This window comes from Leuciscus leuciscus (genome assembly GCF_965113295.1).
Source record: "Leuciscus leuciscus genome assembly, chromosome: 5".
NCBI classification, from domain to species: domain Eukaryota; kingdom Metazoa; phylum Chordata; class Actinopteri; order Cypriniformes; family Leuciscidae; genus Leuciscus; species Leuciscus leuciscus.
This window is the reverse complement of record NC_138729.1, coordinates 38499239-38569672: the sequence shown is the minus strand read 5'-3', so window position 1 is coordinate 38569672 and position 70434 is coordinate 38499239. Positions and strand designations below refer to the sequence as shown.

Sequence of the window (70434 nt, the reverse complement as noted above, 5' to 3'; positions counted from 1 at the left end):
TATAATACATTCAAAAGTTTGGGGTCGGAAAGAAGCCTTATGCCCCTCAGCTGTGTTATGCGTTAGCAGCTGCATATATATTTGCTATGTATTCTTTTTTTTTCAGGATTCTTTAATGAATAGAATGTTCAAAAGATTTTCACCATTTTTTTTAAACAATAATATTAAGCAGTGCAACCATTTTCAACATTGATTATGTGACACTGAAGACTGGAGTGATGGATGCAGATAATTATATTATAAGATATATTCAAATAGAAATGTAATTTTAAATTGCAATAATATTTCATAATATTACTGTTTTTATTGTATTTTTTTTATCCAATAAATGCAGCTGTGGTGAGACTTATTTAAAAAACATACAAATCTTACCAACCTCAAACTTTTGCATGGTAGTGTAGAATCGTATATTAAAATGCCATAAAATAATAAATGAGTTACTTTACCTTCAAGGAGCTCAATCTTTTGATGGACTAATATCTGGTCAATCTGTTAGAGCAGGACAGGGAGCATATGTTAGTGAATGTGCTGCTTGTATAGCAGTATATATTTACTGTCCTCTAAAAATAACTCAACATACGGCCATTATTGTCAAAATAGCTGGCAACAAATGTGAGGACACCCTAAGTGATAATAGCTGTACGTCTTTTAACCATGCAAAGCCACATGTCCTATTCATCGTTCATGTTTTTGTCTGCTTGACTGGACCATACAAATTGTTGTATCTTGTATTAGAGTAGTTAAAATTTGTGCTATGAGAACAATTCTCTCATACTGACCACTGGATGTTCAACATGGCACCTCATGGCAAATAACTCTCTAAGGATTTGAGAATTAGAATTGTTGCTCTCCACAAAGATGGCCTAGGCTATAAGAAGATTGGTAACACCCTGAAACTGAGTTACGGTACAGTGGCCATGGTCATACAGAGGTTTTCCAAGATGGGTTCCACTCGGAACAGCCCTCACAAGGGTCAATCAAAGAAGTTGAGTCCTCGTGCTGTGCGTCAGGTGCAGAAGCTGGCTTAAAAAAACAGACGCATGAGTGCTGCCAGCATTGCTTTAGAGGTCGCAGAAGTGTAAGGTCAGCTTGTCAGAGCTCAGACCATACGCTGCACACTGCAACAAGTCGGTTTGCATGGCCGTCGTCCCAGAAGGAAGCCTCTTCTGAAGCTGGCTCACAAGAAAGCCCGCAAACAGTTTGCTGAAAGCAACCTGTCCAAGAGCATGGATTACTGGAACCATGTCCTGTGGTCTGATGAGACTAAGATAAACTTGTTTGGCTCAGATGGTGTCCAGCATGTGTGGCGACACCTTGGTGAGGAGTACCAAGAAAATTGTGTCTTGCCTACAGTCAAGCATGGTGGCGGTAGCATCATGGTCTGGGGCTGCATGAGTGCTGCTGGTACTGGGGAGCTGCGCTTCATTAAGGAAAACATTCCAATATGTACTGTGACATTCTGAAGCAGAACATGATGCCCTCCCTTCAGAAACTGGGCCGAACGGCATGATAACGACCCCAAACACACCGCCAAGATGACAACTGCCTTGCTGAGGAAGCTGAAGGTGATGGAGTGGCCAAGTATGTCTCCAGACCTGAACCCTATTGAGCACCTGTGGGGCGTCCTCAAGCGGAAGGTGGAGAAGGACCATGCGTCTAACATCCAGCAGCTCCGTGATGTCATTATGGAGGAGTGGAAGAGGATCCCAGCAACAACCTGTGCAGCTCTGGTGAAGTCCATGCCCAGGAGGATTAATTAAGGCAGTGCTAGATAACAATGGTGCTCACACAAAATATTGACACTTTGGACAGTTTTGACTTATTCACTTAGTTTTGACATTTCACTTTTGTTGCCTGTTATTTTGACAATAGTGGCTGTATGTTGAGTTATTTTCAGAGGACAGTAAATATATACTGCTATACAAGCAGCGCATTGACTACTCTAAAATCTAAGTTTCATCTCTATAGTATTGTCCCTTGAAAAATTATACTAAAATGTTTGCTGAAATGTGAGGGGTGTACTCCCTTTTGTGAGATACTATATATATATATATATATATATATATATATATATATATACATATACATACACACAGACACACATATTCCATTGTACATTTCCCCATCACAAAATACCTATTATTGTGTATATCTTCACATATTATATTACTCCTGGAACTATGGAATACTACAACACGTTATGGTCTCACTGTCTTATTTCCAAATGTCATGCTCACCTGTGAAAGGTACTCCAAACCAGGTGGCACAGCCGCTGGGCTAGAATAAGGCTGGGCCATGTTAACCTCAGTAAATGGCAAGAAGGGTTCTAATAAAAGGTAAAAAAATATAAGAAATGATTCCATACACCTCACAAACAAAACAATCCATTGAACTAAACCGGTGTAAAGTAACAGAAAATTTGCTTTATTTGCTTCTAATCTTATAGTTGAACAATACAACACGCTCCTTGCCAAATAGCTTTTGGTAGGTTTTAAAGATACACCGAGCCCGATCATCCTCTAGGAAAGCATTCAAAGCCATTTCTATTGAATTACTTCGAAACACATAACATGTTGCTTCAAAGTAAAATCCTGCTGACAATAACACATTTTATTTAATTTTTTAGGATTTTCCTCTCAAATTTTTTTTTTTTACATTTTTGAACCTGAAGAAAATTAAACTTACACAAGTAAAATGACATAAAACCAAATCCAAATCTCATATTGTATGTGCTTACCTCTGGTTCAGTAGCTGAGCAGTGTAGAATCACACACCTGCACTGGAGCAAGTGACTGGGGAGAGTGTATATGTGAATATGTCTTGTCACACCCATTTGACTACAGTCCCTTTGGACATTGCTCAGAGAGAGAGCAGTGACAACAACAAACAAAACAGTGCAAATTAACATCAACTTGACTGTAAAAGAACATTTATTTTCAGAATTTACTGCTGTATATGGTCAGAAAAATATAGCATTTCCTCATCTTTCAAACATATACACCTGTACATACATATACTATATACACTGGGATGAGCAGGACACAAACAAAATAAGAAAAATTACAAATGCTTTCATTCTTAAAATAAAAAACGGAACAATTCTACCATGATTTTTTGATGAAAGTTGGAAATGGTGCCTAAATTCTGGTGCCTAAAATCTTGAACTGCAACTTAATACACAAAAATCAAGCAATATGTCTAAATATGTTGAAATTTGCTTTACAACGGTCAAAGGTTAATCTGAGAACTTCCTGCAACAGTTCAAGTGAGGATATTCGTCACAAGACTGAAAAACTTTTGCTAGAACATCACTTCGAAAAAATAATTACATTGATTTGAACAGTGTTTGAGTCGTACAGATCTGTGTTGGAGGTATCCCTTATCTTACGCTCATAATTGCACCCATTATATCTTTCTTAGAGTGCTCCTTGACCCAAATAAGGTTGTGTTTTTTATAACACTGGATTAATTTAGAACACCACTTCACTGGAAGTAGCATTGCGGTTAAATGTCATGAAAAAAAAAAAAATATCTTAATGGTCCTTTATGCAAAATTAAATTTCTTTCTTGACTTGTAGTGAGATATTTCCTGGACATGCTCTTGTGATGTAAACAATCATCACTGACATTTTTTTATTTCGGTTTTAATCTAACTAGTTTGCTTTGAAATACCAGAGGGCCAAAAGAGATGTTCATTCATTTATCCACATAATATATGGTCATAGTGCATATTTTCCACCCATATTCATTTTAGTTTATTTGTGTACAATCAAAATACAGTAGTGCAAATAAGTGCATGAGATTTAGGAAGCCCTCTTAAACCTGAAAGCCACTTAATATCACAAACCAAGACCAAATTGTCAACACAGAACAAAGGATAACAAATGGAGTTATATAAATCAAATCTTTTAATTTAACAGAACCTAATTAATAGTAATCAGAAAAGTAAAAAGGACTGGAATGAGAACATCTCGTCCATTTAAATACACACATCTGCACCCATACACTCCTTCTCATAGGTCTCTTTTGACCGTGGAACCCCGAGAGTCCCTGCATCTGTAGCAGTAGAAAATGTCAGGTACGTTGGACTTCTTAATCTTAGCGCAGGAGAGATGAACCCATATGGAGCACTCGTCACATTCAATCATGGGACGTCCGGCAAAAGGCTTCCCACAATAACAAGTAATCAGATCCCATGAATCATCACCTACAGTAGATAAAACAATATAAATGGTTGAAAGATTCATAATGACCAGATGCCACAATAAAAAAAATACTAAAGCAAACATGTTTTCTTCAAGGCTGAAGATACTCGTTTAGTTTAAAAGGCAACACATCTATAACATGAATGAAATAAATAAATTAATTATATATATATATATATATATATATATATATATAGAGAGAGAGAGAGAGAGAGAGGTGTGTGTGTATGTATATACAAACTGCACTTGTATGCATATGCAACCTTTTAATTGCACTGCATTAAATGCAATATTAACATACCAAGTCTGACACTTACCAGACTCCACCATAATATCCTCATCCGTCACCAGTGTGTCTGTTTCGCAAGAGCTCAGGTCTGTTTCTTGATTGGACTCCAGTTTAAGCCCCGCCGCCTCATGCAAGTGAATGGCCTGTTCCGTTAGTCCCTCCTCCTTTTGAAGCCCCTCATTCAGAGGGCTTGTGGGTGTAAAGTGACTCTCAGTCTTTACCGATCTCTTCATTTTCTTCAGTGCTGCTTTCGATTGTTTGTGTGCTCTTGCCTCCGAGATGCTTTTTCTCGGGCCTCCTAAAGATAAGCGTCCGAGTTTCTTCACCTTCTTCCTTTCAGCTTTACTATGAAGATGGATCTGGTTCAGAGAGTCTTTCAGTCTCATCTGGTCTAAGGAGCTGTCCGACTGAAGATGGCTGAACTCTGTGCTGCTGCTGTCAGTCTCAGCTTTGTAGACCAGGTTGTGAATGCTGTTGAGGTCGGAGTGAGCGTCGGTCCAGCTATCCTTTACGGACCCTTCACCGGAGAGCTCAGAAAGCTCGTGTGTACATGGAGATGAAGACGGAGACCACGAACTCTCCTGAAAACACACATCAGCAGAATTTAACAAAAATGTAGTGCCCTCATAATCTGCATAAGATTTTGCATTGCATGGTGGAATTAAGTAGTCATAACTTAATATTTTTCAAATGACCCTAAGTGAAAAAAAGTCTACTATATTTTCCTGTTTAACTCTTTCCTCGTCATTGATGAAAATTGCCGTAAATGACAATCACAATGCTTCCGTGCCACTGATGGAAATCAGCTTTCCGTGATTTCACTGTTATACGGTAGGTTACATTTAGCCATTTTTCACATATAAATATTCATCAACTCATACATCAGTTGTGGTAAACGGAAGCTCAAGCATGTTCGCATTATGTGCGAGAACCAATGAGGTTTGTTCTCGCGCTTCAAGCAGGTTCAGTTGAGCTTCTGTTTATGTTTGCTGATCAATGTTTATATGTGAATAAAAGCCTTAATTAAATCTGTTCATCATATAAAGCGATCAAATATCTTTAGAAAATTTGGATTAAACCGTTTAATTCATATGGATCCGTTTTATGATCTCTTAATTAACTTTTTGAAGCGTCAAAGTGGTAGTTGCGTAGCTGTCAACGAAGGGACAGAAAGCTCTAAGATTTTATCAAAAATATCTTAATTTGTGATCCCAAGATGAATTAAAGTCTTAAGGGTTTGAACCAATACGAGGGCAAGTAATTAATGACAGAATTTTCCTTTACGTATTTTAAGAAACAATTGTGTCAGCAGTAGGGCTGTAATCTCCCAGTCGATTAGTCGATTATTTGGTCGATACGTTCTGGCTCGACCAAAATTCTGATTGGTCGATTTTTTGCCGCGTTCATTTGATCAGTTTTGCCGCGTTCATTTCATCAGGTGGAAAGCACTAATTGCTAATGGGGGTGTTTTCAGAGCACCCCTGTTTCACAGGTAACAGTCTGTCTTCAGAACACCCCCCTTGTTTACAAATTCTTTTGGATTAGCCCAACCCACTGGAGAAGAGAGACAGATTGAAGAAAGTAGGCTACTAGAAGGTTTGCTGAATATTATTTATTTAATTGTGAGAGCGTTTAATTCAAAGTCAGTCAGTCAGTCCTCTTCTACCATGTCAACAAAGACATCGGCAGTGTGGCAGCATTTTTTTTTTAAGTTAATAGTCTATTCGTGTCTCAGCCGCGAAGCTGAGCTCCACAGAGCGGCTGCACAGAGCGGCTGAAATGATAGTGTCTGTCAGTTATTATAATACATACGACAAAAACAATTGTCTAAATTATGTTGCATATTCCTCAAAAGTTCTTGTGATGATATCACTAGTTGACAACATAGTACTATTTTCGGAAATCATAGGCTATGATATTGTGCAGGTGCACGTGATGCAACGCACGTGATGCAACTCTCATTTCAGTGCAAAATAATGAGGTCAAAAACAATTGAATATACTGCAAATAGCCTACTAGTTTTTAATGTTTATTTATAATTCATTTAGGCAGACAACAAGGCTACCAAGTACTGCGCACAGTGCGCAGCTAATTCATTTAAAGGTTTTTTTTCCTAACATAATTTTTAGTCGAAAATTTCAGGACTTCAGACGACCAAGATTTTCTTTGGTTGATTACAGCCCTAGTCAGCAGCAGGTGATTACCACAAAGACGGTCGGAGTTACCCCTTCATTTCTGTACAAAATGACAGTTTTGTTTTATGACATTCAACTCACTTCTGTTTGAGGTGGAATGTACCCAGCATAGGCCAGGACAAAGCTGCAAAACTTATTGAAATCCTCAACAGTCCTCTTCCTACGCTCTGGAGGCTGGAACAAAGACAAATGACATTAATAATGACCAATAATAATGATTAATAGTACATTTAGACTGATAATGAGATTATATATATATATATATATATATATATATATATATATATATATATATATATATATATAAATGTTATGACACCAGTCTGACACCAATCTCAAATAATAATTTAAAAAAACATATTTTTGCCAATTAGGTTCAGTGATTAAAACAGATACTGATCTTATCCACAACCCATCCCCCCATGTTCGGCCACATGTGGCCTAAGCTATAAATAAGTAACGAGCCTATGTCACCATTTAAAACCATCACAGAACATAACTGCGACAGCACTTACCAAAGCCTCAGTTTTACATTTCCGGACGGTGTCTGTAAAGGAAACAGAAGACATCTGCATTACTGGCAAACAATGTTAACGTTAAACGCTGAAACTAACGTTACAGCGTTAAACGAACTGTCAAGTTAGCTTTAGCTTATGCTATCTAGATACTGTTAAAGTAACTTAAGAGTCATTTTCGTACGTGATTATTGGAATGCTACAGGTGTAAGCAAAATATATCGATTTTAAACCGTTAAACATTGTTGCAAATGTATGAGTGCAAACTCATTTGCTCGAGTAAGCATCTTCGCATCCGAACAAGAGCTGCTTATGCTAAAAGCTAAAGACGAGCAGATGAAACATTGTCTAGTCAGCGAAACAAGGAAGCCAATTGGTGTAAGAACTTTTCAAATATGCTTAGAAAATTACATGTTACGTATCTGGAGATAGTATAGAGAAGCCGTTACGTGTAACGTACTTAACCTAAGAGGATATTTCACTGTTAGCATGAGTAACGTTAAGTTAGTTAACGTAATCCATCCAGGAGCTCTTTGTTAAATGGGTGTGTTACACGAGGCTCGTTTAAAACATCGAGTACTGGAGTGATAGACTACAATAAAACGAGAAAAGTAATATTCATATGACAATAATAAAAGCACGTATTTACCTTGGTGATGATCCATAATACCCAACATGGTGGGGTGGTACCACAAAGTTGTGTTCTTCTTAAGGTTGGCTCTTTGATTTCCAGCTAATGACCTTATGGAGTCACTTTGAATAGCGAAATGTCTTCCAAGTAATATATATATATATATATCTGTCCAGTCGGTTTTGGACTTAACAGACAACTAAGTTAATAAGCTAACTGTTAGCGCACAACCGAAGGATTTGCCATATGCTCACGGCGGTCTTGCGATCAAAACTGCAATACTTGGCAAATTACCAGTTTTTCCCCCGAAAATCTGATCACGGTTCAGATAAAACAAAGCTGAACTGTGTATTATTTCGCCCAGACCTCAATTATCGATGATAATGATGATGATATGTCGTCGATCAGTCCTCGTCCTCGTTGATAACCAGCGAATAGAAGCCGGAGGCTTTAGATTTACAAAACCGATAACGCCTTGATTGTATCCGCAAACATGAAAAAATACAAAGTCTGCGGTTAATTTCCGAAAAAATCAGAAACTAGCTTTTTGCACAACTGCATTCAACAAAGTCTTGAACGTCTGGGTTACGCGCGGTCTCAACAGGAATCACCCTGTGACGCAATCGCGCAAAGAGCGCCAGACTCTTTGCCTGATGCATATTGATGAGAACGTAATGAATATGCATGAAAGTTCGTCAAAGATAACCCAAAACCTGCCAAAATATCCAACTTATCATGTTTAATTCTATACATTGGTGGAATACCCGGTGCCCAAATTTTGAAAATGTCAACATATTATGCGTGGCTGGTGGCAGTTGCGTCCTTGTGTCCTTACGATGAACAACACAGGAAATGGAGAAGCTGTGGTTGTATAGGCGCCATGTTGGATCATTTGCGCAATACCTTTGCACGTAAAATCTCCACTAGGGGAGCCATAATGGCGCACTCTCTTTTACCCTGTGTATACGGACTTCCTTAATCCTGGTAGTCAGCTGACCTATGTCGTGACAATTTTTTTCCTCGCTACACTGGTAGGATATTCCACGGATTGTCGTTCATTGCATGCCAATACAGTAAGATGAATATTTTCTTTATATATACAATTATTTTGTATTGCTGTCAGACCAGTCTGTTTGGTCCTATCTCATTTCTACTCTGGTGAAATCTGCTCATTTGCTGATCAGAGGCTTTGCTATCAACCATCTGTCACCTGACATCCTTACGACAGTCTTCTAGATCTCGTAATTCAATAGTGCGTTTAGTACCGCAATCAAATTCATAACATTTTCCTTTGATACTCATCTGTTACAACAGGAGAGGATAGTATAGTGTTGATCTAAATGAATACCGCTCGGCCATAGTGGTTCTGTTAGTATTACTATTTTGCTATGTTGACATCAAGAAAGTCTTTAAATTTGACAGTGGTTATTGCAATATTTATCATACCAATAAGATTGAAACTCACATTTGATTTCAAGTATTGCTTTGAACTGGAACAACACAGTAGATAGACCTTGTGGTTCTATTGGGAAAAATGAAAATCAAAACACGTCTTGACAATGTTAATTTTAGATTTGGCGTTTGTCTGAAAGATATTGATGCGTTTTGAATTATTCTCACAGTCTCACACTTCCACTTTCAGGTTTTCTAACACACAAGATGGATTTTTCCAAACTGCCTAAAATCCGAGATGAGGAACGTGAGGATCTGTTTGGATTTGTGCATGGGGTTTCAGGCCCAGGTAAGAAATAAAAACATGTTCTCAATGTTCATATATACATTAAGTCCAAATTAATGAAGTCACTTTGTCATGAAATTGAACACAGAGCACAAAGTTAATATCCCAAGTAGTGTATTTTGACTTTGTGTCACAAATATAAGAATTGAAGATTACAGTCTGTGTGTCTGTTCACTGCAGTGGTGACGGCCACTAGGATGGCAGGGGCGGCCATGTATGAGCTAGTGCGTGTTGGCCACTGTGAGCTGGTGGGAGAGATTATCCGATTGGAGGGAGATATGGCAACCATCCAGGTGTACGAAGAGACCTGTATCCTTTACCATTCATCAGTGATTTACTTACTCTGTAACCCTTGAAAAAGTTTTCAATCAAGTTAAAGGGACTATGTGTAGCTTTTTAGGTATTTTATTATCTAAAATTAATATTTTTATTCATAAATATGCCCTCAATGGTGTACAAATACCTATGCCAATGAACAGACTAATCCTCGTAAACGAAGAATTTATTATCTTTATATACATAGGACGGGTAGGTCCACGGAGGCTTCCATGTAGTTCCGCCATCTTGAAAAACTATAATAGCAGAGAGGGACAAAAAGTACTAAGCCAAGGCGTTTCCACAACGCGTTTTCGTTCAGAACCAGCGTCACGTGACTGAAGCCAGCAGAAGCGGAGGCGCAGAGCAGTGAGAGGCGCTTGTCACTGCCGCGGCAAGTTTAAAAGGATGCACACTGCACGATTATTTATACACCGTTCATTCATACATATGCTGAGTCACAGGATAAGGAGTCCTTGTCGTCGAAAAAGTCCAAAATAGACCGTAAAAGGAAACGTGACCGGAGATTACAAAAACAAGGGTTAATGTCGGGATAGCTAATGCAAGAGAAAGCTTTCAAAAGAGACGCTGAAGTTGCCTGCTTTCTTCTCGACAGGTAAATCAATGTTACGGTCTTAATTACAAGCTTTTTTTCATTGCTTGGTTGTGTACTTTATTATATAGACAGTCAAACATTTATAGTTAAAAGTTAAACAGGCTCTTTGATGAATAGCAGCTATTGAGTAAAGGAACGTTAGAGAAGGCTCTGATGATGATGATATCTAACAATGCACGTACTTCAAAAAATATAACGAGTAAAGACGGCATTACTACTAATTACCATAGTTAATGTTTTTCACAGTCAGTAATTGATAACTGTAACATTATTTTTTTCGTTGTTTCAAGTTTCAGTTTGTTTTAAATAACAAACCTGTTCACCCGATGAAAAACTCGAAGTGCTATTATAAGACATCCTGTCATAGCTTTTTGGTACATAATGGCAACCGTAGATGCAACGCGCATTTGAAAAAGTGAGGCGCTGGAGAGCATTATTCGTTTGAATGCAAAATACAATTTCACCACTAGATGGGAGAAATTCCTACACACAGTCCCTTTAATCCAAATTTAGTTTTAGAATTGTTAGGAAAAATGGGTATTTAATAACTTTTTTAACAACTCAAGTATGGTTTTCTTCATGAAAATTGCTGAAGAAGCTGGCATGGTGTTAAAAAAACAAACTTATTCTACATTTGCACCAACACAGATACTCGCAATCATGGAGAGTATGTTTTGTGATCAAAATAAAGTACAAAAAAATACTATAGTATGCACAGAATTAATACCAAGATTCAATCATTTAAAGTACCCTTCAGTAAATATGGTAATCATTCAGCACTGTGGTATGTGGCAGATTACCATGGTATTAATCATGGTGCTGCCACGTTACGCTTTTGCATGTGTTTGTATTTGTCTATATGTTTTCCTGAGCTATCTACAGCTGGAGTTTCTGTCGGAGATCCTGTGCTCCGTACTGGAAAACCCCTCTCTGTGGAGCTGGGGCCTGGAATCATGGGCTCCATCTTTGACGGTATTCAGCGTCCCCTGAAAGACATCAATGACCTCACAAACAGCATCTACATCCCTAGAGGGGTTAACATTGGAGCTTTAAACCGGGACCTGAAGTGGGAATTCTCTCCTTTTCAAAACCTGAGGGTAAGGAACTCTGTGTGTCTTTCTCTGTATAAAGGGCCGTCATGCAAGTTGTTTTTTGAAGGGGCTCCAGTGACAGTTCTGCACTCACAAGACTGTGAGTCATGATAGTCTAGTGGTATATTTTTATAATATGGATGGGGGCTGGGTTAATTTTTAATATCATTTGCAAATGAACTTGACTGCCAGTGATCACCCCGCATTTTCATTTATGGAAAACAGTGGAATTCACTTTTTGATACCACTGTTTGTGTTTAATGGCGAAAATCTAACCGCATTATATATAACAAAATTTTACTTTTTGGTTTTCACTGTAATAATTACGGCAATGTTTTCAGAACCATTTCTATTATTTTTAATTATGAAATGAAGCAAGGAGATACATTATTAACACCTTTACTGTCCCTATTCCAGAATATTAAAGGGATAGTTCAACCAAAAATGAAAATTCTGTCATCATTTACTCACAATAAGACTTTGGTTGAGAAAATGATGATAGAATTTTCATTTTTGGTGATCTATCCCTTTAACAATATTATAAGTCTTCTGTAGCTTTTAGAAACAAATTAATTTAAACCATCAGCACCAGACACTGCAAGTCTAAACTGGACCTTATCTATGTGTTTGGAAGCACAGCACACATCATTTTTGCCCATATAATACATATCTCATTAAATGTTAAAACTAACTGGTTGTGTTGATGCATTAATATTTTGTAAAATTTTAACCACCCGCATGCAACAACTCCTTTGGCATACACAAGCTAAATGCCATATTTTGGCTTCAAAATGGGAAAATTCACCAAACGGCAACAATTGTAACAACAAATATATATATTATTTGTATATTACATTGAAATGATGTACTGCATGTTTATGTTAATTGGACTCTGATTTGTTTTTCAGGTTGGAAGTCACATTACAGGGGGTGATATCTATGGATTGGTGTATGAGAACTCTCTCATCAAGCACAAGATCATGCTTCCCCCCCGAAGCAGGGGAACAGTCACCTACCTCGCTCCGCCAGGAAATTATGACGTTTCTGTGAGTCACACTCACAATCATCCTCACATGTCCTTAAATACTTCCACACATTTATAGACGTGCACGTGAGAGTCATTCACGTCCATTCAAACTTATTTGTATAGCGTCCTACAAAGGCAACAGATAGAAAAACTCTGCAAGATGTTTAGTTAAGATAAGACCTAATCTCACTAAATACTGTAACTTCCATTTTCACTGTGTGTGTGTGTCAGGATGTGGTGCTGGAACTGGAGTTTGAAGGAGTGAAGGATAAGTTCACCATGGTGCAGGTGTGGCCTGTGCGACAGGTGAGGCCTGTTACTGAGAAGCTCCCTGCCAACCACCCCCTGCTGACTGGACAGAGAGTACTGGATGCCCTCTTTCCGTGAGTCTCAAAATCACACTCATTATCTTTCCACAACTGAGACCGTAAAGTTTATAGTGTAGCTGACACTTACTTTAATATTTCTGCTAGGGCTAGACAGTTAATCATATTTTAATCATGATCACAATTTCTGCTTTTCTCAATTAATTAAGCAGAATTTTCTGCGATATTGGCCCTCTGGTTATTTATCCTGAAAAGTTATTTATCCTTTATCTTTCATTGGTAACAAGACACCACAAGCCTTTATGTTTGTAGAGTTTAAATCCCACAATCAGAGCTTTACTTTTAACTTGATACATTTTCTGCCTAGTGTTTTACTTAATTTTCTCTGGTGATCTGAAAGCAGACAAACATGTATGTTGGAGTTTGGCGATCACCACTGCCATTCTGCTCAAATGGATGTGTAATAAAGCCAGTCTGTTGCCGCTTGAGCTATTTGCTGCTACTAAATCTGTGAGCAAACCTTCTCAGCGATGACCTGTATAAATACATGATACATATAATAAATCAGGAAAATACATGAGGTAAATTAAACTGCCCTGCCTTGCCTTGCCTTGCCTAAACTGTGCGTATGAGTTGACACACTCTCGATTTGTTGTTTTGGGTCAGTGAGATTTAAAAAAAAATGTATGTCTCTTATGCTCACCTCATTTATTTGATCAAAAATACAGTAAAAACGATAATATTGTTAAATATTATTACAAATTTAAAAGAACTTTTATATTTGAAGTGTGACATGATCCTTCAGAAATCATTATAATATTGCTGATTTGGTGTTCAAGAAACATTTCTTATCATTTTCAATGTAGAAAACCGTGCTGCTGCTTAATATTCTTGTGGAAACCATGATACATTTTTTCCTGGATTCTGTGATGAATAGAAAGTTCAAAAGAACAGCATTTGGATCAATATCAATTTAATGCATCTTTGCTGAATAAAAATACTAATTTCAAAAATTAATTTCTTACGGACCCCAAACTTTTGAATGGTAGTGTACAGTACGTGAAAGTGGAATAATTCTGATGAATTGTACAAAGTAATTTCTTAAATGACACAGTCGTGATTATCAGTTTAACCATTACAGTGCAGTCCTAATTTTTGCCGTTTTGTAGTTGTGTCCAAGGAGGAACCACAGCCATTCCAGGAGCCTTTGGCTGTGGTAAGACTGTCATCTCTCAGTCTCTCTCCAAGTACTCCAACAGTGATGTCATCGTTTACGTTGGTTGCGGCGAGCGTGGAAACGAGATGTCTGAAGTATTAAGAGACTTTCCAGAGGTTGGTATGGCACTGAGTTTAATGACAGCACACTTGGTCACTTTGCTTAATACTACGTTTATGAATGCAATATGAAATTCATACCTAGAATGGTTAATGTGACCCTGTTGTGTGGTTTAGATGAGTGACAGTAATTTTGTTTAATAGCTCACCATGGAGGTGGATGGGAAGGTGGAGAGCATTATGAAGAGAACAGCACTGGTGGCCAACACCTCAAACATGCCTGTGGCTGCCAGAGAAGCCTCCATCTACACTGGTAAACACAACAGCCATCTGTAGAAAGTAAAGTGTGCTGTAATGTTGAGTGCCATGAAACAGGTTTTTATAAAACACAATTATTAATAGTAAAATGAGATGTAAGAGAAGAGAAAGTATAGTTTGTGTGTGGAGGCATGTATCTTGATAGATAGTATGCTTGTGTGTTACCAGGTATCACATTGTCTGAGTACTTCAGAGACATGGGCTATAATGTCAGTATGATGGCTGACTCCACCTCTCGATGGGCTGAGGCTCTTAGGGAGATCTCCGGACGTTTGGCTGAGATGCCTGCTGGTATGTACAGCTCAACAATCCCATTTTTGTGTCCACTGCAAATGTGTTTAAGTAAATTATATAAGTAAAAATAATAATTGTGTTTACTGTTTATCAAGGATGCATTCAATTGATGAAAAGGGACAGTACATACATTTATAATGTAACAAATGATATTTCAAATAAATGCTGTTCTTTTGAACTTCCTATTACCGTAATCAGATTATCCATCTTGGTTTCCACAAAAATATTAAGATGCACAACTGGTTTCATTGTTAATGCAAATAATAAGAAATGTTTCTTGAGCAGCAAATCAGCATATTATAATGGTTTCTGAACGATCATATGACTGAAGACTGGAGTAATGATGCTGAAAATTCAACTTTGCCATCACAGGAATACCTTACATTTTAAAATATAATATTATTATTCTTGTAAAGTGTAATATTATTTCACAGTATTACTGTTTTTACTGTGTATTCAATCAAATATGCCAAATCAGCCTTGTTGTTTTCAAAAAAATTAAAGATCTTAACGAAAAAATCTTACCCTAAACTTTTGTGATTGCTAAATCGCATACCATTTAACTTAAAAAAATACTGTCTGCGTGTACTGCATACTTTAAAGTTATGCTTTGTATTGGCAGAGAAATGTGTGTAAAACATATCTCACACTGGAGGTATTCCTTCAAATGCTGGTTGTTTGTACCACATTCACAACAACTTTTTTGTCTAGACCAATATTACTTATACTGGATAATCAAATCTTCCTGTTTTCCTCCAACAGATAGTGGGTATCCCGCATACCTTGGAGCCCGCCTGGCATCGTTCTATGAGAGAGCAGGTCGAGTGAAGTGCCTGGGTAACCCAGAGAGAGAGGGTAGCGTCAGCATTGTGGGAGCGTAAGTTTATACAGACTTTGATGTTTATAAAAATATAACATGTATTTTTAGCTATTGTGTGGGGGTTATAACTGCAGGTGTTTCTGTTCTTTCCAAATGAATGTTTCCCTACAGTGTGTCTCCCCCCGGTGGTGACTTCTCAGATCCTGTGACTTCTGCCACTCTTGGTATTGTGCAGGTGGGTGGATATATTCATTTAACTCTTTTAAATAAAGCAGTGTAGTAGAATCTTTCATTATTTCTCTTCTCATTTGAACTGTTGCTTTTAGGTGTTCTGGGGTCTAGATAAGAAGCTCGCCCAGAGGAAACACTTTCCCTCTGTTAACTGGCTTATCAGTTACAGTAAATATACACGAGCGCTAGATGAGTACTATGACAAACACTTCCAAGAGTTTGTGCCGCTGCGTACCAAAGCCAAAGAGATTCTGCAGGAGGAGGAGGACCTGGCTGAGATTGTGCAACTTGTTGGAAAGGTGAGAATTGTTTGTCAAATAGTGTTAGTAATGTTAGTAATGCATAGTGAAGTTTAGGGGTGTGCATCAGAGCCAATATCTGTATCTGGAATAATTAAAAAATTTCATTTGTGTTTTAATGTTATACAATATTTTTGTATTGATTCTGAATGCATGCCTGGGTTTATTTTGTTTCCTTATCCATAGGCATCTCTGGCTGAGACAGATAAAATCACTCTGGAGGTAGCCAAACTCATTAAAGATGACTTCCTGCAGCAGAACGGTTACACTCCCTATGACAGGTATAGTCATCATCTGTACAATAAAGAATGTGACGTTTCCACAGCCCCTGTTTTTTGATTTCTTGTTGTTCTAGTAGCATGTTTGTCAGTCTGTACTAATTATTTTCTACATTATCTCCCTGTCTCTTTCTCGTCTAGGTTCTGTCCCTTCTATAAGACGGTGGGGATCCTGTCCAATATGATAGCTTTTTATGACCTGTCCCGGCATGCTGTTGAAACCACAGCACAGAGCGATAATAAGATCACCTGGGCGCAGATCCGTGAACACATGGGAGAAATTCTTTATCGGATCAGCTCCATGAAGTTTAAGGTACTGTTACTCAAGTATTGATGTTGGTAAAGATCATAGACCACAAGATTCTCTTTGAGGATGTAGGCAATGACCAGTTTCAATTTGCCCAGTTTAATTCAGTGTTTCAGAGTTATTGTTAGTTTTTTCAGTTCAAATTTCAGTTATGGAAAAATTGCGTGCCCCCTCAGATTTTTGAGCCAAATTAATTTGAATGTAGCTTCCAAAAGACAAAAAATAATAATTTTTCATTTGATAACTAAATCTTTGAAGCGTATGATCACACCGGTGTGATTAGAACGTTCAGCGCATCACGTGATCTACTGCTAAATTCAAATCTGCGTTCGTGCTTTGGCTGGTGCCAAATATCACAACATCATCATATATCGCAACGGTTCAGTGTTTTTCAATCATATAATGTTTATTTTATGTTTTTGACATTTAAAGCAAAAACAAATATTTATAGTTACAATATATATATATATATATATATATATATATATATATATATATTTGATAATATGTATAAAAATATACACTGATATCTAAGGAAGCAGCAATAATCCTTGCAAATATAATTTGACGACATGTTTTATTGATATCCGATGGCCTATTCTATACATAGCGTAGGTATATATAACGTTTACTCTAATCTTAGAATATTGTAGTTACAAAATGAATAGCTTCAAAACTGAGAAATTCGCCAATCGCCACTGTCACATGTCATATGATGACATTGCAGCAATTATTTTAGCAAAAGGAAAAATATATATGAATAAATACTATAATAGTATACAGACCATCATATTTTTAGCATTTTTTAATGAGAATTGAGGTCGAGTCTGTAGTTTCCCATCCTGATCCTGTTTTGGACAAAAAGGCCATAAATAATTTTTTACATGTTCACCCCAAAATGAAAATTACCCCATGATTTACTGACCCTTAAGCCATCCTAGGTGTATATGACATTCTTCTTTCAGACGAATACAATCAGAGTTATATATAAAAAAAAAAAAATCCTGTCTCCTCCAAGCTTCATAATGCCAGTGAATGGCTTTATATTAAAGTGCCTATCAAAGTGCCTCCATCCATGATAAAAGTGCTCCACACGGCTCTGGGGGGTTAATAAAGGCCTTCTGAAGTGAAGCGATGCGTTTGTGTAAGAAAAATATCCATATTTAAAACTTTTTCAACTAAAATAACTAGCTTCCGGGAGACGGCCAAGGATGACTTGAGGGTGAGTAAATCATGGGCTAATTTTCATTTTTGGGTGAAACTATCCCTTTAAAATGTCCTTTTAAACAACATGTCCTTTTATTATTAAACTCTTAGACCCAACAATATGCAACATAATAACCATTTATAGGTTCCCCCAGATAAAACAAATATTACATAGTACAGTGTTAACTCTCACTACATCTGAATCTGAATTTATCCTACAATACATGGACATGAAATTGATTTGAATAGTGACTGAAAATGTGTTTATTATAATTTATTTTATAAAAATTATTTAATTTATAATATATAATATTTAATATAAATTGTAATAAAAAATATATAAACTTGTTTTTTATTAGATTATTTACAGTCATTTCATTCAGTTAACATTGACCAATTTTACATACTGTAATGGCATGTGTGTGTTTTGCAGGATCCAGTCAAAGAGGGTGAAGCAAAGATCAAAGCTGACTACGCTCAACTGCTGGAAGACATGCAGAATTCTTTCCGCACTCTTGAGGACTAAAAGCAACCTTTGACCTCACTTGTCTCCCACCTCTCTCCTCCCCTGTGCTGTGCAGTGCATTTCCCAGTGCTCCCTTGTGCATGTGTCCCTCTCGTCTTAATATACACTAAAGCTGTTCAGCTGATCTCAACGAATGAAAGTCAGAGCCAGTAGCCATCGCTAATCTGAATATGTTCTTTATAAAGCTTAAACAGAGTGTGTTCTCACTCTATAGCTACAGCTGTTACTTGGTGTTTGAACTGCAAGATTGTATTTTAGCATCTCAAGTAAATGCCTCTGTGATCTCTCTGTGCTGAGAACACTTGAAGCACGAAAACAAAATTCATCTTCTTTTTTTCGCACCACCATTCCCATGAGTCCTTGTTGCATGTGTTTGGAGCACGGGGGAGCACAGTGTTTATTTTCATCTCCTTTTTTTTTTCTCTGTGACCAATAGAAATATGTTATAAAATAATGGGAACAATTGAAGTCAGAAAGGGATCATTGAAGCTTCCCTTATTTATTTGAATCTTGTTTTGTCTCATGAATGTGATTTCTGCTTTAAGTGTGTTCCTTTGACTGTTTATCATATTCATGTGAGTGAGCTTGTGTGAGTTAGAGTGTGTGTGTGTGGGTAGATTATCGTGGCTTCTGTAGTTATACATTTATTGTGTGTGCTGTTGTGTGTTCAGTTCCAAAGAATTAAACGATTGGAAACTGTTTAAATGACTCTGTTTTATAATAACAAAAATAGATGATTTTCATCTAGTTCCTCTCACTGATTGCTTACATACAACTGTTCAAATGTTCGGGGTTGGTAAGATCATTTTCTATTTTCATATATTTAAAAATGAAAAAAATCTAAATTGTCAGCATCATTACTCCAGTCTTCAGTGTCACATGATCCTCCAGAAGTCATTCTAATATGCTGATTTGCTGCTCAATTAACATTTATTTTGTATTATTGTTGAAAACAGTAACAGAAAATGGTCTGTTTTTGTGGAAACCATGACACTCTTTACAGGATCCTCTGATTAATTAAAAAGAACAGGCCTTATTTGAAATAGAAATCTTCTGTTACAATGTAAGTCTTTACTGTGACTTATGATCAATTTAATGCATTCTTGCTGAATAAAAGTATTAATTTCCTTCAAAGAAATAAAAAGTGAAGTACTGACCCCAAACTTCTGAATGGTAGTGTAGGTCTGTGTTTCTACTTTTAAAAGCTTTATGAATCAACAATATATTACACACCTGTGACCAGTTTTTCTTTCTCAGGGACATAGAAAAATTGTTTTGTGTTGACCTGGCCTCATGGAAATTTTTCAGCCTGTGGATACTTGTGTAGTTACACGAGACAAGGAAATTCACCAGACACACTGAATGATAAAACTTGTTTATTTGTGTCAGAAGGATAGATGGGGATTTTCACAGTAAGCAAACCATGGGACAAAATAAGTCACAAAAAAAACAGTTCACAGCCAGCTAGTTCTGAAGTGAACGTCCTGGTGGGACTTACAAAAAGGCATGTGGTGAAAATTAAGAACTTTGCAAATAAGTTCTTTAATTAAAAAAGCATACTGAAGCACAGAACAAGTATTGAGATTAGGCCTCTCGAGAGAGCAAAAAAGTGTTCAGTGCTGAGTGCTGATAGAAGGTCAGTTTCTGATTGATATTACAAGCTCACAAAAGCTCAATAGTTCATAACTCAGATGCTCTTGCTCTTGCTATATTAGATCTGATGGGGTGTGCATGAGGGGGGTCACTGGATCTGTTTGTGTATGTATTCATATATTATCATTCAGAATATGGGGTGAGCTAAATGTCTCACAGTTCACTGATGTAATTCTCTCATGCACTGAGGTCAGTTCTCGGCAGTGGGACTGTGAGCGTACGTGTGCTTGTTCTCTTTTACCTTTGGCCTTTACCGTAACCTCTCCACACTTTTAACCTCCAAAGCCGTGGCTCTCGCTTCATTTCTGCAGGCAGTTTAATTTGTCCCTGAACTGAGTCAGTATCACAGCAACCAGACCCGCTGCCACACCAACAACTGCCACAACGATGCCAATCATAGTGCCCACCGACTCCTCAATCACACCTGAGCAGGGATTTGATGAAAAAAGGTATAATCTCACTGTAATCAATCATTGTCTCAGATGAATGACTGTAATTGGCTCCCTAAAAACAGTACTTATGTTCACTATGTATTAGTGTATTTATTTTGTATGTATAGTGTATGTCCTATGTATTTTCTGTTCTCATTTTAATTGTTAAAGTTTTAGCAATTTTGTTGTGATTTTGTCTTTTTTAAAAAAAATTATGTATACATAGTTTTCATTCATTTTTAATGAATCAGTTTTAGTTATTTTAATACATCAAGTTAAACTACCGGTACATGAAAATGCTGGCAACCAGCTGGGAAAAAAAGTTTACCAGTTAATGTTTATTTTATTCAAGTAACAGAATGTTTTTTTTTAATGGTTTCAATATAATTTTAGTTAACTTTACTTTAATAGCCCTGATTTGAATTGCACTAAGGGAATCATAAAAGGTATGGTTCACCCAAAAATGAAAATTTGCTGTGAATTTACTCACCTTCAGGCTATCCAAGATGTAGGTGTCTTTTTTTCTTCAGTAGAAATGTAAAGAAACATTTTAGCTGAAACCGTGGTCCTTGGTGATTCTTATAATGCAAGTTACTGGGTGCCGTTACTACATTTTGTTTTGCCTGTATATGTTTTTTGACTCTGAAAGTGATGGTAGCGGTTGACTTGCATTACACGAATCACCAAGGACCACGGTTTCAGCAAAAAATCACCTTTATTGTTCTACTGATGGAAAAAAAGACACCTACCATCTTGGATGGGCTGAGGGTGAGTACACAGCAAATTTTCATTTTTGGGTGAACCATCCCTTTAAGGTCTTCCTTGAGTTTTACAGGCCATAGATTAATAAAAAACAAACAAAAATATTTTAAAATTAAATTATGTATCTGAATATTGGCTTCCACACTAATATCCATGCAATCCTAAATCTCTCTCACCCAGCTCTTTGCGGATGCTGAGTTTGGTCCCACCTCCATGAAGAATAGTTGAGTTTGTTGATATGAAGGCACACAAATACAATCCTTGATCTTCCACTGAAATGTTCCTTAGTGTCATAGATAGATCTCCCATAGGCAGATCACCAGACAAAAACACACGACCAGCAAACACATCCTCCACCGTCTCATTTCCATGTAGAACATTCCTCCTTTCCTCCAAACTCTGCACGTACCAGCTCACCTTCTCCACAGCCAGTATTTCATCCACACCACTTTTTAAAAAACAGGGTAACATCACATTCTCCCCTTCCACAGCTTTTGCCTTTGGAGGCTGTTGTAAATATGACACCCCCTGTGGTCCTGGAGGATTGGCAGCAGGCAGGGCAGGTAAAGCATCTGTTGTGGACGTGATGAGGATGGTCAGGGGAGTTTGAGTGGGATTGGTGATAATGGCCGCATTTACAAGTAGACAAAGAGAAAGAAGCCCACCTGTCAATAAAACATTATTATTTGCCAGTGCAATGATTATTCATTTAATGCATATCATATGTATGGTATATGTGAAAGAGTAGGCCTCATGAAAATGCACTAAATCTCTGTCACTTGGACGAAACTCAATAACATCACATAAAAAAGATGTATGTTTATTTGGCATGTGTAAAGCAGAATAGTAACCAGTCAAGAACATTTTAACCAATCAAGGAAAATTCACACATATACACTCTGATGCTATAAATACAGTGGCTTACATAGCAGTGTTATGGTCACACTGAGACCCTTTACTAAAATTAGAGACTCAAAAGTCACAAGGATTAAAATATCAAAAGTCCTATGTGGAGAGTAAATCCTCCAACCTTTACTTTATTCGGTCAGCAGAAGTCTAGTAGTCAGTTCAGAATTAATTCCTTCGATTTTTCCTAAAGACTGAATTACCAATAAATAGACTTGACATGAGTCGCATCACGTAACTCAGTGAATTAAAAAATGTTAAACTGATATGACTAAAATATTGTAAGCGTAACATTAATGCTGAAGCTAATGCAGCAGTAACCCTCTTTGCCTCGGTACAGTATAACATGTCTCTCTCTCTCTCTCTCTCTCTCTCTCTCATACTTCATGTCTTATCATTAATGTCTCAGAAAGTGCTGCTTCCATAAACACGTGGAATTAAAATTACATTTACTGTGAAACAGACAGTAAAGGTTGATTTAATGGCCAAATGACATTTCAAAGGTTCTAGTTAATAGATGCAGACTTTAGAAATGAGTTAAAATGAGTGCATACTGCTTTTTAATAGGTGAAGATGCAGTCTGTTTAGTGTAAAAGATTTATGACCGTAAACTACTAGGTTAATCCAGGCTGACGTGAGAGCAAGACATTTACACACGTTTATGAGGTTAGCTGCTGAAATTAGGCATGCAATGTGCTTTTTGTGGATATGATTATTTGTGGAGGGAGGGAAAATATAAAGTCTGCTCTTTTGAGTTTTCTTGTTAATGTGTCAAGGTAAGTTAGTAGAACACAGAGAAATGAGAATGCCATAATGCTGAGGGAAATATATATAGTCTTACCTGTGAGGGCAGAGAGGAAAAGGTGACTAAGTAAGGTTCTAGAAGTTAAGAGACTGAGGAAAGCCATATCTGTCTCAGAGAAATGTCACACACTGACACAGAGCTGACAGAGCTATACTTTATCTCCCCCTCCAACACCACCACACACACACTTTGGTCCCTTTCCACCCACACACTTAGTGTTACCTTGCCTGCCTACCTATACCTACCTACCAGTGGTGTGCGGTGGTGTTTTAAAATAAGGCGCAAAATACCCACATTTTAATATATATATCAAATGTAAATTTGTGTCCCAGTTACACTTAATTTTCCTGTTTAAATAAACATTACATAAAAAGAGAGACCAAATACAATTCAACGCAAGTATAAATTTCATCAAGTTAGTGTTTTTACGCATTTTTAAATTTAATCCAAAATAATAAAGGCAGTAACAATTTAAACAAAATTGTCTGAGGGGTCTGTTAAAAGTCAATGGGCACAGAGGCACTGTTAGGCTACTTCACCTGCAGGTGTCGCTGATGGACAGTGTTACTTTATTAACAAGGCTTGTACACTTTTTATTGTCAGATTTTGTAATATTTGCGTTGTTTTATTTTTGTAATATAGATTCTCTTCTCAACATATACTATCTACCAATCTATCTATCTATCTATCTATCTATCTATCTATCTATCTATCTATCTATCTATCTGTCTGTCTGTCTGTCTGTCTGTCTGCCTGCCTCTGTCTGTCTATTTCTATATTCTGTCGGTGTACACAAATATGGCAAAGTGTTAAATATATATTACACTCCGTTATGTGCCGTAACAAAATTTAGTAGCTTGACAGTGGGTCTATACAGTATGTGAGCCCTCCAGAGTCTACAAAGTATCTACAGATTCTATTACCGGGAGATCAGGCATGATGACAAATGGATGTGGTCTGTTGTGTTGAGATGTGCAGTATATGTGGCTATCCAGCCTGAAACTTAACTCTCCCTCACTCCACTGCGAAAGAAATGAGGAGATTAGAGAGTGGAATATTTGAAATGGAAGGTTTATGCACTTAGCAACACTAGAAAATAAAGAATGATGTCAACCGAATCCAGGATGTTGGAATGACTTTGGAGTCCCACGGTCAGTAAACGTCTCTCTGGAAAATTCGAGTCTGATTAATCAATAGCGCCATCCAGCGTTCAGATATTTCTTAATATTCGCTGTCAGCCATGAACACTGATGACCTGTGTTGCTACTTTCAGCTCGGGTCGCTCTCTGTTGTTTCACACACACGCATCTGGCTTTTCAGTTATCGACTGTAGTAAAAATGACCTCTGAGGACTTCACCATGTTGTAGTGTTCGATGCTGCTCGGACGAATTTGTATATTATAACAAACTACTTTCTCTTAGCGGAATCTTTCAGATAACAAATATGTACATTTATATTTATTTAGCCTATGGTGAGTAGCTTAGCTGTGCAGGTACTGTAAATAAAAGCCCTGTCCATCTCTATATGTTGCTGTCATAACATCCATCATCTCAGAGAATGGCAGGCAATTAAAACAGTCCTCTATATGTATTCCTCAAGCTGCATTTTAAGGTTTGTTGAGTGCATGCTGAAATGTGTGCATGCCCTTTTACTGAAGGCCATTATGAATTTGAATGCATATGGCTCATGCTGTTTTAATGTGCAGGATATAATTATAAAGACATTTGTTTTACAGTTTATCATTACAAGGGTCACGTCACGCCCTGCTCTTTCTGTCTGTCTGTGCCTCTTTCAAATTGTTCAGCTTGTTCATGATTTCATTACAGAGTGTGTGTGAAGCAAACACAGCAGTCACTGCAAAAATAGGCACACACAATTTGTCTCTCTTGCGTGCTCTATCAGAGATAAAATGCATAACGTTGATGGATAAACTGAGTTTCCGGATCATTATGTCATCTCAGTCAGACAGAGAAAGTCGGGCTCCACCCATATATGCATTAGACAGACAGACTGCATTAGACCAAGTGCATTAAGCCTAAAGGTCGGCTGCAGTATGTGAGTGTGAGCGCTAATCATACACAGGCTTTTAACACACTCACTCCTCCAGTTAGTTCCGGTTCACTTTTAGTCTTTGCCAGAGAGAAGCTCAATATCAACTGCATTACTGTAAGGCATTACAGTAAGAGCTGCACTATCATGACAGAGCCTAGATAAGACTCCAGCGCCAGTGTGCTGCAAGATATTTTTACACACTAATGTTTGTTAAGTTGATTATGGGTGTCTTTAAAGGGATAGTTCAGCCAAAAATGAAATTCATTCACCTCATGTTGTTACAAACCTGAATAGCTTTTTCACTTTCTCTCTTCTGTAAAACACAAAAGGAGAAATTCTACTGGTCTTTTAAAAAAAATGCAAAAGCACCATAAAAGTGGTCCATATGATGATTATTTTTGCATAACGTTTTCTTAAGACATAACTTTGTTTGTGTGAGGAACAGACTATACAATTTAAGACAGTGATAATCTTTCCCTTCCAGTGAGCTGTCACTGATTCATAAAGCTTATTTGTGAACAAATTATTCAGACTGGTTTCTTGAACCGGATCAAGGGATTCATTGAAAAAATATGACTCAATGCCCCAAAGAGAGCTCAAATGATCACAAGTGAATGATGACTTAAATTTAAGTTTGTTTCTCACATAAAGCTATGGTATCAGAAGACTTTAAGGCCCTGTTTACACCTGGTATTAAAATGTGTTTTGGTCGATCCGATCACAAGTGGACGACAGAGGTAGTCGAAAATGCATGTAAACTATATTTTGGTCGAATGTGTTCGAACAGCCACAAAAGGCTGCTAACTAAACATTATGGGAAGTGCGCTATCCAGATGGGATTTAAACTTTGTCGGCTGAAGAGCCAAGTTTGGTTTGAAGACAAAAAAACATACCAAGCACAATGTTCTCTCACTATTCCTGATTTCTAACACGCACACACAGTGTTCGGCGTGGTCTTGCGGCTGTCATAGCAGAAACTAAAGATTATTTTGTCCATTAGATTAAAAGATCTAAAAAGTTCATACATTCGCCCGCCCATAGACCCTCCCCTTAAAGAAATCAGGGCAGAAGTGGTTGAAAGTGGACAAAGGAGACAGATTATAATACCAGGTGTAAACGGGAATGTGTCTCCCTCGTCTACATGGGATCTGATCGACCAAAACGCATCTTGATTCTAGATGTAAACAGAGGCTAAATATAACATAGCCTCACTACTTATATGATCATTTGATGGTGATTTTATATCCATTTTGAAGCTTGAAAGCGCCTTTTCATTGCATAGAAAGGAGCATGGGAAATGTAAAAAAAATATAGATTTTTCATTTTGAGGCAAACTATCCCTTTGCATGTGTGTGGTAGCTTTTTTCTTCTTAGCACTGTTTTATTGTATAACCAAACATGGTCTGTGATTAATTGTATTCTCAGATGAAATAATCAAAAGCACAAACATAAGCACACCTGAGGTCCTGCGTAGCAACTGGGGGAATGGAGCCCAAATCAGCAGTTTATAAAGACCAGTTAGAAGGGATAAATTCCTCATATTTTGCTTGTGTAATCTGTTTACTTTGTTTTCCCTCAAACGATGAGGTCATAGCAGAAGAACACCTGTTGCATTTCAAAGACTGTTTTATCAGCAAACTGCTGCTGTTAGAGCCTCTTTTACCTAACAATGCCCTGTAGACTCTTGTATGTGTTTTTATTGTAGGCTAATCATGACTGGTGTTTATGCCATTTTGAGAAGCAGATGAATTGAGAGTTACGCACACATGCCTCTTATTTGGGGAAAACTGTCCTTGAAAGTCTTTTTTCTGTAGGACTGGCACTTCTGTGTTTGTGAAACTAGTTCAACTGTCATTTTGCCTTTAACAGGTTTCTAGCCATACAGTAGGCAACCCATGCACTGGGTTTATGAGGGAACATTGTGTCCTCCTGTTGGTTCAGGTCATCGCTTACAAGAAACCTGATCTCAGAAGGCGTGGTCACATCAAACGGATTCACATATCCGAACTATCGCACAAGGAGGTCACATATCATCTCCACTGTGACTATAATTTGACCCTGACCTCCGAATATGGTTGCTAAAGATTGATGTGTCACCTGCTGATACCCATACAACCAAGTTTGGGTTGAAGGAAGATAGAGAGTTATGAGCACTGTAAGTGATCTGATGACATGTATACTATTTAGAAGGACAGCGTTGGTCAAGACTCTGCTGTTACAAAGTATTTTGTTTCTTGATGGGATTGGAGACTCCAGCAGGAGCTGCAGCAGCTTCACCTCCACAAGAGACCACTGGCTTTCACATCATGTAGCACCTGCTGACCACCGGAAGGAACATTTTAATGGCTGACTTGCAAGAATCGCGCCGGATGAGCAGTAGCACACCTGGTCTATGGGCATTTCGAATTCTGCTTAAGAAAAGCTTAAAGGAAATGCAGATGTTTTTTTGTTTATACGTACAATGGCCTATATCAAAATCTGCCAATAAACTAAAAATGTTTTGTAGCGTATTTGTTCACAAACACGGGTTAAAATTGACGGGCAGACAATAGAGGTGAGCGGGGCACAACCTAAGTTGTAACAGTTGATAGTTGTAACACACTTGTTTTAAACACTTCCACACATGCCAGCATGACAAAACTTAGTGTATTTACTGGTTGCCATATCAACACTATATAGAGAAAACAATGCACCAAAATTCTGAAATCTTTGGAAGATATTGCTGAACATTACTTTAACCATAGCAAAAGTACATTTATTAAGTTATTTTTTCATCTGTTTTTTTGTGTTTATTTAAAATTAGACAAATATAATATTATTTTAATCTTATATGTTATTTAACAGTTTAGATAGTCCTTTAATGCTTATCTAACCAGCAGAACACACTAACCAGGTTTAAATCAGTTGCGCAGGTGGGGCATGTTGTAACACTGCATTACTATTAGATAACTATTCTATTCTATATACTTTTATGAATTCTATTGAGAAAACATGAGAAAAATGTGAGACTGAGGGTCAACGGTCAGTGTTTAGAAATTATTAACTATTATTATGGTTTGATATGCTGTATAGCTGTGATTTGGTTTGTTGTCAAACTAAATTCTTTTATTATTTATTATTATTTAAAAAAATGACATTATTTTATATGAAAAAGTTAATGATTGTATTTTATTGACAAAATATTGTAGTTTGTCTTGTATAGGCCTATATATTTTTTGATTAGATCAGATTATCTGTCATATGGTCATGTTAAAATGTACCCCACCTATGGGGCATGTTGTAACATTTCACTTCCATTCTTTCGGGGTATATCCAGAAGAAAAAATGGATATATAAAATATTAATGAAACAAAACCACATAATTGTACTAAACGTGTGAAATGAATGCGGGGGAAAAAAATAACCCTAAGTAGGTTTACATAAACTGAGAAAGTAAAAAAGCGTTAGATTGTGCCCCGCTCTCTCCTAGGTGAGTTCAAATTTGAGGTCACAAGAACTCTGTGACCCGATGTCCGGCCCGCCGGTTACGCACGGTAAGCGCGCCGGTAACTTTCCGCGTTGATTTACGTTTTCGCTGTCACGGTAACACCTGCCAACTTCCTTTTTCAACGCCGGCACCCAACCCTATCGGTAACAACGCTCGTAATCAGGTTCCTCTCACGCGCCTGCTCTCAGAATATTTGAGAGACCGGAACGGGAGCGCGCAGAGTTATCTATCATGCCTTCCTTACAGTTCTGAGAATCTTCACGAGCTGCACCTCATATAGTCTGATTCACCCTACAAGGACGCGCCTTTCTGTTTATTGCATGAATTTTAAGGAGCAAACGAATGAGATGTATCGCTTAAAAATATAGATTTAGCTAACATTTCTATAAGTGTTATATGAAACGAAGACGCGCCTGGACTTCCACCTGCTTTCTCTGACGGGAAATAGCCTATTCGTTTGACCGAGAAAAAAAAAAAATCGGATTACGGGGAAAACTTCATTTGGATTTCTATAGATGACATCTTGACATCTCAGGCTAAACAATCTGACCTGTTCTTTTTCCAAACTACTACAAGTGCAACTGAAGATCAGGAAAGACTCGCCACAAATAGATGAATAAACTGAAGAACTTCGTGTGGGATGCATTTCCATCTGTGTTGAGGCTGTTTAACCATAGGTAAAAAATTTTTATAATTATGCTAAGATCATTTTCATATAGGTTTCAAAAATGAAATTATTGTTGATATGTATTTTAAGTGGTCTTTAGAAATGTAATCGTTCTATTTAGGGTTAATTTTGAATCACAATCAAGGGCAAAGCTTGTTTTACTCCAGGGATCAAATGTAATTTAAAACATGTCAAACACATGCTTCTCAATTATTTTCTCTATTCCACAACTTATGATGGAGAACGGCCTCTCAGGGAAAAGTTTTTTGATGGCCCAATTATATGATCCACATGAGACATCAGATGGCCTTGATTCAAGTTACAAAGCGCAGATTTAGATATTAATAATATTTCCTGCATTGATACACTACATAATTACAGACCAGTGCTTGTTATTGTGTGCGTCCATCTGTGTGTCTGTGCCAGTGTCAGCTCCCAGTTGAGAAAGACATGGGTTGGGCCAGATGTCAGTGTTAGAAATCTGACTATGTGCTGTTCCTCTGTGACTTGAAAGTTAGTGAGCTTAGGAGTGTGTAAATTACCTATTAAAATGATTCACCTCCCTTGAACTTTTTTGTATTTAATTTATTGTATTTTCTCATATATATATGTATGCCAGTGATCATGACAAGACCCCCTATATTGTCAAAGAAAAATTTTGCTAAATTCCTTTAAAAAAAGTTTGAGTATTAATTAAATTGCTTTGATAGACCAGAATGACCCTTTCTTACCCAAATCACAGATTTATGTATCAGATTAGATTTAGGAACCCATGCACCTGGTGAAGTTCATTATTAAATAAATAATAAAAAAAGGGTGAAATAAGAAACTTGTGCAAAAATGGCACAAAAATGCCAAGAGGGCTGTGGCACTTACTGTTTTGCAAAATCAGTTTCATAAATTTGTTATTTGCACATTGTGGATGGTCTGATAACCATCAAGATCAACAAGAAAATATATTTTTTTGTAAAGTGATATAAAGTGAGCACTGACAACGCTATTGACAAGGACTGATTTTGTTATTTCTTTCCAGCCAGTGCAACACATGCTTTTTACACGAAGCTTCTGATGTAAAAAGCAGCAGATGACCAGCAAGTTGCATCCGTTATGTCAGCTAACAGCTAAAACTACCAACAGCCCTGGATCAATCCTGTCCAAACATGAATGAACCCTTTTCTCTTATTTGAATAAATGTGATCCAACCGAATCCTAAAGAAAGCTTGATCTCACAGTGGAAGCAGATTGTCTCTGACATAAAGAGATGAAACGAGAACGTTTTAAGCCCCCGCATCCAGATGACCCTCTGTGCTGCTGTGGAGACATCGACCAGCAAAGAGAGTACTGCTGCTGTGACTGTGAAGAACTTGATGATGCCTGTGAAAGGTCAGAGGTCAACCATTAAACCATTCATGGCAGGGAGGGGAAGTTGGTCATTGCATTTGTTCATATAAGCTTTCTAAAGAGTTCACGCAGAAATTACTCTAGGAATTAATTTTGTCCTCGTTTACTCACCTTCAGTTAAAAAAAAAAAGCTTTTTTATCTGTGGAACAGACAAGGAGATCATTTGCAGCTTATATTTTCCATGCAACAAAAGACTGTGAAGGTGTGTAAATGATGACAAACCTTTAATTTATGGGTGAAGCCATCAATTTTTATTTGTTTAGCTCTTTTCATTGAAAATGTCTTTATTTCCTCTGTCATCCCTTCTCATTAGGTTACTCAGAGGAGAGCCAGACAAGCCAGACATCTTCTCTCGTTTCATCTCTCATATGGCTGATTGTTTGGGTTTGCCATGTTGTGCCATAGGACCCCTTCGATTGGAGCTCTCTGTTTTACCTCCCATGGTATTAATTCCTGGCCTGTTGCGAGTAGCGGCAATTAATTGTATCTTGGGAGTTGTAGTCTTAACTGCCCTACCAGGACTGGTGCTTTGGTATTACTATGTGACTCACAAAAGGAAAAGACGCACATTGTTTTTCCTTAGTTTGGCACTTTTCTCCCTCGCCTATATGTACTACCTTTTCCTTACTGAGATCGTTCCCAGAGGAGACGTAAGTAATCTGCAGCTGGTTACCGCGACGACAGGCATGATGTTGACGCTTATCTCCCTTGTGCGCACCAAACAGGGACCAGGCCTGGTCAAATCCCAATCATTAGCTCTGGGAATCAACAGTAGCTCTACAACCAATCAGAGCACAAACTTACCCAGAGACTCTACCACCTGCAATGGAATCAGCCAGTCAACGGGGGAGAAGGAAGGAAAGAAGAAGTTATGCCCTGTGTGCCGACTGGTGCGCCCACCAAGAGCTGGGCACTGCAGGATCTGTGGGGCATGTGTCCTACGAATGGACCACCACTGTGTTTGGTGGGTTTCTCATTCCTTCTTCCATGAAAATTGAGTATGAACACTTTATTCTCAATGTGAAGTGAATTCTTATTATGAATTATTTAAATATTCTGAAAACTAGAGAAAAAGGGTGTGCACTGGGGCCATTTTCTATATGCAGTGTTAGGGTAACGCATTTAGTCACGTAATCAGATTACTTTTTTTCAAGTAACTAGTAAAGTAACGCATTACTTTTAAATTTACAACTAAATATCTGAGTTACTTTCAAATAAATAACACAAGTTACTTTGATTTTCCATTTATTGACTGACAGCTCTTCTGTCCCCATTGTAAGAGAAATCGTGAGTAAGTGCAGAGGCTTTGTGTGCGCTGCGTAAGCATGATGTTATTGTAGACCAAATGTGAGCATCTCACTTGCACAAAAACAGATTCAGTATTACTCAAAATTAATAAAAACAGTGAAATGCAATCACAGAATATTACGCAAACCTGCAATAATTAAATATATTAAATTACACAAATATACTTTATTTATTTAATCTCACTTTATTAACAAATTAGCCAATGTTTGTTGATCCACTTCAACCATCCTAATAAGCAAAAATGACTTTAGATATGGCTGGAGTAAGCGTGTTGAATTTTCTTCTCCATCCTATTCTTCTTTAATCCAGAATGGCAGCACAGCTGAAAGTTTTTTTTTTTTTTTTAACTGCGCCCTCTACTGTATGGTTGTGAATGTGCATTTCCTTCAACTTGAAGCTTATTCATTTCACTTTTGGTGTGAAAGTGCCTTTACATTTGCCAAAAATATAACGTTTTTTGTTGTTATTAAAAACACAAACAATCAAGCCCAGTCCAAGTGAGAAAAAGTAAAGCAAAAGTAATGAAACACATTACTTTCCATAAAAAGTAACTAAGTAATGCTATTAGTTAATTTTTTTATTTTTTTATTTTTTTTTTTTAGGAAGAAACGCAATATTGTGATGCATTACTTTTAAAATTAACTTCCCCCAACACTGTTTATATGTGTCTTTCAATGACAAAAATTTTCTGTATCCACACTTCCATTCAAAAGTTCTGAAGTTCTCAAAAGTACTCATAGGCTGCATTTATTCGGTCAAAAATACAGTAAAGCAGTAATATTGTAAAATATTGTTACAATTCATATAACTGTTTTCCATTTTAAATATTTTTTAAAATGCAGTTTATTCCTGTGATGGCAAGCAGAATTTTTTGCATCATTACTGCATCGTCTTCAGTGTCACATGATCCTTCAGAAATCATTCTATTATGCTGATTTGGTGCTCAAGAAACATTTCCTTTTATCAGTGTTAAAACAGTTGCGCTGCTTATTTTTTGTAGATAGCATTTTTAAATGATTATCATACCCACCATAAATAAAAGTCCTGATGTATGCACAATAAAAGGAGAGAGAGTAATGTGGCCATTCATGATGTTCACATCTTGGTGTCAGAAACTCACTATTGCATTATACTTGTTGAATAATCAATCAAAAGAATATGTTTTCTATCAAATATAAATTTTTCATGTCATTATTTTGGCTTCATGCACATCCCTAGTATAGAAATAGTTGGACAATTCCAAAATGAATTGTAGGCCATTCCCTTAGTATTATCATGCCAGTTTTTTAAATTCTTTTTCTGATCTTTTCACAATTGTACGCATGTTTACACTACCCCATCACACACACATATGTTCAAGCTGATTCCCAAAAGACGTCACTGGAGCAGGGCAGGCTGGAGAGACATGTGCAAAGGCCACAGGAACGCAGCTTTCAGCACAGTAAAGGGAGATCTCGCCAGGCCAATCTGTCTCTGTGCTGCTTCAACACACACAGGCACAAATAAAAACAGGAACATGCCATAGACCCTAAAATGTAATTCTTATTAAAGTCACATTTAAGAGAGAGAAAATAGTGTAACTGTTCTTGACTTGGTTTTTGGTATTAAAGGTGCTCTAAGCGATGTTGGGTGACGTCACTTCTTGTTGACGTTCAAAGTATTGTCAAACAAAACGGAGGCTAGCTCGACCCTCCCTCCTCCTCATCCCGCCCCCTCCCCCTCCCTTCCGTGCTTTTCCGATGTAGATTCGGGACTTCCTTCTCCCTTTTCCCTCTTCTTTGTTATTTGTTCATTAGAACATCATCTCTTTGGTCGTGTGTCGGCCATATCAAAATTCAAAAGAATATAATTCTAACGTTAGTCGTTGTCGTTGTCTAGGACATCTCTCCTCTAGCTAACTTCCCTCTTCATGCTTCTCTCTCCTCCACTCCCCACACCCCCCTTCATGTGCACGTGCACTAACCCCCCAACCCCCACCCCCCACCCCCAAATCATTCTTGTCGGTTATTGGCTGGAACACTGTTTGTTATGTTTCGTGGCCAAGGCTGGGCCAGTTTGTTTTTGTTGTCATTTGTGGAGTCTGGGCTGTCTACAGAGACCGCGTTTTTTTACAGTGTTTCAGGGGACAGGTAGCTTGTGGATAGTGAGGAGATGTTTTCTGTATGTGACAAAAAATGTTTCGGCCTAAAAAACGCGTGACATCGCTTAGAGCACCTTTAATATGTCTGTATGCGTGTTTACATGACTGCTTACATGTTGTGTCTTTGTGTGTGTGACTCTCCACGACAGGATAAACAGCTGTGTAGGCCAATCCAATCACAGACAGTTCATTTTGACGCTTCTTCTCTTCCTATTGACATCCTTCTACGGGATCAATTTGGTGTTACGGAGTGTATGTCCTCGACAGAGTCTATTCACAGCCATGTTATACTGTCCCGGAGTCTACAACCAATACAGGTACACCATCCACTACTTAATTTTTTTACATACAGTATACATGTGTTTAATGGAAATATGCACATACGCAGTGTTTTCAGCCTAATATAACACATTTGTGTGTGTTTGTGTGTGTAGCACAGCCCTGTGCTTTACATGTGTGTGGTACAGCGTTATTATAACAGGTGGTCTGCTCCACCTGTTCATCCTTCAGATTATCAATGTCAGTTACAACGTAACAGAACGCGAAGCTCAAATTGCTTTGCGCAACAAAACCGGCAGACGGCGCTTTTGTGGCCTGGTTGTGGAGACCGGTGTCTATTCACGAGGCTTCCTCCAGAACTGGATTCAGTTCCTCACAATGAACACGGATGAGAATGAATCCCCCTTCAGCTTCACAGACATGGTATGACACAAGGGACTACAGGCATGATCCTGGGTAGTATTTAAGCCTTAATGATGCGATATGTTGAACACAGCTGTGTTTAGGCCTAAAAAGTTGGTTGACACATTTACCTTGTTTGCATCAGGCAGAACGGTACTTATTATGGGCAGTATGGAACTGGCAAGCAGGAACTTCTAGGCAGTCAGTTTAAATTGATGAAAACATATTTAATGCTTGTGTTTTTGGTATTTTTTGGGGTGGGGTTATTCCATTCGTCATGAACACTGATGAGCCAAAACATTATGACCAGTCATAGGTAAAGCGAATATTATTGATTATCTCCTAACAAGGCCACATATTAAGGTTTGGGTTGATTAGATGGTAAGCAAACGTGTTGGTTGCAGAAGATATGGGCGGGAATAAAGATCTGAGCGACTTTGATAAGGGTTAAATTGTTATGGCAAGGGCGACTTGGTCAGAGTATATCTGAAACGGCCAGGATTGTGGGTCGATCCTGGTCAGCAGTGGTGAATTTACCAACAGTGGTCCGAGGAGGGACAAACCACAAACCAGCGACAAGGTGTTGGGCGCCCAAGGCTCATCGATGCACGAGGGCTAAATTTTTTATGAATGTTATGGGAGGAATGTGTCAACGCACAGTGTATCGCACTCTTCTACGTATGGGGTTGCGTAGCCGCAGACCAATCAGGGTGTCTATGATGACCCCTGTCTACCGGCTATGGGCAAGTGAGCGTCGGAACTGGACCTTAGAGCAGTGGAAGAGGGACGCCTGGTCCAATGAGTCACACTTTCTTTTACATCATGTGGACGGCTGTGTACGTGTGCGCAGTTTACCTGGGGAAGTGATGGCACCAGGATGAACTGTGGGACGACGACAAGCCGATGGAGGGAGTGTGATGCTCTGGGAACTGTTCTGCTGGGAAACTCTGGGTCCAGCCATTCATGTGGTCGTCAATTTGACAGATGCCACCTACCTTAACATTGTTGCAGACCAGGTACACCCCTGACAATGGCATTTCCTGGTGGAAGTGGCCACTTTCAGCAGGATAATGCAACCTGCCACACTGCACACAAATGTTCAGGACTGGTTTGAGGAACAGCCCCACTGTAAAAAATGGTTTAACATACTGTAGGCCTTAACACTTGACACACAAACCTTAAGAATTGTGACAATCAACAAATATAAAAAGATGAGCTCTTTACACAACAAAACAAATAACTAACAACAATGACAATATATATACATTTTATATACATACATTTCAGCAATATGAATTTCTTTGTTCTTTGACTAGTTGAGACAACATTTGTGGGAATTCTGTTGTTCTGACATGGGTTTTAATATTACTTTGTATTTGAGACTCAAAAGGTTTCGTAAACTGGAAAATATGTAGTTGCTTTTTTTACAGTGCAGATCTCAATCCAATTGAACATCTGTGGGATGTGCTGGACCAATAAGTTGGATCCACAGCGGCTCCACCTCGCAACCTACAGGACTGCTAATGTCTTGGTGCCAGAAACCACAGGATGGCTACAGGGGTCTTGTAGAGTCCATGTGTCAGTGGGTCAGCGCTGTTTTGGCAGCACACGGAGGACCAACAGCATTCTAGGCAGGTGGTCATAATGTTTTGGCTCATCGAGTATGGGCATATTCAATTAGGTTCAAAGTATTATGCAACCACAGCAGCTATTTCATGAAATTAAACTGCCTGGTCGCACATATAATGAATCTTTGCTCATAAAGGCTGTAACTTTATAACATAAGTAGGTAACTTTGTAATCTTAGTAGTAGTAGTTTTAATGACAAGTGTAAGAAATATTAGTAGTATAAGTTTTATCTGATAATCAAAGTCCAGAAAATAAATGTCACAACCTGAAATGTCCCTGCATTATTGCAATTAATAAATGTTTTAGTTATTGTTAGATATTTATAGATATTTATGACAGTGGTTGACACCATTATATGAGAACTGAACTGAGCTGGTTGATGACATCACTGTTTTCTCCAGAGCTGCTGCATAGATAAATGAACTTAATTAATAACTAATGATTTTTACAATGGAAATGAATCAACACTGAACTTACTTAAACTAGACAATGACTTTCTTCTAGAGCTGTTTTACTGCCAAAACAATCTTTGCTGCATTATTTTCCTGTTATCTCTGTAAAGCTGCTTTGAAACAATCTGTATTGTAAAAAGCGCTATATAAATAAAGGTGACGACTTGACTTTATAAATATTATATTTAAAATATTAAAATAGTTCACCCATGAAGTTTGTTCATCAATCACTCACCTTCGTGTTATTTCAAAGTTCTCTTGATATTTCATAGGATGGGGGTGTTTCATAGAGACAGACAATTTTTGTGTAGATATTTCCTTTTTAAAGTGGGATATCTATTGAAACCTTAAATGATAGTTCACCCAAAAATGAAAACTTCTGTCATAATTTAAAGGAGAGCATCATTTAAAAAATGCATGTGGTGTTTGTCCATAAAGTGGTGACCAATGTCCAGTATACTCACACTTATTTTGTTCCAAACCAACTGATTTTGCCCTTACAATGAAAGTCAATGGGGCCCAGTGTTGTTTTGGACGCCACCGACTTTCTTTTGTCTTTCACAGAAGACCAATGAAATTCAGTGAGGTTCAAAAGAATATTAGACACCATCATATGGACAAAAATAAATAAATAAAATAAAATAAAAATTGAAGTATGTTTTTTTGTGTTTCGTAGGACAAAAAAGAAAGTAAAACAGGTTTAGAATGATATGAGGCTGATTCAATGATGACAAAATTGTTGGGGGTGAATTATCCCTCTAAATCAAAAAACAAAAACAAAAAAAACTTAGGAAGATAGAGCACAGATTTATCAACCTGCCAAGTGCTAGTAAACCAAAAAATACATTTTACACCAAATGTATAATCCTTGTAATTGTAAATATGCTGCTATTTGTAAGGTACTCTCTCAGGACAAATGATGGTGTACACTATCTGTAATGACATTGACAATGTTAAGTTATGGTGTACTTTACAGTTCTTTATTTTCATCTATATTAAATGAATGTAAAAATAAAGATGATGTGCTTAAATTCATTATGTTATTTACAGTACATATATAGCCTATTCCACTCACTAGAGTATGAGACATTGGTTGTGTTGATTATGTGAAAAGGTTATGAGTGACCTACCTATGCAGCGGAGAGAGACAGGAAGTGGTTTTATTGGGCAATTGCATCTGTACAACAACGAAGTAGAAAACAAGATGGAGAAAACACAAGAACATTGCATAAGTGCTTTAGACTGCACTTCCTCCTAAAATGTGCTAAATAAAGTGAAATGGCACTATGAGACTCTTTTAATTAAAAAAAATACAATTTTAATTAATAAAGGTGGATATGAACAATGTACAGTTTTCATATATATTTTTTTAACAAATTGCAGTGTACAAAGAGTATCAATCTCTGGCTACTTTAAAAACAATATAGAATTCTAAGGAACAATCACACCTCTTCTACTAGTTCTTAGACGAGGTACTTTACAGGAAGTTGTTTTTAAAGCTAAGGTTTACTGAAACCTTAGCCCACACTCTATGGGCTAAAGAGCTACATGCAGGGGTGTCTTTGTGGTTACTGTCTCTCTATGCTGAAAAAAGGCATTAGACGACATCACACGTCCAGCATAGTGCGAGACACCATGAGGATCGGACGGACGAACCCATCTCTATTATCTGAACAGTACCGGACCCACCTGTTGATACTCTTCATAACTCTTACAACAGGTATGAGATGTGACTGAGACATACACACAGATGGAGAGAGGCTTTACTATGGTTTTTGTTATATCTTCAAAAGCTTGGGGTCAGATGATGTTTTTGAAAGAAGTCTCGTACGTGAACCAAGGCTGCATTTATTTGATCACAAATACAATAAAAACAGTAATATTGTAAAATAATAGTTTTTTTGTTTCAACATATTTTTAAATATATTCCTATAAATGTATTCCTATAATGGCATGAGCTACACTTTCAGCAATCTTCAGTGTCACATGATCCTTTAGAAATCTTTTTAGAATGCCGATTTGCTCAAGAAACATTTCTTAATATCAGTGTCGAAAACAGTTGCTGCTTAATATTTTTTTTGTGGAAATCATAATAATTTTTTTTATGAATATAAAATTCAAAAGTTTACTTTTTTCTTTTAAAAAAAAGAAAATGTATTCCCCTTTAAACTTTTGAACAGAAGTGTAGGCTAGTAATCTTGTGTTGTATATAATGAAATATATTTTAATGAAGTGAGAACTCAACTGAACTGTAAAAAGAAGGAAACTGAGGCAGTTATACAGGAAGAGAAAGCAAATACGGGTTTGCAAACACCTGACAGAGCTCTTTTTTTTTTTTTTTTACACCTATTTTATAAACTGTTAAAAACCTGATTTACTGATCAAACTGAGAAAAAGCTGATAAATGAGGCTGTTCAGTTCAGGCTTGAAAATTGCTGTTTGCGCCATTACATGGTTCTTTATTTCTCTTGCTCTTCTTTTTCTTCTTTCTCTATTTTGTTTTTCATAGGGGCCTTTACAGATGAAGATGTGATTCGGGCTCCTTTGGGTGGGAGTGCAACTTTTAAATTCAAGGTTACAAGAGACATGACAGTAAGCCTCGCTGAATGGAGCAGGTGTCCGGATCACAAGGTTTTTGTGTTTAGCCCCAGCCATGGACTCACTATAGTTAACAAAAGCTATGCTGGTCGTCTTTTTGCAAAATCAAACCACAGCGTTATACTGGAAAAATTACAAGAGAGCGACTTTGTGACTTACTGCTATAAACTCAGCACTTTCCCCCAAGGGAGTCTTCAAGGACAAATTAATCTAGTAAAAAGGACAGAAAATGGTAAGAATAATTATCTTCCTCAACATATAACACCAGGCATGCAGTTTGCCAGTTAGCAAAAGTTTTGTTCCTACAAATTACATTTTATAATTATACATTCAAATTATAATTATAACCATTATGGTTATTCACCATATTCACACCCATATCTGATTTAACATTCAGAATCAAGATGAAGCACTCAACACAACAAGCTTGTTATCAGTCATCAAAAAAGTGCTGTGCTTTGTTCCACTGTTGTTCCACTACTGCATAGCATAGGCCTACCTCTGACAAACTTTTACATGCGCGATACAAGGACACTGTCACTAACGTTGCTGTATTAGTAAGCGCACGACGAAGGAGTAAGGACAAAAACACAGTCTTTAATAAATCCAAAATAAACACTGAGGAGCTCAGGAGAATAACATAACCACGCAAAACACTAACGACAGAACAATGAAACACAGGAAACTGAGGCCTTACATGGGAATCTAATTAACATAAACAGAAGCAAAACACTAACCATATGAACAAACTTGTGGAGGGAAAACGAGAACCATGGAAACAGGTACATGAACTAGAACTAAGCCAAAACAGAGCATACACGGTACAGATACACTGTAAAAAATATTGTAGTTTTAACTGTAAAAGACAAAATGCAACAGCGAAAACCTGTTAATTGGTTAACGGTACATTTTCTGTAATAAAAAGCCATACATTTTGTAATTTTACTGTACAATACTGTTAAATATAAAAATGTTGGAAGTAAAAAATCATCTTATAATTTACAGTGAAAAAACATAAACTGACATTCCCAGAATTCCCTGATACTTCACATTTGATGGTTTTTAATTTTAATAATGTTTCCTATTGTTTTTTTCTTATCAGTTATGTATAAGGGTTTTATGTTACATCTAATGTTGTTAATGTTTATTGCAATATTTTAGTGTCAACATGCACTGTAAAAAATTTCTAACCCTCCCAAATCAAAAATTTCAAGTGACCGATAACATCTACATTTTTCAATTGGCCCAAGTGAAATTCTTGTTGCAATAGTCTGTTAACATTGGCTCAATGAGAAATAATACGTCAGACTAATTGAAAAATTTAGATGTTATCAGTCACTTGAAATTTTTTGACTTGGGGATGTAATTTTTTTTTACAGTGGGTGCTATATGATGGTTTTCTTATTTGTGTGCATGACACTGTGTACACCTTCCATAAATTTAGCTCGGCTAGTGGAAAAGCTTTGTAGTGAACTCTGAGTTTTCTCTGAATACCTGTGAAATTATGGTGGATGACATATGTTAAGGCTAGATTACAAAACAGATTTTAGTTGCAGCATGGACTTGCTAATTCAGCAAAAAAAAAAAAAAAAAAAAAATCTTTTTTTAAATTACAGTTTTAGGTTGTAAAATGTGCAGGTTGTTCTGCAAATATGTTTACAGTATTTTTTTAGAATTATTCTGGTTGCAACAGCAACTGCCAGTATTATTCTGTATCTCTTTTTTTGTTGCATTCATAAGAAGGATAATAGAGAAACATGAATAAAAAAAAGGAAACATTTGTGTTAATCTTCTCTCAGGTCTCCCCAACACAGTGATAATCTCGGTGGGTTGTGGCATGGGTTTATTAGTACTATGTGGAATCATCGCTGGAGTGGTTTGCTATAAGGTAATAATCTCAAACTCGTTCACATTCTAATGAAAAAAAAAAGACGAAGAATAAAAAAGAGAGAAATTAATCTATTGAATTCAATTAAACAACTTATGACTGAATGGTTTAGTGAATGATTTACAAAGAAATGTATTCATTTTTCAAGAATGTTGAATGCCACCTTTACAAAGACCTGGAATGTCTTCTATAAATGTGTAAAGTCAGGTTTTATGCATGTGCCAGACCTGTTTATCTCAACCAATGTCTCTTCCACCAGAAGAGGAGAAGTAACCCAGCACTGAATCCTGGAGGCCTTCCCAGTGGTCAGTCCAACAAACCCAAGAGCACTCGCACACAGAGTGAGGAAGAGATGCAGAATGAGGACCACAATTATCTGAAAATTACTTAACTCAATATGTCTGCAAATAATGGATTTACTCTAAATTCTAATAAATTGACTATTTTTTTTATAACATCAAAGAAATATCCTATGGAGAAAATATGTTGTTCTTTTCCAATCATGATAACATTAGGTGGACTGGGGAGAAAAAAATTATTAAAATATGATTGGGATGATTAGAAATGTATTGGCAGTTAAGTTTTGGCCATTGATCTGGCCACAAGTTTGATGAATAGTGTAAAAAAAAAAAAAAGAAAAAAAGAAAAGAAGTCCATGAGTTGTAATTATGTTGGTCTGAAGTGTTATGGTAATAATCAATGTAAACTGCAGAGGTCAAAAGTGTAAAAAAAATCACCATCATTTATCCTACCAACTTGCATTACCCTTGTTGTTCAGATGGTGGCAGTGTATTAAATGATTTTAAGTCAGGCAAGTCTGCATTGCATATAATTAACTGTTTTATTTTTTTTTGTATAAATTAACAAATGTTACAACTCTAAGAGAATTATTAACAATAATGTGATTAATAACTTAGTAGAAGTATGTGAAATTTCCTTTTTTGTGTTGAGAAATGGCATACGTTACATGTGCACATTTTATTCAGTTTCTGATGACCACAAGAAAAGCAACTTCCTGACTTCTGAGTGATCTTTCTATTTTAAACAGTTCATCGGCAGGAGGAGCAGAATGATTGCTTTTTTCATCATTTGAAGTCTCATTACTGTTCTGGCTGCTTTCAAGTTCTGATGACATAATTTACTGATTGACCTAATTAATCATGCAGTCACACAATGCAGTCATTAACACCTAATACAGGTAAACACATCTCATATCACTGCATCCTATTCAGAAATGAAAAGATAACAAATAAAGAGGTTTTGTACAAAGCAACAGAATAAATTGTATGACGTGATGCAAAGCGAAACAGGTAACATTCTGTGTCTTTAGGGTCTAACCAAGGGTTTTGCCATTGTTAAATTATAATGGCTAGGCTTATATGTACATTTCGATTCTCGCAACATCAGACCACAGATTAATTTTTTTTGTGTCCTTTTTCTGCTATGTTTTCTACTATGTTGAATTCAAGAAATATGAGGTTGTGTGGTGGTTTTTGCTAACTGTCAAAGGTTTGTTTAATTAATTAATTTATTATAAACCAAATCCTTTGTTTTTACACCACTTAATAACGACTCAAGCCCTCATCCTTAGAGACTAGCACTTATATCACACTGTATTAAATAAATAAAATACTTTTTAGATGTTCCTGCATGGAGATTCAGAAATAATATTCAGTAAATGTTCTTAGACATATTAAGAGCAAAAAGGTTTAAACTTGAAAAGTAAGACAATTTGTATGCAAATTATGTGCACATCTCTGCAGCTGAAAGGCCAAGATCAAGCTTAGATAATGCCAAGAAGTACTGTGCCTGCTAGATTTGGTATTTTAAGAGTCAAAACACAAGCCACTGATTATGTTTCAAACGCTTAGTTAGGGAATTTTAAGTGTTTTCACTTTGATTATTTTCTGCCTGAGCATGTTGGGTTGGTCAGACACAGACACGCTTCTCTGACAAGCACAAACTGACGTGAAAATGTACACAGAAGAGAGCAAAGCACCAAACAAAGAGTCTCATAAAGACAATAAATTATTTTAATTAACCAGCAATTAAAACATTTAATTACAATTAAATTGTAAACGACGATTTAAAAATAAATTATGAACAAAGACCGTTTTCGATGTAACTTTTAATCTTGTTAGTGCAAGCCCAGTCTCAGTGATGAGTGCTCGATCTTGTGATGCTTGATCACATGAATGGATGAAATTCTTGCTTCACATGATTGGCTGTAAACACTTGGCTAATCATCACCCTCAGCCAATGAGATGACGCCTCTACGTTCAGGCACGCTTTAAAAACCACTCAGTTGTAAACAATGACAGTCAATCATTTCGTTCGTTGGTGAAAGGTAAGTTTATTCTTCTAATTTCAGAGTTGCTCAAATTATATTTAGGCTACCTGGGTTTAGTGGATAAATTGCCTTAGTAAAAAGTGTGCATTTGCTAGTTTAAACTTAAGTTAAAAAGAAGCTGTCTAAATATTTTCTAGTGATGCTTACAAATTTTGAACGCTTTATTATGCGTTGTATGTTGCTTTGTTACCTGTACATGGTCAGTGTGTTCTTAACATGGAATAACTATTGGAATGTGCACTGAGGTTTTGCTCCTTGTAATTGGATAAAATGTTTACTGCAGTAGTCTGTATAACTCACCTCTGTGACATTCCTTTAAATTGAGTCTTGTTTTCTTGTCACAGGCTTCCAGGCAGGATGATGTTTGCCTCGCTCCTCACGCTATGCATGAGCGCAGTGTTTGCTGCTCCAAGCTTAGACCAGCAGTTAGATGACCACTGGCACCTCTGGAAGAGCTGGCATGGAAAAAACTACCACGAGGTGGGTAGCACTAGCTAGATCTTATAACCAGACATCAGCTTCAACACAAAGGAAAAGCAATGCATGTTTTTATACAGAAATTCTATTTTGCAATGGCTAAAATGTCTGCTTCAGAAAGAAGAGGGCTGGAGGAGAATGGTGTGGGAGAAGAACTTCAGAAAAATTGAGTTGCATAACCTTGAGCACTCTGTGGGCAAACACACCTACCGACTGGGCATGAACCAATTTGGAGACATGGTAAGCTTTTTTTTTCTTTTTTTTTTTTGCATTTTTGTGAATGGATCTCTTATAAAAATGTAATCCTTTTCATACTTATCAACACTGGGATCAATTGTTACCTTTATGTCTGCTAGGCATTTTTTTAAATTAAGCCTTTTATTTGCATCCTCCCTCTTAGACAAATGATGAGTTCAAACAGGCAATGAATGGTTACAGTCATGACCCCAACCGGAAGTCAAAAGGCTCATTGTTTATGGAACCCAGCTTTTTTGAAGCCCCCAAACAAGTTGACTGGAGAGAGAAGGGTTATGTTACCCGTGTTAAAGACCAAGTAAGCAATTTATCAAACTGGTTTAGAGCTTTGGTTTATTCTTATCTGTTAATGTAAAATCTGCACATGTATTGCTTCACTGTTTGGTAACAAATTCCTGTTTCCTGATGCTAGAAACGGTGTGGATCTTGCTGGGCTTTCAGCTCAACAGGTGCCTTGGAGGGTCAGCAGTTCCGTAAAACAGGAAAGCTGGTTTCTTTGAGTGAGCAAAACTTGATGGACTGTTCCAGGCCGGAGGGCAATCACGGCTGTGATGGAGGCCTCATGGACCAGGCCTTCCAGTATGTACAGGACAACAATGGGCTGGATTCTGAGGAGTCCTATCCCTACCTTGCAACGGTAAGAATCAGTTGAGCTCTTTCTGACTGGAGATGCTAGTGAATCTATAGTTGGGTGTCAAGGCCCTTTTCAACCCATGTAAAGTATGCATTAACATCACATGTAAGGCCCTTTTCAACCCATGTAAAGTATGTATTAACATCACATGTAATGTACAATGTCTTTTGTGCTCCCAGGATGACCAGCCATGCCGCTACGACCCCAGTAATAATGCTGCAAATGACACTGGTTTTGTGGACATTCCCAGTGGTAAAGAGCATGCTTTGATGAAGGCTGTTGCTGCTGTGGGTCCTGTAGCTGTTGCTATTGATGCTGCACATGAATCCTTCCAGTTCTATCAATCTGGTAGGTGGTTGATTACCCTGAGAACAGACTAAATGTATGGTTAATTAAATTGAATGCACAACATTACAAAACTACATGGCCTGCCTTTAAACCTAAATCAAACAGTCTCTTTGTGGTTTAATTTCTTTCTAAATGTTCTACTCTAGGCATCTATTATGAGAAGGAGTGCAGCAGTGAAGAACTTGACCATGGAGTCTTGGTGGTTGGTTATGGTTATGAGGGTGCTGATGTTGCTGGGAAGAGATACTGGATTGTAAAGAACAGGTATGATTTAGTCTACTTCTGATTTCCTCTTAATGATGAACAAGTTTGATTTTGAGTAACACTTAAAACTGCAGGCATAACCTTAAATGCATGCTTTGTTCTGTATCTTTAGCTGGACTGAGAAATGGGGTAACAAAGGCTACATCTACATGGCTAAAGACCGAAATAACCATTGTGGCATTGCAACATCCGGCAGCTATCCTCTAGTATAAGGCCACTGGGCATTCTGGAATTTTTTTTTTTTTTTATTGGCCTTTGTGGTTTTTTAAATTCTACTGTTTTGGTTTTTATTCAATATTGTGATGCATTTAGTTTGACTAATGTTTTCTTTAGAACACCTGCTTTTATTTTGTGCTCTAAGTCAATTTTGTTTTAATTTGAAACCCTGCCAGTATGTTTGTTGCAAGTTTCTTCTATAAAGTTAAGTTATCTTGGAATGCACTAATCTATCAGAAGTCCGTCCAATATTACATATATTATGAGATGTCCGTCCAATATTATTATGAGCAATATTACATGTATGAACCTGGCTTGTATTTGAGTATTACAAGAATGTGTACAAATGCTGTGCTTTATCTTGACCTGTAAAAGGGTAAATATTAAACTTGCTTGTATGAAAAGCTATGAGTGTTTCTGTGCACATGGGATCTCATGCAAAAGTGGTCTGTCTGCAAGAAGCCCATTATGTGGTTTAAGAAATATTGCTTGGGCCTCCTTTTCTGTGAGGAGCATTGTAACTTAATAGTGCATAAACCCACTTTCTCATTGCTGTTAAAAGGACTGGATTAAGACATTCTCTCATTGTACTGCATTAAATGCTATGCTGTGTAACCTACTCGCCCAATAAATATTAAGAGTGTTAGGCAATAGACTGTAGTTTTAAAATTCAAACCAAATGTTAGACCATGGCAGCAGGACCAAACTAATGTGCTAAAGGTTGCAGAATACTATAAAGCTTAATGTCAGCTGTAAACAAATTATTAGTATGTTTATGCAAGTCATAAAAATGCTGATTAACCCATGCAAACTTGCATTTTCCTTAATTGAGCTGAAGATATGTTCCTTAAATCAAGATTAAAGAAAAATAAAGGTTACATACTGGTTGATCTCTGATTCTTTTGTCTTGAACTAGGGCTGTTTGTTAACACAATGAAATCAAAATTGACTTTTTATGGAATATTGCAACATTTATTATCAGGCTAAGTGATTTTATCCATTACATGCATATTTATGTGCCCTCGAACTCAAAATAACAGTCCGCTTTTAAAGCATCGTTATGGATAAAAACTAAAAGTTGTCGGAAGCTTAGTGATGATGGTGACGTTGAATTTGTGAGTCCGTGGTCTAGTTCGTTTATAACCTAGCTTTAGCTTTTTACTACTGGCGACTGCATTTAGGCTTCAAATTATCTTATTGGACGAAACGTGAAAGTCTATTTGATAATCGTATTGGGTTTTTGTGAGGGAACCAGCATCCCAGCAAACACAAAACGTTTTTGTGTTTGCTGGGATGATGCTAAAAACTGCCAGTAGGTCAACAAAATGACGTCATACCTGCACCACTCTGTTCTGGCTTTTTTATTTAATTTTTTTACAAAAAAAAAAAAAAAAATTCAGATTAATATATCACTATATATATATATTTTTTTTATTGTGACTTGATAAATTAATTCAAGAACACAAAGAACACGTTTTTGCGTTCCAGTTCCACTGCATGGCTTTTTTCAATGTAAACATCCACTATGGATGTCTTTCAGCATTGTGCCAACCTTTTTTCAACATTTCCCGCAGCATTAAAAAAAAAAAAAAAACTTCTAAGCCTAAAGTGTTATTGAATCTTACCTCGTAAATCTAAAAACCGTTGGACCACAAGGTATGCGCGCGCATCTCAAGCAGGACTTGTGGTGGTTGGGCGCTGGTGGCGGGAGCTAGAGCTTGTAAACAACGCCAGATAATAATTTTCCCTTCTATCAAGAGCATAGTTATTGAAGTAAATCTGCGTTTGTTTAGTTACACTTGGTGCTTTTAAAGTAGCTACAGTTGTCAAAAACACAATAAATGTCTGTTCTTGCATTAAAACATAGAATGACAGCGTCAAAAGTGCTGAGGTTAGTAATTTTGTTGTCAGTCAACTAGCTTTTAAACCGTTTGTTTGTCCAATGAAAAAGTTTACATTTCTTCTTCTGTACAGGATTGTATAACAAATTGATTACAATTATTTATAAATGCATAGTTATTTATACATAAAGTATTTATACATTAATATTAAAATATCCAGAAAGATTGTGTAATAACCTGAAGCACAATAATACAATATATAAGACACTTAGTACACTCAGGTGCTGAGGTTAGTATGTAAGAAAAATATAAATATATATATTTTTATATATTTCTTTCCCTTTCAGAGACTCATTACATACAGGGCCAGGCTGTGGAGAAAGTTCCAAGCTGGGATGTTAACGTTGATGCTTCAAGATCTGATGAAACAAGGACAGCAAGGGTACTCAATGTATGTATGCACAACACATATGTACATACGTTTGCATTTTGTTGGTTGGTGTGCATTTGGCACCCTTGAACTCAAAGTTGGTGAAAAAGTATACGTAGCTTCAGAAGTTGTAGAAGTTCTTTGATACATAAGATCTTTTTTGAATCACAATTCCTCATCATTATTGGTTGGTTATACGTGCCTAGACATTGAAACAACGCTACTTGGCTTGGCTTTGAAGTTTGAGCTGCAAGTATGAGAGGTCAGTACATGCTGTGTGTGCGTGTTAGAGAGTCATTCTGAGTCATGTGCTTAGCTTTGCCATTCCTCTGCTGTTGTAAGCAGCTTCTAGTTATAATATCAGCCAGCTTAAAACTTTTTCAGCTTCATGGTTATCAAGTATTAGTCACATAAGTCATTTCTAATAGCATTTACTTTGATTATATGTCTTGAACATTTGTTCATGATGAATTTCAGCGATGAGTCCAGGAATGATCCGGAGTTAGATTTGTTTTCAATATTGAATTCTGTTGTTTACCCTGTAAAGACTGCAGCTGATGGAGTTGACGTGAGAGTGCCTGTATGGCTTTGAACACTGTGCTTGTTTGTATAAAACTGCTTTGTCACTTTACTTTTCCTATTTGCATTGCATGTAGTATTGTGTGTTGTACAGTGACCCTTTTCCCTAATAACCGAGGTTAAAAATTGTACACTGAAGTTAGTTTCCATATCTGAAAACAACAATAATTCCGTTAACTAGCTTGGAAAACGTTTCTAATCCATTTATTTGAGTAATCACAAAAACAAAGACAGTGTCAAAAGGAAAAACAAAGTTGTGCAAAAACCATTTCTGTTGCAAGGGTGCCCTCTGCTGTCACGGACTTTACTTAACATCCTATGGCAGGACAGTGGACAGTTTGTTAGTTTGTTTTCTACTAGTCTCAGTCTATAATGAATTATTCAGATTCTGAATTTGAAACGAGGTAGCAAACATGCAGAATTCGTATTCTAATTTGAATTTAAGGAAGTCTAGTTTGAAATGTCACCTGTAAGAAATTGCATGTATAGAAATTTATAGATACAATTTTTATATTTTATAAATGAATGGAATAACACTTAAACATATGTCATTACCTGTTGAATTTCCTGTTAAATTGTAAATTCCACTTCCTCTAATGCCTTTTTGAGGTGGGGTAATGGCCATTCAATTTAAATTCCAACTCATAAATTGAAAAAGAGATAATTCTTTAATTCTGAATTGCCCCCCACCCTGTTTGTGACTCTTTGTGCTTAGTGGACTGTCTGAATATTTGAAAGATAACATAAAAACAATCAATACATCATTGCTGGCTTTTAAAATTGGGGCCTGATTCAGTATAGGCTTAGGCTAGATGGGAAACACTTATTTAAAAAAAAGACTTATTGTCATGGATAGCCGTTCATCACTTGTGTCACTGATGACAAATGATTTCTATTCCTGGCCCTTCCTCTGAACACCGTATTGCAGGTTTCATAAAGTATAGTTGTGGTACTTTGTCTCTTTTACGGTATATTATGAATATTGTGTTTTCATGCTCATAATTGCAACTTAATATCTTGCAGTTGTGACTTTATTTCTAACATTTGTTCTCACATTTGGCTCTCCAAAGAGTCATTAGACTGCTAACTTCAGTCCAAGCTACTGTTCACTGTTCACTTAACTTAATGGAAACAAATTAACATGTTTGTTAGCTTTCAGTATTGTGCCTTTAATAGTTTAGTCGGCTGGTGGCTAGTCTTCTGTTCTGCTCAGACATCGGGTTAGGGTTAAGAAGGTTAGTTATATTCACCATGTAATGAGTTTTTTAGTAAACCGAGGGAAGGCTTTTTGATTTTCTTGATTTCGACATGTCATAGTAAAAGACACAGCTTACCAGTGTGGTGGGCAGGAATGTGTCACCGCATAATAAAGATCCCTTTTCATGACTATGAACTATTAGCATTTTGCAATTTACATGGAATTGCTTGTAAAAGATATTCTTCCTCACCACTTAGGTGGAAATGCTGCAGCACCTTTTAGCATGTATAGAGTTGAACATTGGCTGCATTCGAAATCTCAAATACTCATGTGTAGTTACTAGGTAGGCTACTTAATTTGAATAAGTACTTACTTTGCAACCACTTAAAAAGTAGAGTATGAATTTGCATAGTATGAATGTAATCCGGATGTACTGCATTTGCCATGTTGTTATTATCATGTGACCTACCAGTGTCAGTTGAGTCACTTCACTGCCATTCATTCACTGCCTCTCCCCTGGCCTCATGGGAAATTGTCCATTGTATGCACCTTTAGAAACTCACCAGGTGCAGTCAGTCATCTGGGTACCTTTTGCCTACTCTTTTATGAGGACTGTGAATTCAGACATACTACTCTTGTCACTACTGTTTTTTGCCTACTATATAGTAGGGAAGTATGCAATATTGGATGCAGCCATTTATTGACTTGCTTTGCTTTTTAAATTGCAACAACAGCGCCCCCTTCTGGTACAGAGTACAGTCTTCACTCCAGAGACAGAATTCATTAGAGTCAGAAAAGCAACAAAACAACAGAGTGGCTTCATTAGATTTTTCTCTCTCTCTTTCTCTTTTAAATATCCTTCTTTTAAACCCATAGTATCCTGTTAAATTGACACAATTTTAAACGTTTTTTCTCCAGAAGTTCTGTAACATGACATCTCTGTTCTCCCAAGTTTACTTTTTTTTCCATGCTGCTTTTTTTTAAATGCACACAACCATCAACAACATGGTTTGCATTTCCTTTCCATAGTAATTAATGTTGTTTAGTTTGCCCTTGAATTGATTTAAATTTCAAATCATTGTGTAGTCTACAACTCAGAAGGCTAAAGATCATAATCAAAAACATGCAAGCTTTTTTCTGTTAATTTTGATTTACTGCTTTAAAATGAAATATTAATTATAAAAATAATAGGCTTACAGTAAGCACATACATTTTTATTGGTTACTACTAACTGCTATTTGGCGTGTATTATGACATTCATCTTAAATTAAAATGATTTGTGTGATTGCCAAAATGCCTTGCTTACAGTTTCGATTGGGCGTGACTGAAAGTGGTCATATCTGAATGTGTAAGTTGTTTTCTTTGTAATTTGTCCAACGATTTCCACCAATTTGACCAATTCAGGCTGATTTGCGGACCTTTTGTGAGCATGAAAGACGGTCATCATTGCATTGATAGGCTAATCAGCCAAATCTGAAACTTTACACCAGTTGTTGCTTTTGGACCAAATTAATTTAGAAATGATAAGTGCTTTACACATTATTTTATTTTCTCTTCCAAAAATTTTAATGAGGTACTGCCTCCCTCGGGGAAAAAAAGCCCTTGATGTAAAGTGTAATATATGTTTTTTTTGTGGTTTTTTTTGGTACTGTACATCTTCCACTGGATGGCAGTAAGTAAAATCAGTGCATGTGTTTGAGACACCACAGGCCTTGTCCTGTAGGGCCGCTGTGACCTTTAGTTCTTGGAACTAAAGTTATGGAACGTCTAATGACTGCAATCAAAACTACTCAAACCTGAAGTATGAACAACAACACGAGCTGCCTGAGAAACAGCCGACGTTGCCAGCGGTGTTATAGGCTGTGCTCCTCGACTGCGCAATAAATATGAAAACTCTGACCTGTGCTTTTGTGCGGCGGTGGCAAATTTAGCTACATTGGGCTTCTCTTAAATGGAGCGGGGAAAAATAACTGGAACACAATGAGGGAAAAGAAGTTTGTCAGACTTCATTAAGTATCAAGGGAACATCGCTGAAACTGGCAACGCAAAGCGCACCGGGCCCGTGTGCCATTAATCACGTCTGACAAGGAACCGGAGCAGGGGGCGTAGGGAGGGAGCGCAGTACGCGGGTACCGCTGCCAGCGGCTCTGTTTATGATTACTGCGAGGGGTCCTGACTAAGCTAGCTGCCCGAAGAGGAGTGGAGCAGAAACCCAAGATCAGGAAAAAGTCAAAGCCAAGGAGCTCTCATCCAGCATTACTCCTCCTCCCTTTCAAAATGACACAGCCACCAATGTGATTAGACCAGAGCGCCGACTATCCTCCAAACAATTACTAAGCATCGGAGCGGAGTTGAAAAATTGAATGGCGTAGAAAAACGGTGAGATATTGCCTTTCAAAGCTAAGTCATCAGTATATAAAGGTTCGCTCTACTTTAATTTGCCATTGTGCAGGCTTGTATAAGGGGGAGGGGTAGAGACGGGGGAAAAAGCCTGCTGACTGCAGCTTCATCTGTGTTCTCCGTTTTGTAAGCTCTCGCAGCAAGACCGTGTCTTTCCTCCTTTCCTTGGTCTGCCACCCCAGATGCAGAAAATAAATGGGAGTGAAAGAGGAGGAGAAAAGCGGGCCTGTGACTGGTGGAGATGGAGGCCTGTGTTAAGTGCTGTGCTTGAAAGCACGTCTGGCCTCATTAGATGTCAGTTGTAACAATACTGAACTGGCAGCAAGGACTGCTGTGAGTCTCACAACCATAAATCACACTCTGACAGCTCACTGACAGGGCTGGGAACCGGCACACATGCAAACACTGACTTCTCTCTCTCTCCCAGCCGCACATTCTCCTTTTTCTCTGACGCACAACGTCTTTTTCTCCTGTTCTTTTCTTTCTTTCTTGCACTTAATCTGTGCACAAAATGAGCACTGCAGTTGTTTTGTTTTTCCTTTAATAAAAACATTGTGTTTTTGACACGCATGCATGTTCTTAAAGTCCCACTCCGATCATATTTATGAGCTATTTTTAAACATTCTCAGTGGTCTTTAAATGATGATTATGCCGTTTTTAGCCAAAATCACAAAACCTGTGCCGTTTTCTGGGACTTCGCTTCAGCAGAGCGGCAGTAGCTCATTAGCAATTCGCCTCTGCGTTGTGGGCGGAGCCGTTGGCTGAAGCGAGATACATAGGCAGCAACAGCCTCTTTCTGTCTTTCTTTCTTTCTGTCAACACAGAAAACATTTCATCACTGGATAGTTTTTTTCGTTTAATTAAAGTGTTGTTTTATGTCAGCTGAATGTCCGGAACGCTTTTCAGAGAAGATAAGGCAACTTATTTAGCACAATTCACACCCAGCGGCAATTCAGAAAAAGAAAAAAAAATCTCCGAATGCTCCACATGAAACTTTGGTCTTCCGACCTTTTACCGCCGTGTCGATTTATTTTGATTAATATGTGCGAGGGAGAGAGAGCAAGACAGCGCTTAGTTTGGAGACGGTGAGGTCTTGTTTACATTTTCGCCTGACTCCGAAGACAGAGAGTGCGCGCGCGCGCGTCCGGGTCTCTCTCTCTGCTCGTTCTTTCAGTTATAAACATGTCCTGTCACAAGCGCAGCAGTTCATCTACATTACTCACCGATCAAAGAAGACTTTGGCGGGACAAAAATTCACTTTGGCGGGCGCTAAAACAAGTTCAATGCAGGAAAATTCATGCGTGAATTTAACTGAGTAGTACATGACCATGCACTCGCACAAATGCGACCACATAAAATTTTAACTCGCACATTCTCAAAAAATGGTCGCAGTCTGGAACCCTGGAACGTAATCCATTCATCTCTCACAGCAACATGTTTTGGTAAAGCATGAAAGCTAATACCAATATCTCTCCTCTTAGCATTGCAACCCGCTACCGCACATAGGTATTGATCCGCCATCGTCTTCTCTCTACTCCTGAACCTGACCGGGCGGGCCCCGCCCAGTGGAGTTACTACGTCACAACTCCAGTCTATTTTAGCCGGCATTTTAGCGTCTGCTACTGATTCACAGCCATTTGAATGCAGAAATACTCAGAAATACAACTTTGAGCTTATTTTTCTCAAGATATGTCCTCTAGCATAAGAAAAATGCCACAAGAACATGTTAACACCTAGAAAAACATGATTTTCATCGGAGTGGGTCTTTAATGTGCGTGTGAGTCTGAAGCAATGGGCAGCTCCCGCCACTGTCTGCCCGTGTCCATTAGGCTGACATGTGATGGTGTGTGTGACATTGCTGCTGAGGAAGGAAGCAAGAGAAACAAGGCCTGTGGGTCATTAATCACTACTCCCTCTGACACACACAAACAGAGCTTGCTTCTAGGACCTACACACACACACACACACACACACACACACACACACACACACACACACACACACACACACACACACACACACACACACACACACACACACACACACACACACACACACACACACACACACACACACACACACACAGCTGTCCTACTCTCAGCACTTCAGAAACATTGACTTCTCCAACCAGCCTTCCCACCCGTGCCCTCCATTAACTCCCTCCCATCCCACTTGTTTTCTCTCTCTGAGCTTTTTTCCTTGTCATTCTCCCTCTCTGACATGATTTATCTTCTCACAAACATATCGAGGGATATGTTCATCTAACTCTCCCTTTCCTCCTTTAATTTTTCTTGTCATCATTTATACTGATTGTTGGTAATTTAGCATGCTTAGGTTCTTCTTGCCATCATATACTTATAGGTCTGACTGATAGAAGCTGTTTAGTTTGTGTATTACCAGCCAGATTAATGAATGTTGTGTAGTATGTGCATGTCAGTGTTTTACTGGTATGGCTTATACTCTTTCTGCATCAGTATGTTCAGTGACTTCCATATGGCTGTACTGCTCTATTTAGTGTGAAGATATACAAAGGTAGATTATTTGTGTTTGTGGCATGTGTGGTTCCAGGGAGAGGAACAGTGAACAGAACATGATGATTGTGGCCTCGTTTACACTGCAGACTTGATGCTCAATTCTGATTTGTTGCCTATATCCGATTTTTTCGACCGTCCGTTTACACGTTCTTTCAATTGTGACCCATATCAAATTCATGTTTACACTTGCCATACTATCTGAAACATCGTGCAGGCTTAAAGCTACACTGTGTAGGATTTTCTCCCATCTAGCGGTGAAATTTTATATGACTACTAACTGAATATTACTTTCTAGCCCCTCCCATTCCGAGGGTGTTTTAACTCCTACGGTGGCCGTATTATTCCAAGATTAACATGGCTTCCAGTACGACTTCGTCCATGAGTGTTCCTTCAAGTGATGAGGTTACTTTAAAAAAACTATTACAAATTGCATTTAGTTATTTAGTCAGTTAACATGTAGGTTATGTCCTCTATGTAAAACTAATAATAGTTTTACGTTTTCGTTATTTTGGTACCATTACACAGATTTATGTTACAAGGTAAACAATCCTTTTTCATCATTGACGCGAGGAAAGGTATCCTAGACTTCGTTTTAGCGTTATGCACAAGTTGCACAACCATGCTGTAGTTAGCTAAGCAACTATAAAACTTCGAAATTACACAAATAGGCTGAATTACCTGTCGAGAAGAAAGCAGGCAACTTCGGTGTCCCTTTTGAAAAATCCTTGCTCCTCATGAGCTTTTGGAAAAGCCACTCCAATATTGACTTTGGTCTTGTTGATTTGCCTGTCGCGTTGTCGTTTTAATTCCTTGGCGACTCTGTTACATGTCCTCGAGAGTAGGCGTGATCCTCCATCTTCAACAGGCTTCCAAATCTGCCGGCAGTCGCGAGTAATCTCCCTCTCGCATTCGTCACGGTGCCACTGAGTGTAAAAGCGCGAAAGGCGAAGCTTGAATTTCCAGGTATGTCCCTCTTTGGCTGATGTATTTTCAAGATGGAGGCGTAACATGGCTGCTGCCATTCGAGCGACTCGCAATTTTAATTTGAATGGCAGATTCTACTCTTACGAGAATACTTTATTAGTTGGTGGAAGTAATTACACATGAATGAGCACATATCATTTTGAAAGAACAAAGTGTTTTTTGCTAAGAATCAACTTAAAAATTACACAGTGTAGCTTTAAAGGGGGTTCTTGCACAGATGGACAAATGCGAAATATGCTTGATGCTAGCTTTGCGATATAGCCTATGCGACGTTCGTCAAACATCACCATGATTTTGAGGTGGAGGAGGACGAAAAGAGCCATCATCATTGCATCATTGCGCATATACTTCAGTTATTGTGTGCAAGAGAGTTCTCAGGACTGGTGGGAGCATATTGAGGCGGGCTTTAATGAGGAGTAGCGGGTCCGAAATTTTTTGGATGAGCAAGCCAACCTTTGAAATGTCGTGTCAACGTTTGTCCACATTCCTTTCCTATGACAACACAACGTTTCATTGGGCCATCCGTCCCTTTGCAGATGTGCGTCGTGATTGCTCTCGTCATTAAACCACAGAGATAGCCTAATGCTTCAGAAAATCCGACCTGCCTGTTTACATGACAGTCGCATTGGCACATATCTGATTTGTATCTTATTTATTTCCACATATGAATGAGGCCTGAAACCGATCTCAAAATATCTGAATGCATGCGTTTTTCTCCTGTTTACAAGGTCATAGAACACATCTGATCTGTGTCACATATGAGCAAAAAATCGGAATTGGGTCACATTTCACTGACTTTCTAAACGAGTCCTGTGATCGTGATGAAAGGGACTTGAGATGCACAGCCTCACATTCTCCCATGTTGAGAGGTTCACAGCTGTTAGCCATTTCAATGTATAGACCTTATGTAGCCCCGCCCCTTTTCAGCGCTGCGCTCGTTGTCTTTTGACTTCCGGTCTGTATTTTCACAGCGATCTTGCATATTTATGAATGAACGGCTCGTTTTAAAATCTTCCCGGTCTACTGACATTTGTTAAGACTTCTGCTTTAAACATTACAATCCTCATGAAAACTTTCGTTAACTTTACATTGAGTAAATCCACTTCAAAAGCGAATTACTCTTGGACAGCAATGCCATAGAAATATACAGAGCGACTGCAAAAACGGAAGTTCAAAGACAAAATTCTAAAGATGGTGGCGCCCTCGTTTCTCTGGCGCATAAGGTCTATAGGGAGTGAATAAGAGAAAAGAGAGGTCATAAGGAGACCATGCAGCCTAAAAAACTGAAACAAAATAATTACAAGGTGAAAATAAAAACAACAGCCATTAGTTGCTAAAAGTTAAGTTTCCTGCTGCTCAAGGTCTGTGTTATTTTATTCTCTATGATGTTCATGGATATTGGTTATATATAAAATGTATATGAAATTATTAAACGCTCATTCCCTCTATTTTTACATTTGGATTATAACTTTGCTGTCATCTAACGCTCACTTAAATGTAAAATGTAACAAATCTTAAAATGTCCATTTGTCCAAATATCCATTTTCCATACTCTATATTGTAATGTTTTACGCCTAATTTCACTTGTAGCATTTAATTATTTAATTTAATTAAACTTTTTTTTTTTTATTAGCATAGACTTCTCATATGCTAATTTGTCGTTTAATGGCCCTAACATTAAAATAATTATTAGGTTATTTGTGCCACAATTTTGAACATTTTACATTTTCAGTGCATCCCTATTCTGTTGAGATCTTTACATGTAATTTTCAGACTATTCTAAAAAAAATATATATTGAGTAATGATAATGATGCAGTGGACAGTTGGATGTGGGACAAAAGAAGATGGTTCAACACTGGTAGATTAGTGGCAAGCTAATTTTCCTCTCACATGTGGTTTGAAAAAAACTAACCATTGAGTCTAAAGAAGACCTCCCATCACAGACCAATAGCTCTATAGTCCATACAGAAATTGTTAGCCTGTCTGCTTTCCTGATGAATAGCTTGCAGACCAATTGGTTTCCAATACTGTCAATGAGACAATGGCTAATGAATGTGTGCTCTGTGCCATTATGCCATAGAAACCTTAACCAGTAGCAGCGTGAGTGTGAGTGTGCATGTTGTTAACTGCCACCAGTGTTGCCAACTTAGCAATTTTGTTGCTAGATTTAGCAACTTTTCAGACTACCCTAGCAACTTTTTATTCAAAAAGCACCTAGCAACAAATTTAGCAATTTTTTCAATTTATTTGGCAGCTTTTAGCAACTTTTGGAAAGTGATTCTAATCCAAACAACACACGTACAAGCTAGCTAAATAGACAGAGCGGTTCATTCATAATTCCTGTGGAAATGTGGATATCGCTGTGAAAACCGGAAAACAAAAGACAATGAGCGCAGGGGCGGGGCTACAGGTCTATATAGCCAGGCACAGAGGCTGCGGGCGGCGGCAGCAGCAGCAGTAGCAGTAGCACGCATTTCACATTTTTGGAAAAATAATTTCATGTTTCACTGGTTGATAAGAAAATAGCCTACATTAAATGTAATTGTAAAGTGTTTAACTGTACAATATCAATGTTGTATTTAAAAATGAAAAAATCTGATCATGAAAAAGTGTTATTTGTATTACTTTTACAAATACTGTATGCATGTAGGCCTATGTATACATGTGTGTATATATATTTTTTTTTACAAACAAATCTAAATTAGCATTTCAAATAATATACACGTATGACATAATGGCGTAGTGTTGCGTTGCGATTACGTAATGTTGCTAAAGGCAGATCAATTTGTTGCTAAAAGTTGCTAAATGACGTTGTGACGTCATAGCGCTATGACGTCACAACGTCATTTAGCAACTTTTAGCAACAAATTGATCTGCCTTTAGCAACTTCCCCTGAAAATGAGTTGGCAACACTGACTGCCACTCTTTAAGGTCAGCAAAGTGAAATAGTCAGGTATCAGCACTTTAGCTCCTGCCTGGAGGAAAATCATTCACTTCTAAGGTCAGCTGTCTGACACACACACACACACACGCGTGTGCATGTTTTTTTGGGGGGTTTTCATGTTTTATGGGGACTTTCCATAGACATAATTATTTTTATTCTGCATAAACTGTATAACCCCTACCCCTAAACACAACCCTCAAAGAAAACTTCCTGCATTTTTACATTTTCAAAAAACATAATTCTGTAGGATTTATAATGTTTTTCAAAAAATGTCCTCACAATGTAGGGTTTACCAGGACCACACACACACACACACACACACAAAAAGTCTCCCACAAACACTGTTAAAAAAAGATGCAAAAGTAATGGGCCGATGCTAGACGTGATATATATTCCAAGTGGTCTGGGGGTTTACGATAGGGTTTGGTAAAAAATAAACCAAAATTTTATGTATTAATCCCAAATTAGATGAAATAATGTAAAATCCTGACCTTGGCCGTTGGTCTTGTGTGCGCGGCTATACGACGTGCGTGAGACTCAGTTCACTCCTACTCACCCAGAAAAAGTACAGAAGTTGTGAGAAATCAAGACTGAGAAAATAACAACATGAAAGACAATATCTGTGAGGTGAATCTCTTGTGTTTGTTACAACACTACATTTTTATTCCAGTTCCGGTCTGGAGATATTCAACTTGGTGAAGAAAGTACACAGATACTTTTTTGAGATACTTTTTTGAGATTTCTAGGCATTGTATTTTATGTTGTGTATTCATTCATCTTGATTTCTCACAACTTTTGTGCTTTTTCTAGGCAAGTTGGAGTGAACTGCGGTGCTAATATAGTCTATTGCACAAAAGCCCAACGGCTAAAGTTTAGGAATACATTAAAGTAAAAAAATACAGTACATTAAATTTCAGTTGGTTTTTCATCAAACACTATCGTATACCCTCAGAACACGTGGGATAGACGACACGTGTTGCATGGGATCTTTTTTTAAAGCCTGAAGAGAAAAGAAAAGAATGACATCTTGCATTAGAACAAAACCTAATTTTCATTTTAGGGTGAACTATCCCTTTAAGGTGTTCCATATGATTTGACTACATCAAAACAATACAGAGATCCCTTTAGCGCTGACAGGATCTGCTTTTCTTCTTACGCTAATGACTGTTACTTCACTGCAAGTCTGTTGTGTGCTATAATTATTACCATGGTTATTTATGCCATAAATCATGCGTGGTATTTGTTCAACCGCCGCAAGTTTGGCCAAAAACATCTAATGAGCATATTTGTGAGGTGAAGCCATGCAGCCTTGTTGTTTAAACTCATTAAACTCTCTAAAAAGTGGCGAAGATAAAACTGCTGTTGTGTTGACTCGTGTGCTTTCTCTTGTCTCTCTCCGTAACATCCTGTGAAGTTCTATCGCTCTGCCACACTACACGTCCTTCCACTACCTAACACCTACCCCCACCCACCCACTCATCTCACCTCACGGTGGCCTCACGCACCAGCACTGCCATTAATCAGTGGCCAGGATCATGTCTGCCAGTTAGACTAAACAAGAGCATTTGTGAGGATTTGCTCTCCCTCATTAATCATCTTGACAGTTTGAAAAACACATTTCCCCTTTAATGACTGTATTTGGATAATCAGGTCTGTTCCCCTCCCTGCCAGCTTCTCTCTCTCTCTCTCTCTCTTTCTTACTCTCTGTCCCTCTCCTGCCTTCGGTTTTTCCTCTCCCCAAAATGGCATTGAGAACAGCTGGGTTAGCTTACCGCCAAGACAGAGAGGGCAAGGAGACCGAGTGGTTACCATCACCGCTGCTAAAAGGGAGGGGGCCGTTGAGTCAGTAAAAATAATCACATTTCTCTGGAAAACTTTTGCTCTTACTTAAGAAACCCCTGCCGCTTCTCATAACATTAACTTGGCTGTTCTGTGGTGTATGCTCGCTACCACACACACACACATTGACGGTCCATAAAATATCCTGACAGAGGCGGAAGGAAAATCTGGTGACTAGAGGCCTTGGGTAAAAGTTTCAGAGCCGTGTGGTATGTACAGGGTTGTCACATTATGAAGAAAAATGGAAGGGTGTTGACAAGAGTACTTTTATCTTTGTATATTTCATTAAACAAGACCTGACAGATGTCTATACCTTTATGTGCCCTTCGGTTTTGAATATGAGTCGGACATGTATTTAACCTTTAATAGTAGTACTATGTTTGTATGTGCAGAGTAGAAAAAGACTCTATTGTATAACTTTGTTTTAACATCGCTAGTTCTTTTCTGCCCAGAGTGTGTCAGGTGGCAGATTAATACATGGTGTTTAATGGATTAGTTGACCTTTGGGTTTAACACATCATTGTGTCATGGTTGCACCTAACATTGCCCATTGGAAGTTTATAAATGATGTCATACAGTCCACTTAAACCTGGACTGCACATGACAGCAGTGTTTAAACATTGTGACAATGTTATGCCAAGCTTGAGGCTGAGGGCAGCTGGTAAAATAAACAGTTACAAACTCTCCATATTCTACATGTCCTCATTGTGATGTTCACAAATGACAATATACTAGTCATTTTATTAAAGCACATTATTCTGGATTAATGTGGCCAGTTTGAATTATATGCTGATAATGTATACTATTTATATATACTGACACTTTAGTGGACACAAAGCACAGTATGAACATAATGTCTAATTATGATATCCAATGAATCAAACTAAGTACATAATAGAAACGGAAAACATTCCCCAGCAGATGTCACTTCATCATGCTGCAGAATATATTATAGAGGCCTTTTGAAATTATGACAATTTAAATTCTTAAAATAAGACGAATTCCTAATCATAAGGCCAATAAAGGCCAATTCAGTGCGGTGTGAATTGGCCAATAAAGGCCAAATCACACCGCACAGACAAACGCCAACAAACACGTTTGTTGGGTTTTGTCAGATCAGTGTGTTACCCCTGTCGGCGTCTGTTGGCGTTGGTTGGGGTTTGTTTTCACCCGACTGAACATGTTCAATCAGCGTTTGTCAGTTTCTGTTGGGGCAGTGGGAACATGACTGTTATTTTTTTCATAAAATTCTAAATCTAACTAGTCTGTTGGTGTTTGTTGGCATTCGTCTGTGCGGTGTGAATTGGCTTAATAGGTTTAGATACATATAAAAGATCCCTTGGAATCGCTTGATGGGTGCAAGTTCTTTTTTACTCTTTGTTGAAGTATATTCTATTGAATTTAGGAAGTTGGGCCTCCGGGACATTAAATGGACTATCTTTTTTTTATTTATGTTGATTTGTTTCTTGTTATTTTCGTTCTAGATATTGTTTTATTGGGAAAAAAAATTATATATCATCAATATTTTTGGTCTTTTATTTCTCAGAAGCAAAAAAACGTAAAAATGTGTAAATCTGCTAGAAGTATTGTTTTAGGAATACAGTAGCATGTAGGAAATAAAGAAATATTTTGCAAAACTGCAATGGAAACAGTTTTTGCGCATTTACAGGTCACCTGACGTAGATGACGTGGTATGTTTGGACTGAATAGGCCTACAAGTTCTGTATGCCACAATCAAGACCTCGAAGCAGATATGAGGGAGAAACACCCAGAAACACCTCATATGTGCCGCTCACAAGTATAAGGGTCTTTCCTTGCCATTAATGATTGGATAACACACATACGTCTTCTTCGATTAATAATAATGGCCAGTGCAGTGGCTGGGATATACATAAACCTAACAAAGTCTGTTGCCATGATTTTTGGAATGACTTATCGCGAGAGGAAAAAAGTTTTAGTCGCATAACATCGGTTAATGGAAACGCCGTCATTTCGCAATAGTTTTTTGTCGCCATATAGAAAAAAATGCTTTCAAAAACAAAAAAAATCTTAATGACTCATATGAATGCATATAGAGGAAACATTGTAGAGGAAGCATGAGGTAACTGAAACATTTTCCTAAGCAGAACAGGAAAAGGTGCTGTCACTCTGGGCATGACTCGGAATCAATCTTAACCCCACCATTCCGGTGCCAAGGCACGATTTTTCATGCGCACAATGTTCGTGACATTTGGTGCCGTGCTCCCCCAGTGCGTTTACAAATGGAATCCAGCTGTAGCGGTGGAATGCGTTATTAGTGGTTAGCCATAATTGCAACACACTCGTTTGCCTGCGTTGTCAGGCTGTCGTCACACATGCACACGGTTTCGCTAGACAAATGGGGATGGCTAAGAGATCACTGGGCAGAGGTGCGCACCGCCACAATTTTTGTTGTTGTTGCTGGCGGATGGAGTGGTATTTTGTGATGTGGTTGATGTGATTAAGAGTCCCGTGGAAAGTCCTCAATGGATTTTTTTTTGTCATGAAGCTGAAGCAGTTGTGTGATTGATTGCTTTATGAGCTTGAGGAGTGTGAGTGTGTGTGAGAAAGAGAGCAGTCTGGTCTATATCACCGTGACAAACAGTCATCAGAGTACTCATGCGGTAATTAACAGAGTGTAATGTATATGGAAGTTTGCGAAGGGAGAGAGAGAGTCTGCATTAGGCTAACATAATCAAAGAGACAACAAGAAAGTAACAGGAGAGAAGCCAGGGGAGAAAGAGGGTGTAGGTGAAGAGAGACAAGAGACAAGATCTAAACAGAGAGAGACAGCCCAAGAAAAAGAGTCGGTGAGGGAGGGGGTGATCTAACTCTCTCCCTCGCTCATTCTTTTTCAGGTTGGGGCTGTCAGGCTCGTGAGTTGCTGTGGACTTGGCGGCTAATTGAGGAGCAGCTCCACACCCTGTCGTCATTAATCACTAGGGCTGCCGGGCTGCCTGCCCGGGACACTGCTGTGATGGGCTGCAGCTCTCTCCCTCTCTCTCTCACACACACACACACACACACACACACACACACACACACACACACACACACACACACACTCTTTCTCTCCTCAGTAGTTGACTGGACACATTGGGAAGGGGAGGGGGGGTGTCTTGCCCCCCCACCACCCTTCTAAGCCCAGTGGGACAGCAGAGAATGGGAGAAAGAGATCAATCAAACAGGTGTAGCCCTGCTGAGAAGACACTGGTCAGGGACTAAATTAACTCCACACCCCCACCCACACATCCATCCAGCTCCCCTCCCCTCCACAAGCAGGCGACAGAAACAGAGTGACTGCATATTGACTCAGCTGGAGCCCGGGAGACGAGGGAGAGAAAGATAAATGGCAGGGAGAGATTGATGAGGAGAAAGACAGAGAGAAGGATAGAGCAGGAATGTGATGAACGAGTGGGAAAAGGGTGATGGCAGGATTAATCCCTCACCTTCTTATAAAACGTAAAAAGTACTCCCCTGCATTTAACCTTGCTCAACTGGCTTTAACTAACATTTGATCTCTTTTTTTCCTGTTCTTCATCAAAACCCTGTTTATTTACACGCTTTAATACACATTTTGTGTATTCTCATTTGTGCAAAAAACAAATTGCTGACTAAATTCAATGATTTATTTTTGTTAATTGCTGTTGCATTGCTTTACCACTAGGGGCAACGTAATCCATATTATGTAGTTTTTAATTCTCTTGGGCTATGCCCAAATACTTCGTAACTCCATTAAATAACTTCCTCTCTGAGTCTCAAAGGAAGTCATTCAAGACCATTTCTAAAATAGGCTCTTGGCACTGAACCTTACTTTTAGATCTGAACTTCTCTTTGTTAACAAAATGCAATACTACAGTTTAGATGCTCTCTACTGCAGTTTATACATCATTATGCCCTGTGAATACATCATTTTGGTAGACTGTTTACTATTAGCAGGCCTATGTTGTGTCTTATTAAAATGTAGAGTTGGGTATTGGGAACTGGGAAACGTTTACCCGCAAGTGTTTATTCTCAGCTCTTCCTCCTCTAGTCTTGACCTCTTGGTTTCCCATAAGAGGAACCTTATGCTGTGTCCTTGCTGGATAGCCAGAGTTAACAGAGGTGGTGGAGTGATCTATTCATTTAATGGCCCTGTCAAGTGACACCTGTGCTGCGTCCTCTCCTGTCTGAAGTGCTAATGAACTGAGAATCTGTCTGTACGTGTGAATGTGTGTGTGCATTCGGCTCATCCTAGTGCTTAACAGCATCTCCACTTATCCTTTTTCAGGAAAATGGTTCTGAAGAAGAGATGTACACTCTGGCCGCTTATGCATGAGACATTAATCCTAACTTAGCCACGCAATCACATCAGCAATATTGAATATTGACCCTCTTTGTAGTACAGCATTAAGCAAGACTTTCTAAACCATAGGACACAACACACTCAGGTCAAACAATGGGGACTGCACTCCTGGGGGTCATGTCAAGCATTTGATAAATATTTCTCTATTAACAGCCTCCCATTGTCATCTTTTGCCCTTTGTGTAGCAAGGCAATCCATCAGAGTGCAGTGGGAGTGAGTGCACGGCTCCCATGGGTTATTACCAGGCTATCATTGAGCTGTATTTAAGACCCAATACTCTCTTGTGCTGAGGCAGCTCTTTACACAATGCTGCAGAGGCACAAACAAGCAGCAGTGACTAACACTGCACTTTCACATTACGAGCAGAACAGTAAACAGACAGAGGACCTTATTTTGTGTTAATAGCTTGAACTAATAGGGAACAAAACTGTCAGTAGTGTAGAAAGCTAAAGTCAAAGATTAGTTGCTCAAGTGAAGGCACAATGTTTTTTTTTTTTTAAATGCCAACCAACTAAACTAAAGAATAATTAGACCTTTCAAATATGCATTTATGAAAGGTCTAATTATATATAAACCCAGAAAAAATAGATATGCTTTTTTGTTTGTGTTTTTGTTATGAAAATGGTCAGTGTGTACAATTCTATTTCAAAGTGTGACTTGTCTCATTTTTGCTAAAAATTTCATATGGGAAAGCGGGCATGTTATTAACAGTGTAAGAAACGTACATGAAAGAGAAGCGAGGGACATCAACACATCTATAAATGTAATCAAGTATCATTTATTACACAAAATAAGACTTTGTTAAATGGATAGCGCTGCCATCACAACATAGTACTCTTATTTGAATTATTTTCCCCTCTCCACTTCCATCCCCAACTTGCAGAGTCAGCTACAATAGAAAATATATCACATCTTTCCGTTTTATTCTTTGAACTGTACAAGTACAAAATAATCGCCAAATCATAAGGAACAAAGTAGCTCTTGACCAAGTCATGCTAATCCGTTCTCCAATAAAGAGACAGAGTTGCACAGATCTAATGCACAAAAAAAGGTGACGTTAAAAGAAGGATTTTGTGTCTGAGAGACAATATGTACGTCTGTTGTTGTTGCAAACATTGCATTATTACAAAGTGTATGATAGGAGCAAACATATTCGTACTGTGAAAATACTGCTCCTTTGTGAAAATAATGACTGAATTTTGGCGATAAATGTTGCTTCGAAACAAAAAGTCAAGCGCTCAAGTGAAAAATAAATACACACTTTTGGTAAATTGAAAAAAAAAGAAGAAAAGGAAAAATTTATCAGATAAAATAAATTGAGTTCCGCATTCTCATTAGCTCTCCACCTAAAGTTCATAAGGGTTCCCTAATATCCTAATGGATATTTAGAGTGACCATTAATTAAACCGTCATCCAAAGCATTTTATTCCTCATTGCGAATACAACTATCCCGTGTTTTTTTGCTTCATTCTTTTTAGGGGAATCCTGCATGTTCCTGTGCTTTCCAGCGAGCTCATGCCAATATCTTTACACTGTCCTTAGACTTTTAATCACTGGTACCCAAGAGCAGAAGCTGAGCCCAGTCTCTGGCCATATAGAGCATAGGGAGAATAGTAGGGCGCTGTGGCTGGGAGTGAGTGCATAGGAAGGGAATGAGCTCCTGGCAAGTGTGCCTTTCCGTAGGGGTGATACCGTGCCAAACCTAGCCCTGGTGATCCACGCAGGGAGAGGGAACTGGGAAGGGCTCCTGGGCTGCTAGGAGGAGGCAGGTGGAGGTGGCAGGATGCAGCAGAGGAGACAGATGAAGGGTAGCCAGAGAGAAGCTTCCCATCCACACCTGGCAGAGCCGTGTGCGTACGCAAATGGGCCAAGAGTTCCTCTGAGGTGGAGAAGCGTTTGTCACACGGGCCACCCACTGAGACCCAGTTACAGGCGTGAGGGAGTGTTTCACTGGGCAGCATGAAACCATAAGTATACAGAGGATGGGACAGGGACGTGGTGCCACTAGAGGACAGAGAACTGGGGTGGAGGGAGTGGAGGTGATGGGTGGGATACATAAGAGGGAAGCCAGACTTGAGGGCAGATGACGGATCGTGAACGCAGGAAGAACAGTTGCTGCCCCCAAGATGGGGTGCATTGGGATAGGTGAGGCAGTATGGGTCCCTGCACAAACCCTGCATGAAAGAGGGAGGCGAGGCCCCTGTGAGAGGACTGGAGCTGGGGTGCTTTCCTGGAACACCCATCCCAGAGCCAACTAAACTAGATTTAGAGTGATCCAACCCAGGCACAAACTGAGAAGGATAGCCGGCATAGGCCCCGACAATGGAGCCGTGGTAGCCCATGGTGGAGGACGGGAGGGGGAAAACAGAGTGGCCTGGTTTGAAGGGAGACACAGGGGCGATGTGGCCCGCACCCAGACTGGGCTGAGGGGGTTGGGGGTCAGCCTTATGGTCAGGCTGAGGACTGCTAGAGGAACTGGCATTGCTGGAGTTCGCGCTAGCACGTGTATGACTGGAGTTGGCGATCTGTGCAATGTCCAGACTTGATTTACTGTGGTCCGAATCTTTTTTCCCATTGCGATCGCTGCCATTGCTGCTGCTGTCGTTCCCTGGGTCTGAACCTGCAGCTTTGGAGTCCATGTGGGTGGTTTGTAGATGTGCTGTTTTCTGTGACAGGGGAGACTGAGACTGCCGGTGTGTGTGTGACTGTCCTGATGTCTGCTGAGAAGGAGAGCTGGCCTGTGGAGAGGGGGCATGCGGAGGTAAAGAGGGGCATGTCACAGCTGCAGAACCGCTATTTGGCACTCTGAACCCTGTTTTATCTGCTGAGCTATTCATCCCAGCTCCATCCTTCCGGCATTCTGATCCACTTTTAGAGTAAGGCTTAAAGCTGGACTTGTCATCTACGTTCTGATGCTCCCCAGGCTTCAGGCTGGAGCTGGTAGAGCGTCCGTCCTTGTCTCCATGGCTGCTGGAGGATAGCGATCCCAGTTTAGAGGGAGGAGGATCTGGTTTGCCAATCTGTGAGCAGGTCTGGGCCAGCAATGCTAGGGGACTCTTTTTAGCATCCAGCTATGGGGAGAAAAAGGACATTTTAAGTTATTTTATTTTATTTTTTTCTCATGAACTGACAGAAATAACAAATTCTATGGAAAACCAATTATAGGGAATGTCTCCAATGATTGCAACATTGGCCACAATCTCAAAATATTACAATCATCCTGTTTATATTTAGATTAGGTTCGAAAGTCTGACATCACCATTAAATGCTTCCGTGAAAGCTTTCACATTTTACAATAAATGAAATAAATTGCTTTAGGTGGAATAAATGGACATTGTTGTCACCCATACACAAAGTAGGCTACATTGTTTAGTGTTTTAAGACCTTATTTAAAAAATGAATTTCGTGTTTTTGAATTTCGAGTGCTTAAGCTGGTAGATAAACGGTGGAATTTTAAGTACGGTAAAAACGCAAGTCAGTACAGATCAGGAAACGTGAAACCATAAAATGTTGCTTCATACTGGAAAACGGCCTCATCCAGATCCGGACTATCCTTTCAAATTGGCGCTGAATACCAGTCAGATCCTTTTGGCGAATTTCGAATTAAATCATTAAAACGAGGCGCGCCTGATATAGAGCATAGCAATGCCGAGAAACGATAAATCAAGTAACAAATGCGCACGAGACATGAAATGAAACTAAAATCCTTTCGCTTAATAGAAACCCACAAAGTCGGACAACCACACATATCATTTAATACAAGTAAAATTATATATATATATATATATATATATATATATATAAGAAACAAGTAAGAAACGTATACTTTAGAAAGGAGTTACTCGTACCTCGATGCTCACTGGCGCGGAGCTGAGCGGCTGGAGATACTCTGGGTGAAGTATATGACTTGTGTGAGCGGTCAACATTTTGAGAATCCGTATAGGCAGCCTTTTTTCCTGACGCGCGGGATCACGGTACGGCAGTGAGAAGATCGAGACGGTCTGAGGTCTTAAACAGGTGGGCAAACTATCGTTGTTAATGTAACGACTTTTAAGGGTCTGCTGGTTCCGTGAAAAGACTGCAAATCCAGGAGGCAGTTCGCTCATCTGGATCGGGGCGGATCAGAGACCTGTCGAGGGAAGCGACGGGGCGGGTGTCCTTCAGTTTTCATTTAGAGATATCCAGTGTCTTCAATAAAGAGCCAAACAACATTATATCCTATTCTGCAGACAGTTAAATATTCCGTTGAAACATCAGTTCTGTCTGTAGTCCAGAGAAAGAGAGCTGTTATAGTCTCTATGAAGAACGTACACTCCGTCTCCGCATCGTTCCGTTACCGAATCAGTGCTGCTTTCAACCCCCAAATGATCGCAAGTCCTTTACGCGCAAACGACGACTTGGGAAATAAGAGAAGTTTTGTATACTTGTCGTAAAATTAAAAGAAAGAAACTACACAGCAGAACTACTGCTAAATGTCAAATAATGGCATTCCGTTGGTCGGTGTGTGCACTACACCCTCCGTACGCATATACACTCTGCTCGTACTGAAGATCTGAGGGAGAACTTCAAAGCGCTCAGCCGCCGTCCAATCGCCTGCGTCTGCATTAGTAATAAGTGGGTAGGCACAACAGAGGCGGAGACTGTCCTCCTCTCTCCTCTGACTCGCTCCAGTCCGGACCCGCTGGCCAAGCGCTCGATCACTGTATGTCAAAACATGCAAAGACTGTGGCATGACGTTTTACCATTTATTTTATTTTTTATCTAATTTTGTTTCAAGTAGCCTAGCTATTTTTGTAGTTATTCTAATCACTAGTAGCTAATGACTAGTATCTTCAGTAGCCTAGTAGACCTTTTTGTTTTTACTCTTTTATTGAAGTTGCAGTAGGCTAACCTTTCATTAGATTTGACTTTACACTAGTGCTTATTTCTTTGCTACTAGTCACTTCAAGTAGGCCTATATACCAATTATGTTCTGTTGTAAAAAGCTGCTCATTTTGACATTTAATTCAGTGTAGAGCTGTGGTAATATATTGATTCATAAATAGGAACTATTATCTAATAATAAGTACTAGTAAAGGAATGCAGACTAGAAAGTATTGGAATAGTCACTGTTGGATTACGTGCTTTACTTGCTTTACACAAGTTAGTTTTAAAGAATAAATGTTAAAACGGCTTGTGTACAGATATTATAGATTCTGTATAAAGTTGACAGTGATCCAAACATCTATACTAGTTATTGATGAGTAGACTTATTCAGACATATTTTGTGTAGTTTAAAAGGACATTCATAGTACTTTAATTTGTCTTTGTACAAGGTCCAGAAATGTATTTATAGGATGTAGCCTATAGTCTAAAATGTATTTCATACTTAATTTCATAATTCAAATTTAGAATCAATGCTGAAGTTACGTTT

The 70434-nt window shown here is 38.3% G+C and overlaps 7 protein-coding genes across 11 annotated transcripts in view; 3 read left to right on the top strand and 4 right to left on the bottom strand.

Annotated features, from left to right (window-relative positions):
* The window catches only part of plscr3a (phospholipid scramblase 3a), a 4368-nt gene extending 1541 nt beyond the window's left edge, over positions 1–2827 (bottom strand). Inside the window, exons 1-3 of the mRNA XM_082169646.1 lie at positions 2738–2827; positions 2238–2326; positions 447–489 (exon numbers count right to left, since the gene is read on the bottom strand). Of these exons, the coding sequence (XP_082025772.1) occupies positions 447–489; positions 2238–2297 (103 nt within the window). The 5' untranslated portion in view covers positions 2298–2326; positions 2738–2827. The remainder of the gene's footprint in view (positions 1–446; positions 490–2237; positions 2327–2737) is intronic.
* Positions 2828–2912: 85 nt separating this feature from the next.
* Positions 2913–8647, bottom strand: phf23a (PHD finger protein 23a). The gene is made up of 5 exons (XM_082169643.1): positions 7854–8647; positions 7205–7236; positions 6771–6863; positions 4523–5075; positions 2913–4207 (listed from the first exon to the last, which is right to left on the bottom strand). Exons 1-5 carry the CDS (start codon positions 7879–7881, stop codon positions 4014–4016), a joined length of 900 nt encoding a protein of 299 aa, XP_082025769.1. The 5' UTR covers positions 7882–8647; the 3' UTR covers positions 2913–4013.
* A 127-nt stretch (positions 8648–8774) lies between these two features.
* atp6v1aa (ATPase H+ transporting V1 subunit Aa) lies at positions 8775–19207 on the top strand. Of its 2 annotated transcripts, none has more exons than XM_082169625.1 (15): positions 8775–8908; positions 9478–9576; positions 9754–9882; positions 11387–11601; positions 12504–12641; positions 12854–13005; positions 14118–14280; positions 14428–14536; positions 14710–14832; positions 15598–15712; positions 15827–15890; positions 15982–16185; positions 16372–16466; positions 16605–16776; positions 18410–19207. In XM_082169625.1, exons 2-15 carry the CDS (start codon positions 9495–9497, stop codon positions 18500–18502), a joined length of 1854 nt encoding a protein of 617 aa, XP_082025751.1. In that variant the 5' UTR covers positions 8775–8908; positions 9478–9494; the 3' UTR covers positions 18503–19207. The 2 variants fall into 2 exon arrangements, with proteins under 2 accessions (XP_082025751.1, XP_082025752.1); XM_082169626.1 differs by lacking the exon at positions 8775–8908 and adding an exon at positions 9185–9203.
* Positions 18589–23203, bottom strand: LOC309498739 (sodium channel regulatory subunit beta-3). Its single transcript, XM_082169647.1, has 3 exons — positions 23096–23203; positions 21525–22013; positions 18589–20579 (listed from the first exon to the last, which is right to left on the bottom strand). The coding sequence occupies exons 1-3, from the start codon at positions 23160–23162 to the stop codon at positions 20455–20457; spliced, it is 681 nt and encodes a 226-aa protein (XP_082025773.1). The 5' UTR covers positions 23163–23203; the 3' UTR covers positions 18589–20454.
* Positions 23204–30510: 7307 nt separating this feature from the next.
* On the top strand, positions 30511–37092 carry zdhhc23a (zDHHC palmitoyltransferase 23a). 3 transcript variants are annotated; one of them, XM_082169635.1, is made up of 5 exons: positions 30511–30649; positions 30982–31318; positions 31394–31632; positions 34266–34433; positions 34551–37092. In XM_082169635.1, exons 1-5 carry the CDS (start codon positions 30528–30530, stop codon positions 34822–34824), a joined length of 1140 nt encoding a protein of 379 aa, XP_082025761.1. In that variant the 5' UTR covers positions 30511–30527; the 3' UTR covers positions 34825–37092. The 3 variants fall into 3 exon arrangements, with proteins under 3 accessions (XP_082025761.1, XP_082025762.1, XP_082025760.1); XM_082169636.1 differs by having other exon boundaries at positions 30982–31632; positions 36228–37092; XM_082169634.1 differs by having other exon boundaries at positions 30982–31632.
* Positions 37093–38122: 1030 nt separating this feature from the next.
* ctsll (cathepsin L, like) lies at positions 38123–46655 on the top strand. Of its 2 annotated transcripts, none has more exons than XM_082169642.1 (11): positions 38123–38598; positions 39388–39708; positions 41276–41364; positions 41627–43711; positions 44059–44194; positions 44309–44431; positions 44592–44744; positions 44859–45083; positions 45260–45428; positions 45575–45692; positions 45805–46655. In XM_082169642.1, the coding sequence occupies exons 5-11, from the start codon at positions 44072–44074 to the stop codon at positions 45902–45904; spliced, it is 1011 nt and encodes a 336-aa protein (XP_082025768.1). In that variant the 5' UTR covers positions 38123–38598; positions 39388–39708; positions 41276–41364; positions 41627–43711; positions 44059–44071; the 3' UTR covers positions 45905–46655. The 2 variants fall into 2 exon arrangements, with proteins under 2 accessions (XP_082025768.1, XP_082025767.1); XM_082169641.1 differs by having other exon boundaries at positions 38139–38598; positions 41624–43711.
* Positions 46656–65779: 19124 nt separating this feature from the next.
* On the bottom strand, positions 65780–69576 carry znf703 (zinc finger protein 703). Its single transcript, XM_082169627.1, has 2 exons — positions 68870–69576; positions 65780–68092 (listed from the first exon to the last, which is right to left on the bottom strand). The coding sequence occupies exons 1-2, from the start codon at positions 69125–69127 to the stop codon at positions 66572–66574; spliced, it is 1779 nt and encodes a 592-aa protein (XP_082025753.1). The 5' UTR covers positions 69128–69576; the 3' UTR covers positions 65780–66571.
* Positions 69577–70434: the final 858 nt, after the last annotated feature.

Coding starts and splice junctions, on each gene's coding strand:
- phf23a (XM_082169643.1), bottom strand. CDS start 7,881: ATGTTGGGTATTATGGATCATCACCAAG. Junction 5,076..6,770: donor ACATTCCACCTCAAACAGAA/GTGAGTTGAATG, acceptor GTGTGTTTTCAG/GAGAGTTCGTGGTCTCCGTC. Junction 4,208..4,522: donor GGATATTATGGTGGAGTCTG/GTAAGTGTCAGA, acceptor TATCTACTGTAG/GTGATGATTCATGGGATCTG.
- atp6v1aa (XM_082169625.1), top strand. CDS start 9,495: ATGGATTTTTCCAAACTGCCTAAAATCCGAGATGAGGAACGTGAGGAT. Junction 9,883..11,386: donor CCAGGTGTACGAAGAGACCT/GTATCCTTTACC, acceptor AGCTATCTACAG/CTGGAGTTTCTGTCGGAGAT. Junction 11,602..12,503: donor CTCCTTTTCAAAACCTGAGG/GTAAGGAACTCT, acceptor TTTGTTTTTCAG/GTTGGAAGTCACATTACAGG.
- LOC309498739 (XM_082169647.1), bottom strand. CDS start 23,162: ATGGCTTTCCTCAGTCTCTTAACTTCTAGAACCTTACTTAGTCACCTT. Junction 22,014..23,095: donor TTTCCTCTCTGCCCTCACAG/GTAAGACTATAT, acceptor TTTTATTGACAG/GTGGGCTTCTTTCTCTTTGT. Junction 20,580..21,524: donor CAGCATCCGCAAAGAGCTGG/GTGAGAGAGATT, acceptor ATCCCTGCTCAG/GTGTGATTGAGGAGTCGGTG.
- zdhhc23a (XM_082169634.1), top strand. CDS start 30,528: ATGAAACGAGAACGTTTTAAGCCCCCGCATCCAGATGACCCTCTGTGC. Junction 30,650..30,981: donor CTTGATGATGCCTGTGAAAG/GTCAGAGGTCAA, acceptor CCTTCTCATTAG/GTTACTCAGAGGAGAGCCAG. Junction 34,434..34,550: donor GGAGTCTACAACCAATACAG/GTACACCATCCA, acceptor TTGTGTGTGTAG/CACAGCCCTGTGCTTTACAT.
- ctsll (XM_082169642.1), top strand. CDS start 44,072: ATGATGTTTGCCTCGCTCCTCACGCTATGCATGAGCGCAGTGTTTGCT. Junction 44,432..44,591: donor TGAACCAATTTGGAGACATG/GTAAGCTTTTTT, acceptor CCTCCCTCTTAG/ACAAATGATGAGTTCAAACA. Junction 45,084..45,259: donor CCTATCCCTACCTTGCAACG/GTAAGAATCAGT, acceptor TTGTGCTCCCAG/GATGACCAGCCATGCCGCTA.
- znf703 (XM_082169627.1), bottom strand. CDS start 69,127: ATGAGCGAACTGCCTCCTGGATTTGCAGTCTTTTCACGGAACCAGCAG. Junction 68,093..68,869: donor CCGCGCCAGTGAGCATCGAG/GTACGAGTAACT, acceptor TTCTCCCCATAG/CTGGATGCTAAAAAGAGTCC.